The following is a 72,089-nucleotide window of genomic DNA, read 5'->3' on the forward strand; positions in this document are numbered from 1 at the left end:
CCCCAAAAAAAACTTGTCATCCCTACTATCTTCTGTCTAGTCATACTCCTATTCACCGTTCTCAACTACTCATACATGCCCTGCTCTCGTTTACACTGCCGGTTTACACTGTTTCTCCAAGCCATCACAGCTGATATCTCCTCCTGCTATCCCCAAACTGCCACTCTTAACTCTTGAAGTAAATAAATAATCTTTGCTGGCAGGACTATGCTGAACCTCCGTAGGCACTCTCTAATCAGATGTCCTAGGTCCTCCCAATTCTTAGTCCTTTTATACCTGTTTTTCTCCTTCTCTTATTCCATTTAGTTTTTCAATTCATCCAAAACCATATCCAGGCCATCACCAATCATTCTATATGACAAATATTTCTTCTAACATCCCCACAATATCACCCCTTACCACAAGACCTCCCTTCAGCTTAATCTCTCCCACTCTAGGTTCCCATGCCGCCCCTAATCCCGCTTGAAGCAGCCCTGAGAAACATCGCCCATTCTCTCTCCATACCACCCCCCAAAAAATTTTCGCCGCCTCAACACTTCAACACTATTTTGTTTTATTTTTCTTATTAATATAAGAAGGCAGGAATGTCAGGCCTCCGAGCCCAAGCCAAGCCATCGCATCCCCTGTGGCCTGCACATATACGCCCAGATGGCCTGAAGTAACCGAAGAATCACAAAAGAAGTGAATATGCCCTGCCCCACCTTAACTGATGACATTCCACCACAAAAGAAGTGTAAATGGCCGGTCCTTGCCTTAAGTGATGACATTACCTTGTGAAAGTCCTTTTCCTGGCTCATCCTGGCTCAAAAACACCCCCACTGAGCACCTTGCGACCCCCACTCCTGCCCACCAGAGAAAAAACTCCCTTTGACTGTAATTTTCCTTTACCTACCGAAATCCTATAAAACGGCCCCACCCTTATTTCCCTTTGCTGACTCTTTTCGGACTCAGCCCAACTGCACCCAGGTGAAATAAACAGCTTTATTGCTCACAAAAAGCCTGTTTGGTGGTCTCTTCACACGGACACGCATGAAACTAGTCATTGAGTGTCTGCTGTGAGGCAGATGCCTTGCTAAGGTTGGGCATTAAAAAATGCCCAGTAGGCTGGGTGCAGTAGTTCCCAGCAGTTAGGGAGGCCAAGGTGGGAGGATCACTTGAGCTCAGGAGTTTGAGACCAGCCTCGGCAACATAGTGAGACCTCATCTGTATAAACATTTTAAAAATTAGCTGGGCATGGTGGCATGTGCCTGTAGTCCCAGCTACTCAGGAGGCTGAGGTGAGGGGATTACTTGAGCCCAAGAGGTTGAGGCTGCAGTGAGCCTTGTTTGCACCACTGCACTCTAGCTGGGGCAACATAGTGAGATCCTGCCTCCACCAAAAAAAAAAAAAAAAAAAAGAGGTCCAACATTTAGTTCTTAACTCCATTGGTTCAACATGTAAATAATTCTTCTCCGCACTACCTCCTGTCCAGTTCTGCTAGCACCCCTTAGTTCAGGTTCTCCTTCCTTCTGTCTTGCAAATGTCATGGGTGATTTCCTGTGGTTAGCGTGGATTCCCCCCACAAATCACAGAGCAACTTTCTAGCATCCCAGTTCTGAGTCAACTGCACAACAGGAAAGGCACCTTCTGGAATTGACTTCTACCCTCCTTTCCAGCCACAATCCTGGCATTTATTAAACCTTGTAATCTATAATTCTGCCATATGAATCTTCTAAAACAGTGGCCCCCAGCCTTTTTGGCACCAGAGACCAGTTTTGTGGAAGACAATTTTTCCACAGACTAGGGGCGGGGCGGGGAGGTGATTTCGGGATGATTCAAGCGCATTATATTTATTGTGCACTTTATTTCTATTATTATTACATTGTAATATGTAAAGAAATGATTATACAACTCACCAGAATGCAGAGTCAGCAGGAGCCCTGAGCTTGTTTTCCTGCAAGTAGATATGGTCCTATCAAAGGGTGATGGGAGACAGTGATAGATCATCAAGCATTAGGTTCTCATAAGGAACCTGCAACCTAGATCCCTTGCATGTGCAGTTCACAGTGGGGTTTGCACTCCTATGAGAATCTAATGCTGCTGATCAGACAGGAGGAGGTGCTCAGGTGGTAATGCTGGTGATGGGGCATGGCTGTAAATACAGGTGAAGCTTTGCTTACTCGCCCACTGCTTACCTCCTGCTCTGTGGCCTGGCTCCTAACAGGCCATGGACCAGTACCGTGAAGGGGGTTGGGGACCCCTGTTCCAGAATTTACCCTAATTCTCCATGCCCATTCACTCCTCAATGCCTAGCTGATTTTAATATTGTTCTTCTGATTTTAATGTTATTCTGTATTGGTCAAGTTTGCAGCAGGAGACAGATGGTCCTCTTGATAGATGGAACCATAGGGCATCTTTCCAAAAGTGTGGGCTGTGTTTAGAGAAACTAACAAGGAGAGGAATCACCCTGCGGCTAGCAATAATGATGAGACACTTAGTATTACTAGCCCTGATGGGGCAACAGAGAAGGACTTTAATGAGAAACAGATGAGAGAAGGGTTGAAAGAGGGCCCCCTGCAGAGGCTGGTGTATGTGCTGGTGTTGGCACTGGGTGGCCCAGAATAAAACAACCACTCCATATGCTGCACCCAGGTTGGAGCTAGAGGCCCCCAGAATCTGGTAACAGAGAGAGATGTAAAAGGGTGTAGAGCAGATCTAAAAGGCTAAATGGGAGCTATCCAGCTTGCCTCTTCAATGGATTTGTTTTTATATTTATTTCAATAGTTTTTTGGGTACAGGTGGGCTTTGGTTACATGGATAAGTTCTTTAGTGGTGATTTCTGAGATTTAGTGCATCCATAAAGCAGTGTATACTGTACCCAGTATATGTTCTTTTATCCCTTACTCTTCTCCCAACTGTCTCCCTCCCAAGTTTCCACAGTCCATTATACCATTCTTATGCATTTGCGTCCTCATAATTTAGCTTTCACTTATAAGTGAGAACATATGGTATTTGGTTTTCCATTCCTAAGTTACTTCACTTAGAATAGTGGCCCCCAGCTCCATCCAATTGCTGCAAAAGACATTATTTTGTTCCTTTTTATGGCTGAGAGGTAGTCTATGATGTATATATACCATATTTCCTTGATCCACTTGTTGGTCAATGGGCATTTAGATTGGTTCCATATCTTTGCAATTGTGAATTGTGCTGCTATAAACATGCGTGTGCAAGTGTCTTTTGCATGTAATGACTTCTTTTCCTCTGGGTAGATACCCAGTCGTGGGATTGCTGGATTGAATGGTAGATCTACTTTTAGTTCTTTAAGGAATCTCCACACTGTTTTCTACAGTATGGTTGTACTAATTTACTTCCCCACCAGCAATGTAAAAGTGTTCTCTTTTCACTACTTCCACACCATCAATATCTATTGTTTTGTGACTTTTTAATTATGGCCATTCTTGCAGGAGTAAGGTGGTATGTTATTGTAGTTTTAATTTGCATTTCCCTGATGATTAGTGATGTTGAGCATTTTTTCATGTGTTTGTTGACTGTATATCTTCTTTTGAGAACTGTCTATTCTTTTTTTTTTTTTTTTTTTTTGAGGTGGAGTCTCACTCTGTTGCCCAGGCTAGAGTGCAGTGGTGCGATCTCGGCTCACTGCAAGCTCCACCTTCCAGGTTCACACCATTCTCCTGCCTCAGCCTCCTGAGTAGCTGGGACTATAGGCACCCACCACCGCGCCTGGCTAATTTTTTGTATTTTTAGTAAAGATGGGGTTTCACCGTGTTAGCCAGGATGGTCTTGATCTCCTGACCTCATGATCCACCCACCTCAGCCTCCTAAAGTGCTGGATTACAGGCGTAAGCCACCGTGCCCAGCTGAGAACTGTCTATTCTTATCCACTGCCCACTTTTTGATGGAATTATTTGTTTTTTTTCTTGCTGATTTGTTTGAGTTCCACAGGTTCATTTCTACTTGCTGAGAAACTCTTAGCACATGCATCATCTCCTTTGGGAATTATTCTCTGACCAGCTGAGGCTGCCACATTTATCTCCTCTGGCTTTCCTCGCTTCCTGGATATCCCTCTGGTAGAACTTTCTACTCCTTAGCAAAAGGATGCCTTTACTTGCCTTCATCATTTTTCATGAAATCTCATGCTATTCCAATGCTATTGAGCTAGCAGGGAATTTGGAATCACATAGTCTAAGAGTTAAAGCCTCACTCTGCTACTTCAACAACATTTAACATCAGATGCAACATTTAACTTCTGTTTAGAAAAATGTTGATGATGATAATACCTAATTAATTTTTATGGATTAAAAGGCAACTCACTGGCATCTTTCATATTCTTGGCTGCATATCAGCTTTTCATTAGACTTTTAAGAGATAGATTTATTTTTTTGGTCAGGTGTGGTGGCTCATACCTGTAATCCCAGCACTTTGGGAGGCTGAGGTGGGCAGATCACCTGAGGTCAGGAGTCCAAGACCAGCCTGGCCACTGTGATGAAATCTCGTCTCTACTAAAAATACAAAAATTAGCTGGGCACAGTGGCAGGTGCCTGTAATCACAGCTACTCGGGAGGCTGAGGCAGGAGAATTGCTTGAACCTGGGAAGCGGAGGTTGCAGTGAGCCTAGATGCCCCACTGCCCTCCAGCCTGGGCAACAGAGCAAGCTAGACTCTGTCTCAAAATACACACACACACACACACACACACACACACACACATATATAGTTTTTAGAGTAGTTTTAAGTTCACAGCAAAAGTATACAGGAAGTGCAGAGTTCCCACACACCTTTAGCCCCTATCCATGCATAGCCTCCCCATCTATTAACAGTATGCACCAGAATGGTGCCTGTTACAACTGATGAACCTTCATTAACATGTCATTATTGCCCAAAGTCTAAAATTTATATTAGTATTGTTCATTCTGTGGGTTTTGACAAATGTATAATGACATAGATCCATCATTAATAGAATCATACAGAATAGTTTCACTGCCCTAAAAATTCTCTGTGTGGTACTGGCATGGAGACAGAGACATAGACCAATGAAACAGACTGAAAAGCCCAGAAATAAACCCCTTGCCATCTGTATTCTCCTTTGGTGAGGTGTCTTCAGGTCTTTTGCCCATGTTTAAATCAAACCGTTCTTTTACTTATTGTTTTTTAAAGAGTTCTTTGTTTTGCATTACAGTCTTATGTCAGGCATATATTTGGCAGAAATATTTTCTCCCAGTCTATGACTTCTCTTCTTCTTCTCTTGACAGTGCCTTTCACAAAGCAGAAGGTTTTTTTTGGTTTTTTTTTTTTTTGTTGTTGTTGTTGTTTTTTGAGACGGAGTCTCAGTCTTACTCTGTTGCCCAGGCTGGAGTGCAATGGCGCAATCTCAGCTCACTGCAATCTCTGTCTCCCAGCTCCAAGCAATTCTCCTACCTCAGCCTCCTGAGTAGCTGGGATTATAGGCGTGCACCACCACACCCAGCTAATTTTTGTATTTTTAGTGGAGACGGGGTTTCATCATATTGGTCAGGCTGGTTTCGAACTCCTGACCTCATGATCCACCCACTTCGGCCTCCCAAAGTGCTGGGATTACAGGTGTGAGCCACTGCGCCCGGCTAGAAGTTTTTAAATCTTTTTTTTTTTTTTGATACAGGGTTTCATCCAGACTGGAGTGCAATGGCACAATCACAGCTCACTGCAGCCATGACTTCAGGTGATGCTCCCACCCCAGCCTCCCGAGTAGCTGGGACTACAAGCGCATACCACTACACCCGGCTAAATTTTGTATTTTTTGTAGAGATGGGGTTTTGCCTTGTTGCCCAGGCTGATCTCAGACTTCTGGGCTCAAGTGATCCTCCCACCTCAGTCTTCCAAAGTGTTGGGATTATAAGCATGAGCCACTGCACCAGGCTGAAGTTTTTAATTTTAATGAAGTCCAGCTTATCAATTATTTATTTCGTGGATTGTATCTGAAAAGTCATTGCCATACCCAAGGTCATCTAGATTTTCTCTTATGTTGTCTTCTAGGAGTTTCACAGTTTTACATTTAGGTCTGTGATCCACTTTGTTTTAATTTTTGCAAAAAGTGTAAGGCCTGTGTCTAGATTCATGTTTTGGCATGTAAATGTCCAGGTGTTTCAGCACCATTTGTTGAAGAGACTATCTTTTTTCCATTGTATTGCCTTTGCTCCTCTGTAAAAAATCAGTTGGCTATATCTATGTGGGTCTATTTCTAAGCTCTCAATTCTGTCTCATTTATCTATTTGTTTCTCCTCTCACCAATACCACACTGCCTTAATTACTGTAGCTTTATCATATGCCTTTTTTTTTTTTTGAGATGGAGTCTCACTCTGTCACCTAGGCTGGAGTGCACTGGTGTGATCTTAGCTCACTGCAACCTCCACCTTCCAGGTTCAAGCAATTCTCGTGCCTCAGCCTCCCAAGTAGCTGGGACTACAGGCACACGCCACCACGCCTGTAGTCCCAGGCGTGTATTTTTAGTAGAGACGAGGTTTCACTACGTTGGCCAGGCTTGTCTTGAACTCCTGACTTCAGGTGATCCACCAACCTCAGCTTCCCAAAGTGCTGGGATTACAGGCATGAGCCACTGTGCCGACCTATAGTAAGTCTTAAAGTTGGGTAGTATCAGTGCTCTGGCTTTGTTCTCCTTCAATATTGTGTTGGCCATTCTGGATCTTGTGCCTTTAGATATGTAAACTTTAGAATTGGTTTGTCCATATCCACAAAATAACTTGTTAGGATTTGATTGGGATTATGCTGACTCTATAGTTCAAACTGGGATGAACTGACATCTTGATAATATTGAGTCTTCCTATCCATAAACATAGACTAAGTATCTTTCCATTTATTTACTTCTTCGATTTCTTTCATTAGGCTTTTGTAGTTTTCCTGAATCTTGTGCATATTTTGTTAGATTTATACCAAAGTATTTCATTTTTTTGATTGCTGATGTAAATAGTAATGTGTTTTTAATTTCAAATTCCACTGTTCATTGCTGGTATACAGGAAAGTGATTGGCTTATGCATATTAATCTTATGTCTTGCAACCTTGCTATAATTGCTTAGTAGTTCCAGGAGGATCGTGTGTGTGTGTGTGTGGGTGTGTGTGAACTCTTTCAGAAAAGACTGGGTGCATTCAGGGTGGTAAGGCCATAGACTTGTCAAATCCTTCAGACTTTCTACAAAGACAGACAATCATGCCCTCCGCAAACAAAGATGGTTTTATTTCTTCCTTCCCAATCTCTATACCTTTTATTTCCTTTTCTTGTCTTATTGCGTTAGCTAGGACTGCCAGTATGATGTTGAAAAGGAGTGGTGAAAAGGGGATATCAGGGATATCCTTGCCTTGTTCCTGATCTTAGCAGGAAAGCTTCTAGTTTCTCACCATTAAGTATGATGTTAGCTGTAGGTTTTCTTGTATATCTTTATCAAGTTGAATTCTTGTTCTCTATCAAGTTAAGGAAGCTCTCTTCTATTCCTAGTTGGCTGAGAGTTTTTATCGTGAATGAGTATTGGGTTTTGTGAAGTGTTTTTCCTGCATCTATGGATATAATCATGTGATTTTTCTTCATTAGTCTGTGGATTTGATGGATTACATCAATTGATTTTTGTATGTTGAGGCAGTCTTGCATACCTGTGATAAAGCCCAGTTTGTGGTAGTGTGTGACTCATTTCATACATTGTTGGATTTTATTTGCTGATATTTTGTTGAAGATTTTTGCACCTATGTTCACGAAAGACATTGGTCTGTAGTTTTCTTTTCTTGTAATTTATTTGTCTGGTTTTGGTATTAGGATAAATGCTGGCTTCATAGAATGAGTTAGAAACTATTTCCTCTGCTTATATCTTCTGGAAGAGATTGTAGAGAATTAGTATTATTTTTTCCTTAAATGTTGGGTGTACAGTTAAACAGTAAACCCATTTGGGCCTAGTGCTTTCTGTTTTTGAAGGTTATTAATTTTTTATTCAAATTCTTTAATAGATATAGGCCTATTTTGATTGTCTATTTTTACATATGTGAGTTTCAGTAGTTGTGTCTTTTAAGAAATTGGTCCATTTCATCTAGCTTATCAAATTTGTGGGCATAGTATTTGTTTCTCATTCTTCTAATGTCTCTAAGATCTATGGTGATGTCATCTCTTTTATTCCTGATTTGTGTCTTCTCTCTTTTTTTCTTAGTTAGCTGGCCAGATGCCTATTGATTTTATTGATCTTTTCAAAGAACCAGCTTTTGATTTTGTTGATTTTTCTCTGTCGATTTCCTTGTTTTCAGTACATTTATTTCAATTTGAATTGTTTTCAATTTCTTTGATTTCTGTTAAAATTTTTATTATTTATTTTCTTCTGCTTTGGATTTAATTTGCTCTTTTTTATAGTTTTCTAAGGTGGAAGCTTAGATAATTTTAGATCCTTCTTATTTTCTAATACATGCATTTAATACTAGAAATTTTCCTGTAGGCCCAGCTTTTGGTGCGTACCACACATTTTGGTAAGTTGTATTTTCATTTTAATTTAGTTCAAAAGATTTTAAAATTTCTCCTGATATTTCTTCTTTGACCCATGTGTTATTTGGAAGTGTATTGTTTAATCTCCAAGTGCTTTGGTATTTTCCAGCTATCTTTCTGTTATTGATTGCTATTTCTATTATTTTAAATTTGCTGACTTTTTTTATGGGCTAGAATGTAGTCTATCTTGGTGAATATTCCATGTGATCTTGTGTGTATTTACTGTTGTTGGATAAAGTAGTTGATAGATGTCAATTATATCCTGTTGATTGATGGTGCTGTTCAATTCAACTATGTCCTTACAGATTTTCTGCCTGCTGGATTTGTCCATTTCTTTCTTTCTTTTCCCCACCCCAGATACATCAGACAAATGATAAATCTCTTCATGACCTGGATCTGTCCATTTCTGATAGAGAGGTGTTGAGTCCAACTATATTAACGGAATTCATCTATTTCTCTTGCAGTTCTGTCAGTTTTTGCTTCAAGTATTTTGCCACTCTATTATTAGGTGCGCACGCATTAAGGATAGTTATGTCTTCTTGGACAATTGACCCCTTTATTAGTATGTCATGCCCTCTTTATCTCTGATAATTTTTCTTGCTTTGAAGTCTGCTCTGTCTGATATGTAAACTTTAGAATCAAGCACGAGAATTTCTTGAATCCAGAAGGTGGAGATTGCAGTGAGCTGAGATCACACTACTGCACTCCAGCCTAGGTGACAGAGTGAGAATCCATTTAAAAAAAAAAAAAAAAAGACATTATAAAGCTACAGTAATTAAGGCAGTGTGGTATTGGTGAGAGGAGAGAAAAATAGATAAATGGGACAGGATCGAGAGCTTAGAAATAGACCCACATAGATATAGTTAACTGAATTTTTACAGAGGAGCAAAGGCAATACTTACTCAAGTTCTCTTGAGTAGTGTTAGCATACTCCATTCTTATAAATAAAAGAATTTCTCCATTCTTTTATTTTTAATCTATACATGTCTTTGTATTTAAAGTGGATTTCTTAGAAACAACATATAGTTGGGCATTATTTTTTTATCCACTGTAACAATCTCTGTCTTTTAATTGGTGTATTTAGATCATTGACATTTAAAGTGATTATTTATGGCCAGGTGCTGTGGCTCAGGCTTGTAATCCAAGCACTTTGGGAGGCCAAGGTGGAAGGATCATTTGAGGCTAGGATTTAAGGCCAGCCCGGACAACATAGTAAGACCCTGTCTCTACAAAATATTTTAAAAAAGAATTACCTGGGTGTGATGGCTCATGACTGTAGTCCCATCTACTTGGGAAGCTGAGGCGGGATGACTAATTGAGCCCAGGAGGTCGAGACTACAGTGAGCTGTGATCTTGCTACTACATTCTAGCCTGAGTGACATAGCAAGACCTTGTCTCTTAAAAAAAATGTGATTATTAATAATAATATATACCATATTTGTTACTGGTTTCTATTTTTTTATTTCGGTTTTGTCTTTCACTCTTTTTCTACCTTTTGTGGTTTTAATTGAGGATTTTATATGAGCCCAGTTTCTTTCCTTTTTTAATGTATCATTTATACTTATTTTTTTACTTTTTAAAAGGTTGCTCTGGAGTTTGCAATATGCATTTACAACTAATCCAAGTCCACTTTGAAATAATTCTATACTGCTTCAAGGTAGTGTGAGTACCTTATAATAACAAAATAATCCTAATTCCTCCCTCTTGTCCCTTGCGTCAGCGCTGTCATTCATTTCACATACATAATCAAACACAGCATTGCTATTATTATTTTGAACAAATGGTTTCCTGTTATATCAATTAAGAATAAGGAAAATACCTGGGTGCAGTGGCTCATGCCTGTAATCCCAGAACTTTGGGAGGTCGAGGTGGGAGGATCACCTGAGGTTGGGAGTTCGCGACCAGCCTGATCAACATGCTGAAACCCCATCTCTACTGAAAATACAAAATTAGTCAGGCGTGGTGTCGTATGCTTGTAATCCCAGCTACTCGGCAGGCTGAGGCAGGGGAATTGCTGAACCTGGGAGGCGGAGGTTGCAGTGAGCTGAGATTGCGCCATTGCACTCCAGCCTGGGCAACAAGACCGAAACTCTTGTCTCAAAAAAAAAAAAAAAAAAGAATAAGAAAAATCAAAGTTTTTATTTTATCTCCACTTATTTCTTTCTCAATGCTCTTCCATTATGGAGATCTAAGTTTCTGACCTATCTCATTTTCCTTTCCTCTGAATAACTTCTATTTTTTACATTAAATTTTTAAAATTTTATTCAGTTTTCTCTGATGTGCAATAACTTATTTTAATATTTCTTACAAAGTTAAGAAATTCTGTTGGCAACAAATTCCCCCTATTTTTGTTTGTCTGAGAAAGTCTTTATTTCTCCTTTCCTTTTGAATGATAGTTTTGCAAGGTATAGAACTTTAGATTAGTGGATTTTTCTCTCTCTCAACACTTTAAATATTTTACTCTACTCTCTTCTTGCTTGCAAGGTTTCTGAGCAGTTGATGTAATTCTTTCTTATCTTTGTTCCTTTATAGTTAAGGTATTTTTTTCCCTTTGGCCTCTTTCACTATTTTTTTCTATATCTTTGATTTCATGAATCATATTTATATCAAATGAATATGATATGTATAGGTATAGGTTTTTTGGGTATTTATCCTGTTTGGTGTTCTCTGAGCTTTCAGGATCTGTGGTTTGGTGTCTGTCATTAAAATTGTACGTAAATGTTCATAGAAGCATATTCATCACAACCAAAAAGTGAAAACAACACAAATGTCACCTAAAACAAAATGTGGTATATTCATACAATAAATTATTATTCAGCCACAAAAAATAAGTACTGATTCATGCTAGAACATGGGTAAACTTTGAAAATATTATGGTGTGAAAGAAGCCAGATACAAAAGGCCACATATTGTATGATTCCATTTTAACAAAATGCTCAGCATAAGCAAACCCACAGGGAAAGAAAGTAGATTGGTGACTGACAGGGGTTGGGGATGGGGGGAAATGGGGAGTGATTGCTAATGCGTCTTTGGGGGATGCTAAAACTGTTCTGGAATTAGTGGGGATAATTGCGCAATGTTGTGAATATACCAAATGCTACTAAATCTTATACTTTAAAAGGGTGAATTTGATGGTATGTGAATGATATTGCCACTATAAAACAATAGTATGGGGAGTACCAAAACAAATGATGGAGAGAAAAGACCATAAGCAACAGAGCCAAAGAGAGAAAGCATAAGAGTAAATTCAGTGAGAATGAAACACAGGACAGTGCAATGGTTAAGAGAATGGATTTTGGTGTCTGGCAGACATTCTGGGTAGATTATATAAACCCTGTGTGCTTCATTGTTGTTATCTCCAAAATAGGAATAATAATGCCCATTTATGTAGAATTGTTGCAAGTAATAAATGGGATGATATATACAAAGTAGACTGAACATGATAAGTACACAATAAATAGTAATTTTAAAGCAATAAAAGAAACTTTTACTTTCTTATGTTTTTTTGCATTATTTGAATGTTTGTATTACATATTTATTATGATAATTATTGTGAAAATAGGAGCATAAAAGGGCCTGCTAAAGTGTAAGGAAGTGTGCAGGTGAAATGCTGACTCTGGGAATAAGGCAGGATTTTCCAAACCTGTTTCTTTCTCTCCAAGGTCATGGAGGACATTCAGGACTTGAGCACTTACCAAATCACATTTGAAGTGGAGCCCTGTGTGTGCTGAGACCACTAGGACCCTGGAATGGGTGCCCGTCACACACAGAGCCTGTCAGCTTCAGAGGCTAGAAATGGAAATCCCAGGCCTACTTCAGGAGGGGAAAGCACAGACCCTCTGGAAGGCCAAGCTCTGGGGAGACCTTGTACACAGGAATCTCCTGGAACGAGGATGTCCTCTTTTCTGATACCTGCAGAACTGGCATTTAAGGGGATGCCTGTGCAGTGTAGCGAAGGGTGAAGCCTCAGAAACAGCCCTTCTGGATCAACCACGTCTCTAGTTTCTATAAATGGAAGCTTAACATCTGCTCTGCATGCGTACGCCAGATCCACCTTGTTCTGGACAACCCTGTGACATGCCTGAGTCACCCAGCCTTGGCCCTTCCCTGCTCACTGCCTCCTCTCCCTCCTTAGGGAGGAGTCATCCTCCCAGGAATGTGCTTTCCAAATACAAACCAACCAATCCAGAGTCCACACACAACCACCTTACTAACTGGGCTCTCATACTCCAGGCCACCATCCTCCTACCCTAATCACCTCAGGGCCAGGTACCAGACAACCAAGGACAGCACCTGTGCCCCAGAGCCTGCGATTACCTACTCACCCTGCCTCACCCATTCCTTCCTGCAGAAAACACAACTCAGACTCTTGCCCACAGTTCCCCAGCCTCTCTGCCTTGTGACTGACCCTGGTGCCTCCCCATGTGGTCCCACCATGGCGTCATGGAGGCTCCCTCTCTTGGGACCTGTGGGCATGATAAGCTATGTTTTCAATAGCAGTCATCTCCTGATCTTGGCCTCATCACACCTAAAGAATAATAAAACCCATTGAAACACCTTCAACTCAACGGGACAGACTGGCGCATTGGAATCATTCAGACTTGCAGACATTTTGTTCATGCTGTGCAGTGTTTCTTCCAGGCACTCTGTTTCGCAGTGGAAAGAGCAGGGCTGAGATTCACAGACCTGACTTCAGATCCCCCTTCTATCACTTACTAGCATGTGGTCATCTATAGTCTACATAGATGTGGAATAATCCACAGTTTTGAGTATTTTACTCTCTAGACCTGTGGAAAATCACTGCTTCCTTTAGTCCTAAATGTGGAAAAGAAAATTTGTGTTTATATTGTGCCACAATCTGGGGGGAGGGAGGGAGAAAAATGTCATATCTGAAACACTCAAACGAAAACCTTATGTTACTACATACATGAATATTCATATTTATAGATATGTAAATGTTTATTTAAATGTCAGTGGCACCTTCATTATTGAGGATAAGTAGCCCTGGGCAAACAGTCTGTATTTATCAACATCGAGATTGAAATGAAGGTAACCATTGACCTCAGCCTGCAATTTACGTAGTTGACGCACTCTTTCAGAGCCAGATGATAGTTCATCAGTAAAATGAGAATAATAATAACTACTTCCTAATATGGTACAGGATTAATTGAGATACATTTTGTAAAGGATTCCAAAGGATGTCTTACACAAAGGAGAAGCTTAAGGAGCTCATCCCTCTAACTCAGTCACCTGAAGATCTCATGGGTAAAGTCAGAGACATCCTCACCCTGAAGAGAGTAGTGCAGGCAAGTGTGGGAATGCTGTGTGTAGCAGAGACGACCCTGACCCTGACCCTGGTCTTCTAAATCATTTAGAAGAACTGTGTTCTTTCTGACGAAGATTACCACCTGAAAATGTTCATATCAAGGTGACTGATGTTCTAGAACAGCATTGTCCAGCAAAACTTTCTTCAGTGATGGGAAGGTCCTGTGCCTGTGCTGTCCAGGATGGCATCCACTCCCATCTTTACCTACTGAGCACTTGAAATGTGGCGACTGCAACTGAGGAGCTTAATTTTTTTATTTAATTTAAATTTAAGTTTAAATTTAGGGAACCACATGTGGCTCATGGCTACCACATTGGCATAGACCTAGAGCTCATCTAAAAAGTGAAACAAATGTGGATCCTCCTATAACTAAGAAAAAATAAAACTTACCCTTTCATCTTGAGGTGGGAGGTGGGACTCAATTCTGGAAGCAGGGCTCAGACATTGGACCAAATTGAGAACTAGTTAAAATAGGAACTAGGAATGGGATGGAGACACCTTTCCATAAGACATGCCCACCAGTGTGCTATGTCTATTTACCATTGCTGTGGCAACACCTGGAAGTTACCACCCCTTTCCATGGCAATGACCTGATAACCCAGAAGTTACCACCCCTTTTCTAGAAATTTCTGCATAATGTGCCCCTTAATTTACATGTAATTAAAAGTAGGTCTAAATATGACTACAGACCTATCTCTGAGCTGTCACTCTGACACACTGCCTATGGGATAGCCCTGCTCCACAAGGAGTCATACCTCTGCTGCTTGTATACACGGCCGCTTCAGTAAAAGTTGCTGTCTACCACCACCAGCTCACCCTTGAATCCTTTCGCAGGCAAAGCCAAGAACCCACCCAGGCTAAGCCCCAGTTTTGGGGCTCACTTGCCCTGCATCAATCTGATCTCCTTTTGAGCTCTGAAAAAGTCCTACAAATGATTATTTTGTTGAAAAACTATAAGCTCTTGGCCTGGCACAGTGGCTCATGCCTGTAATCCCAGCACTTTGGGAGGCTGAGGCGGGTGGATCATGAGGTCAGAAGATCGAGACCATCCTGGCCAACATGGTGAAACCCCATCTCTACTGAATATACAAAAAAATTAGCTAGTCATGGTGGTGCATGCCTGTAGTCCCAGCTACTCGGGAGGCTGAGGCAGGAGAATCTCTTGAACCTGGGAGGTGGAGATTGCAGTGAGCCAAGATCGCGCCACTGCACTCCAGCCTGGCAACAGAGCAAGATTCCTTCTTAAAAAAAAAAGAAAGAAAAAAGAAAACCTATAGGCTTTCTGGCCAACTAGACAAAAATGGGAATCAAACAATTTAGAAAAACTTTACTTGCCAGAGGGAAACACTTAACTTTCTGCCGTAGCCACAGATTCCATTTCTCTCACTATGAACAGGGGCTGTAGGAAGCCACGGGTGAAAGTACACGCAGCATTGTACACAGGGTGTCTGGAGTCAGACATGGTCATGACAAGAAGGTTCAGAGGCATGGCCTCCAAGGAAGCATTTAGTGAACATCCCCTGCAAAACTTCATAGTCAAATTCAGAACATGTGCAACTAAAAAGAAAGCTCCATTGTTGACTAAGGAAAATATCATCTGGGTATTTTAAAGAGTTAACTGTTTGTAGAAATTGTTTGAAACCTGGAATTTCATGGTTTTTTCATGTGTGAAAAAGCAAAACTTCCCTGGAAAATGTTAGGCAAGTTTGGTTTCTCATTGATGGTGAAATCCCAATGTGAGGTTATGCTGCACACCTTCCTCATGGTTGAAACTACATTTCCAGCAAAACAGGCTTCTTAGTGAGTTGGTATTACCGTAAACAGTAGTTACAGTTGCTGGTAGGTCTATGAGGCTGATGAAAAATTTAATGTCCATAGGACTCTGATATATCTTATTAATAGGCATCTTCTTCATGAAGGCTATGCAGATATCTCTCCAGGTCATTTCTTTTCTCAGCTCCCAGGGGCACTGCTCACCTTTCATGTCATCTGAGACCAACAGGCTCACCCAGGTCCAGCCAAAACGCAGCAGTAACAACACCATGCCTACAGCCTGAGAGGCCTCCCTGGGTACCATCTAATAAACAGATAGAAACTGGCTTTCTTCACGTAGGAGAAGATCAAAAGGACTACATGTGTTCTGAATGTGAGAGGAAAGATGATCAGTTTTTTGTGGACTAGAAGTAATTCAAAGGAGAACAGTGTGAAATTTACATCATAGACATTCAAACTTCCATTAACAAGAGGGGAAGAACCCAGTGGATATACGGCATGTTAAAACAAGAAGAATGGGAGGAAGAAGACTTTTTTTTCCTTTCCATATTTGATTTTTCATCAGACTTCTAAGAGAGCACAGTAAAACAATTTTTCAGAAATGCCTGAGGCTTAACTCAACTGGACCATGTCTTCATCCTGAAGCTCAATACTTTACTTCTTATCTGTACTTCAAAAAATACCCACCAGACCAAGAAAGTTGCATAATTCTGCTGTCTACTTTGAGAGCGGTATAAGGCCATTCTCTATGACTTTGTTGTTGCTAGAAAGAGATAAAAAGTAAAACATTTAGGCCAGGTGTGGTGGCTCATGCCTGTAATCCCAGCACTTTGGGAGGCTGAGGTGGGTGGATCACCTGAGATCAGGAGTTCGAGACCAGCCTGGCCAACATGGTGAAACCCTGTCTCTACTAAAAATACAAAAATTAGCTGGGCATGGTGGTGGGTGCCTGTAATCCCAGCTGCTTAGGAGGCTGAGGGAGGAGAATCACTTGAACCTGGGAGGCGGAAGTTGCAGTGAGCCGAGATCATGCCACTGCACTCCAGCCTGGTCAACAGAGCAAGACTCCATCTCAAAAAAAAAAACAAAAACAAAAAACAAAAAAGCAAAACCCAAAAACAAACATTTAAATCTGTGATGACCCTGAAAATGCATTGCTGTGATCTCCTCTGAGGACAGCCTGCTTGACTGATGGTCTCGCCTGCTGCCCCTCTGAGTAAGATAAACCCCTCCACTTGTGCTGAGGTCATGCTTCGGCCGGCTGCTCCCAGCAAAGCACTGAATGTGGCAGGAGTGTTAAGCCAGGCCTGTGTTGGTGAGATGCTGGATCCATGCAGTGGGTGATTCTGGCTTGAAGACTCCTCATTGCCCTGGGTGCATATTTCTGAAACAGTGCTGCAGTATAAGATTTTTCCTAAAGGCTAGGCACAGTGGCTCATGCCTGTGATCCTGGCACTCTGGAAGGCCAAAGTGGGAGTATGCGTTGAGGCCAGGAGTTTGAGACCAGCCTGGGCAACACAGCAAAACTCTGTCTCTGATTCAGTGGTGCATGCCTGTAGTCCCTGCCACTTAGGAGACTGAGGTAGGAAGATCCTTTGAACCCAAGAGTTTGAGGCTGCAATAAGCTATGATTGGGACTGGCACTCCAGCCTATGTGGCAGACCTGGGCCAGACCCTGTCTTTAAGAAAATGAAAAAAAAAAAAAAAAAGATTCTTCCTATCCAATCATCTTCCCTTCTCTTTTGTCCCACAGGTTTCACATCTGATGTATGGTCTGAAGTTTCTCCCACCTTCTTCTGCTCCCTTATCTCCAAAAATTTGTTATATCTAATCCCATTTTGATGTCTGTTTCTTGGCAGACACAAATTAATGTATAGACAGCAGGCAGTGAGCTGGGGATTTGGAACTGGCTCACTCAATATCTGGCAGGCAAGGAGAATGCCACTCTCTGTGGTGAGAAAGGCTCAGGTAATTCGTGGAAAAATGTTACAGCTCAATTGCTAAAGGTTTCCCTGGTGGTGACCTGACAGGACATCCTGTGGAAAGGAATACTCTGCAGGTGTGATCACTTAGGAATGTGACTATATATATTAAGGGAGTGACATGAAAATGGGAGAGTAGGGAGCTCCAAGAATTGGTCCCTTCAGTGAAGCAATTACCAAGTAGCAAAAATTATCACAATCAACTTTTTTTCTGAATTCTGGAATCTAATCAAAAACAGAACAGCCAGGTGAGTGCTTAATGAAGAAGGAAGCTGCTAAATTTTTGCAACAGAGTGTTGTGGCATTTTTACTTAAGTGTTTACTATCCCCAGCTCAGCCACAGCCACAAGAAAGGTGGCCCATATTCCTAGGGCAGCCTCCTGCTGCTGGAAAGGGTGGCAATACAGATCTTGTTCTTAAAAAATTCTGGTTGTGCTTTTTGACTTATCTGGCAATCTGTGAGGGATTGATATGAGGCTAACCTCTGTTTTAATCCCCTTGGTCTGGCTTTGCAGGTATCTGTCTATCAAAAACATTTAAATACATGTTACCTATGTAACCGAACTCAGGTCTAGATGCTCACTGCTTGCAGAGTCCAATTAACAAGGTCTGGTAGAAAGAAAGTGATTTTATTAACCAAAACTAGTAAAGGGGAAGTGGCTGGATTCCATCCAAAGCAACCATTTTGATTTTGGGTGGAGGTCAGGGGGAAGGCAGGGTTTAAAATGGGAAACATTGATAAGGAAGGCATGCAAGAATTGTGCTGAGTAGAATGCCTGTGTGTCTTGTTCTGGTGGCTATTTAGGTCCCAGTCTACCTGGATCATGGGCTGGTGTCATCTCAACTATGGCTGGGTTGTTAACTAATTGCCTTGAAGTAATCTCTGGAATTTTGCAGCTGGGTGTCCAGGCTTGGTCTGTCTGTCTCAAGATTAGCCCCTGGGCAACATAGTGAAACCCCATCTCAAAAAATCCCCCCCAAAACACAGAAAGATAGAAATAAGAAAAAGAAATCAAATAGGAATTCTGGAGCTGAAAAGTACAATAGCTAAAATGAAAAATTTGATGGAGGGTTTCAACAGCAGATTTGAGCAGACAGAACGAAGAATCAGTGATCTTGAATATGGCACAATGAAACTATTCAGTTTGAGGAGGAAAAAGAAAAAAAATGAAGAAAAATGAGCAGAGCCTAAGCAACTTTGTTATATCATCAAGCATACAAACATATACACTATGAGAGACCTAGAAATAAAAGAAAGAGAGAAAAGGGAAGAAAAAGTATTTGAAAAAGTAATTGGTCAAAAATTTCCTGAATGTGATGGAAAACATACATCTACAAATCCACGAAACTCAATGAACTCCAAGTAGAATACACTCAATGAGAGTCACACTGAGATACATGATAATCAAACTGAGTAAAGCCAAAGCTAAAGAGAGACTCTTGAAAGCAGCCAGAGAGAAGTGACTTGTCATACAGGAGATCCTCAATAACAGGGGTCCCTAACCCTGGGGCCACGAGTTGGTATTTTTCTGTGGCCTGTTAGGAAATGGGACACATAGCAGGAGGTGAGCAGCAGGCAAGTGAGTGAAGCTTCATCTGTATTTACAGCCACTCCCCATCACTGGCATTACCAACTGCCTCCTGTCAGATCAGCAGCAGCATTAGATTCCCATAGGAGTGGGAAATCTACATGAGGGGTCTTGGTTGCACACTCCTTATGAGAATCTAATGGCAGCTGATCTGTCACTGTCTCCCATCACCCCCAGATGGGACCATCTAGTTGCAGGAAAACAAGCTCAGGGCTATCACTGATTTTACATTATGGTGAGTTGTATAATTATTTCATTATATATTACAGTGTAATAATAATAGAAATAAAGTGCACAATAAATGTAATGCACTTGAATCATCCCCAGATCATTCCCTCACCCTGGTCTGTGGAAAAATTGTCTTCCATGAAACTGGTCCCTGGTGCCAAAAATATTGGGGACAGCTGCTCAATAAGATTAACAGCCAATTTCTTATCAGAAATCATGGCAACCAGAAGATAGTGGGATGACATATTCAAAGTATTCAAAGAAAAAAATCCTTATCAGTCCAGAATTCTATATCTGGCAAAACTATCCTTCAAAAATAAAGGAGAAATTAAGACATTCCCAGATGATGAATAAAAACTGAGATAGTTCATTCCCAGATATGACAATGAAATACTAAAAGGAGTCTTTCAGGTTGATATATATGGGGGGAAAGTGCCTACAAAGACAGGCATTGTATGGTTATTGTTGAGTTGTATTGATGTCCTATAGAGGATAAGGAGAAACTGAGTGTCATTAACTAGCAGTTAAAGGCTAAGTGTTGGAGTTAAAGGACATATTTAGTAGCTTACAGAGAGGCCTTATCTCCTGCAGTAGGACACCAGACACAGCTGAGTGGCTGACCTAGGATCTGATAGAGCCACAGAAGTCCAGGAAGTTTGATTGCCAAAGCAGCTCCCTTATGCTAAGGTGAGGACTTTGGCTGGGGAATCCTGGTACTGAAATATGGGATGGGGGTACCTGGATTAATGTCTTTGAGGATGTGAGTTCTGAAGACTACTCCACCCCACCCCACCCCCATCCCCAAACACATAGAACTTGCAGAGGTGGCCTACCCTTCCCTAGTAAGAGCTAGCACTTCCCGCTATGCTCAAGATACTAAAGAGCCCTCTCCCCAACAAGACAATAGGTGTTTCCCTATTTATCTATCCTACTTTCTTTCCTGGTTGCCAGTCCAATGACTAGTGTTAAATCCCAGCATAACCTGACTGGAGCTGCGGTGTGTCTGATAAGAGAAGAAAGAAATTACCCACCAAAGGAGTTGAAAGAATTAGCTAGCTGGCTGGGAACAAGGATTATCATTAGTATTGAATTTTGAATGTGCTTATTCAAGAAGGTTGGAATGTAGGCTGGGTAAGAAAGAATTCATTGACTTGAAGGCACTGTCTTGAAACAGGAGATTTAACACCCTGGCAAAAATCCCAGGGGATAGGTCAAACTCATGGCTAGGGTGGATTTTAGAAGACTGAAAAACAACAATAGCTAATTTTCAGATTCTGTCGACTCAAGAGATTGCTGAGTCTCTAGGATGAAGATTTCGTTTACCACAGCAAGTATATACTGTAATGATTGTCCCAATTCTTCTCAAAGGAACATATGATCATTTTCTTGGATGACTGTATAGAAAGGAGAATCCCTAGACATCTTGAGGGCTATTGGACACAGGGTCTCAGTTGACATTAATACTCAGGGACCCAAAGCACCATTATGGTCTTCCTGTTAGAGTGGGGACTTATGAGGTCCAGGTAATAAGTGAAGTCCTTGCTTCAATAAATGAAGTCTAGTTTACAGTAGGCCTATTGGATCTGGAGAGCCAGCCAGTGGTCATTTCTACAGTTCCTGAGGGCATAATTGGAATTGGTCTCTTCACAGTTGGAGTAATCACAACACAAGGTCTTTGGCCTGTGGGATAAGAACTATCTTAGTGAAAAAAGCCACATGGAAATCTCTAAAACAGTCCTCCCAGCCACAAGAGTAAATAAAAAATAATATCACATCCTGAGAATGATGATTAGTGTCACCACTAAAGACCTGGGTGGTATTCCCTATTGGATCTCCATTGAACTCATCAGTCTGGACCCTGCAGAAACTGAGTGGATTCTGTAAACTTAGACTTCTACAAACTTGATCAAATAGTAGCCCTGATTACAGCTGCTGTGCCAGATGTGATATCATTGCTAGAGCATATTAATAAGACCTCATGAACATGTATGTGGTTATTAATATGGTGGATTCAGTCTTTTCCTTTCCAAATAGGAAAAGGAATAAAAAAAAGTTTGCATTTAGGTAGACTAGACAAATATATTCATTTATGGTTTTGCCTCACAGCCATGTGAATTCTCCTGCCTTCTGTCATAATATAGTGTAACAAGATCTGGATTGTCCAGATCTACCAGAGAACATCACATGAAATTCGTTATATCGATAACATCATGCTGATCAGTCAGAACTAACAAAAGAGGGCTAGTACACAGGAAGCCTTGTTAAGACACATTAGTTCCACATTTAGTGAGAGATAAACCCTATGAAGATTCAAGGACCTGCGATTTCAGTGAAGTTCTTTGGTGTCCTGTGGTCAGGGAATACTGAGACAGGCATATGGGGGGCATCATGCATCTGCTACCACAGGGAAGGAAATACAGCATCTCGTATCTTCTTTGGTTTCTGGTGGCAACACATTCCACACCTAGGAATACCACTCTATTCCATATACTGGTGACAGGGAAGGCTGAAAGCCTTGAGTAAGATCTAGAACAGACAAAGTCTTTATGGCAGGCCCAGATGATGGTTTTGCAATTTGGGCCGTATGGTTCAGTAGATGCCACAGTGTTGGATGTTTCAGTGGTGGAAAAAGATGCCTTGTGGCTCTATGGCATGCCCCAGCTGGAGAAGCACAACACAGGCACCTGGGAGTCTAAGGCAAGGCCATCTGTATCATCCACAGCCATGAATTATATAACTTTTGGGAAACAATTATTGGCGTGTTATAAAACACTTGACCACGGGGCACCAAGTCACCATATGACTGGAACTGCCCATTATGAGCTGGGCACTGTGTACTTGCTAAGTCATAAAGTCAGGGAGTTCTAGCAGCAGCCATCAGAAGATGGGGACAGTGTATGTGAGGCTGAGCCTGAACAGAATCGGAGGCACGACTAAGTGCATGCACAGGTCACCTATACCCAGCCAGCACCAATGGCTGCATTGGGTTAGAGGGAGCTGAAGGAAGAGGAAAAGAGGGAAAAGGTTGAAGGGAGATTTACAGATCAGTCATTTTGAAATGTATGATCAAGCTGAAGTGGGTGATGCATGCATTACAGTTGGTTGGTCTTGAAAGACAGTGGAGAGGGATTATCTTTCCATTGGAAGTTGGGTTAAGCAGTACGTCTGGGTCACCCAGTTTGTATGGTAGGAAAAGTGGTTTGAGTTGAGAATATATATGGATTCCTGAGCAATGGACAGTGGCAGGACTGGCTGATCAGGGACCTGAAATAAAATGTGGAGATTTTTGTGTTAAATGTTAAAGCCCTTCAGAAAGCTCTCACCAAGGAAGAGGCACTGAAGAGCTAAGTAGATAAAATGACTGGAACTCCTGACATTAGCCAGCTTTTGTCATCAGCCACCCTGTCACCAGTATATGGAATAGAGTGGCACAATGGACACATGGATGGAGTTGCTATGGGTGGAGATGGAGATGATGCATGAGTCAATGGCCTGGACTCTGACAAGGCCAGTCTTGTGATTGCTGCCTCTGAAGATCCAACCTGCCAGCCACAGAGACCGACACTGAGCTGTTGATGTGACATTATTCCTTGAGCAGACCAGTCAGCTATTTAGTGGCAAGTTGACTACATTGGGTCCTTTCCATCCTGGGAGGGTCAGTGGTTTGTTCTCAAGACAGTAGATACCTATTCCAGATATGGGTTTACATCTGCTACTTACAGAGTCTCAGCCAGCATCAATAATTGGGGGATTATGGAAAGCCTGATCCACAGGCATGAAATCCTATGCAAAACAGCATTTGATCAGGGAACCCACTTCCTGTTGAGGTGAGAGAGTAGGCCCATGACCATATATATCAGCTATATATACATAGCTGACCTCACAGAAGGCTGGGACAGCTGACGCACAAGTTCAGAGCTAACACTTTGACAGAATGGGGTGCCAGCCTTAAGGATGCATTACATTAATTAAATCAGAGATCTCTATATGCTGCTGTGACCCCAACAGGAAGAATACATGGGTCCAGGAACCAAGGGGTGGAAGCAGAAGTGGCATCACTTATCATCACTTCCAATGATTCACTGGGGGATTTTGTGCTTCCCATTCTTGCACCGCCTGGCTCTGCAAGTTTGAAGTTTTTGGTTTTTAAATAGAGTATACCATTGACAGAGGATACAAGAGGGTATCATTAAATTACAAGCTAGGGCTGCCACCAGGGAACTTTGGATTCCTTGAGTCCAGAGACCAGCAGGTGAGAGGACTTGCCATCTTTTTCTTTTTTTCTTTTTTTGAGACAGAGTTTCGCTCTTGTTGCCCAGGCTGGAGTGCAATGGTGTGATTTTGGCTCACCGCAACCTCTGCCTCCCACGTTCAAGTGATTCTCCTGCCTCAGCCTCACAAGTAGCTAGGATTACAGGCATGAGCCACCACACCTGGCAAATTTTTTGTATTTTTAGTAGAGATGAGGTTTCTCCATATTGGTCAGGCTGGTCTTGAACTCCTGACCTCAGGTGATCCACCCGCCTTGGCCTCCCAAAGTGTTGGGATTACAGGCATGAGCCACCGCGTCTGGCCAGGACCTGACATCTTATTAGGTATATATGACCCTGATCAGCAGGAGGAGGTTGGGTTGCTTTTACATGATGGGGACAGGGAGGAATATCTGGAAACCAAGTGATTCCATTGGACAGCTCCTGGTACTTCCTTGCCCATTGTCACTGGATGGAATCATGCAATAGCACCAGCTGAGGAACGCAGCATCACGAAGGGCTCAGACCCCTCAGGAATGAAGGACTGGTTCATTCCACCAGGAAGCCACCACGACCAGCTGAGGTGGTAGCTGAGAGTGAAGGGAATTTGGGATGAATAGTGGAGGAGGGAGCAGATGAGTGCCAGTACCTAGAGGCAGTAGGGCCTCTAGTTTATCCTGCTAACCTCCCTCTTCTGAGGTGCCACTCAGGAAGAAAGGCTCATGGCAGCTGTGGGGGAGCTGCTTCCAAACCTGCATGGAGAATCAGATCCATGTGTCCCAAGGAGTAGACTGTGCTGGCCCTGAAAATGCACTGCTCAGATCTCCTGCTGTGTGGGGCACAGTTGAAACCTCCAGCTGCTTCTCTTCAGAATCCACCACCATGTTCACGCCAGGGCCAGGCTTCGCATGGACTGAACCAGCCAATGATTGAGCAAGGCAGGCCCATTCTGGCAAGACATGGGTTTCCCCCGGTCAGTGGCTTTGGCTTTTCAGCCTGGCTGAATGTTTCTTGGAATTGCACTGCAAATGCGGAGACTTCCTCCCTAGTCCTCCTGCTTCCCTCACCCCTCCACAGGTGTCAGACCTGCACTGTGGTCTTCCATGCCTTTTCCTGCTCCCCTCCCAATACATTTCTTGCTTGTCTTGGTATCTGCTTCTCTATGAGACTGCGCTAACACAAAATCTCTGCCCCTCAACACTCCACCTTCTTCTTCACCTGTGGGAATTGTAGAGTTCCAACGGTGTTCCTGTCTGGGAAGAAAATGCTGGAGTGACTCCTGTAATGACAGCCATGGCCTTGTTCTGCTTCTCACAAGTGAAATTTGGGGCGGTCTCATCTCATCCTGACAACCACATCAGGGCACTCATCAAGAATTTTTATCTCTGTGGAGTGCACTGTAGACACGCAAGGCATGTTGGGTAGCAGAAGTTTCTGTTGTTCTCCGCGATGGCAAATATAAAGGCCAAAACCTGCACGTAGTGTTTGTCTGTCCTCCTGCTTGGAGGGTATGGCATTGGAGGTGAGTGTCTATCTAGGGCTTCAGGGTTATCTCTTAGGGCACAACTGAAGGGACTGTCTCCAAGGGCACAGTTTCAGAGATTACAGCACAGACAACTCAATTAGTGAATCATAATGACTGGTGAGTGGTAATAACCTTTGAGGGTATTGGATAGATCCTAATGTGAACGGGATACCCAGGCTCAGGAAGTTCCCAAGTTTGCTCTCTGTGATGTGATTTAAAATAAAGGTAAGGCTGAGCATGGCGGCTTACGCCTGTGATCCCAGCACTTTGGGAGGCTGAGGCAGGTGGATCACCTGAGGTCAGGAGTTTGAGACCAGCCTGGCCAACATGGTGAAACCCCATCTCTACTAAAAATACAAAAATTAGCCATATGTGGTAGTCCATGCCTGTAATTCCAGCTACTTAGGAGGCTGAGGCAGGAGAATCACTTGAACCCGTGAGGTGGAGGTTGCAGTGAGCCAAGATTGTGCCACTGCACTCCAGCCTGGGCAACAGAGTGAGACTGCACTGCGTCTCAAAAAAAAAAAAAAAAAAAAGTAAAATAAAGGTAATGTTTATCACTGGTGGGTTTGAATTAATGATGGGTCTTTCAATCTCAGTATGTGAAACCTTCCTAAATTGCTTTTTAAAATTGTTGAAATTGATCCTTTGTTTATGGAATAGCTGAAATATTGACATGAGGTTGGTGGTGAGTATGTCAGAGAATAAGCTAATGTTAACAGATTAAGTGGCAAAGTCACGAATTAAATACAGTGATAATTTCACTGTTCAGTTAGAAAGGCTAGCAAACCATGGACAGAGAAGACATTTAAAAAATATAGTAGCCTGCGCACCTCCTTTGAGAATGAAAGTGATAAAAGAAAAAAAAAACTGTAGCCTGAGCTGGATGTGGTGGCTCACTCTGGTAATCCCAGCACTTTGAGAGGCAGAGGCAAGGAGGGTCACTTGAGCCCAGGAGATCAAGACCAGCCTGGGCAGCAAAGCGGAACTCTGTCTCTACAAAAAAGTAGCCAGGCGTGGTGGCACTCGCCTGTAGTTCCAGCTACTTGGGAGACTGAGCAGGGAGGATTGCTTAAACCTGGAAGACAGAGGCTGTAGTGAGCTGTGATTGCTGCTGCACTCCAGCCTGGGTGACAGAGTGAGACTCTGTATCAAAATAAATAAATAAATTAAATAAACAAATAAGTAAATAAATAGTGGCCACTGAAGAAATCAAGGGGGCTTTTGAGAAACTAAATTTTAAATATTCGTTCCACATGATTTTACAGACAAGTTTCAGCTGATTCTTGTACAATGTAAAATGTCCCAGGCTGTACTGAGAGATGCACAATATTCTAATTCTCTTATTGTGATGATGATGGTAATTATGAGAGTAACAACAGCAATAGCAACAATAACAAGGCTTTATTCAGAGTTTCCTAAGTGCCAGGAATTGAATTTAGCACTTTATGGAAACTGTCTCATTTAATTTAATCTTCACACTATCCTAACACTAGGGACTAATATTATCACCATAGGTAACATGGATTGGCTTAGGAGGGACCAAATTTATTAACTCATAGTCATGAAGCTAAGATCAAATTGCCTTTCTCCAGGGATTATAATCCTGGCCACTTGGCAACACTGACCATTTTATTATGAAACTAGAAAACTAATTTATGAATTAGTTTTCATTCTAATGAATAGAATGTCCTCATTTATGTAAAACTGAAACAAGTACTTTCCCCCATCCCCTTTAAATTCCCTCTGTGTAGCAGTCCTTTCCCTACCCTTGGATAACTCATTGGGCAAGTGACACAGATTTTTATTCAGTTTAACATGTGATTAAAAATTCCTCTGTTTAAGGCTGGCCATGGTGACTCACACCTGTAATCCCAGCACTTTGGGAGGCCAAGGCAGGTGGATCACATGAGGTCAGGAGTTCAAGACCAGCCTGGCCAACATGGTGAAACCCCGTCTCTACTAAAAATACAAAAATTAGCTGGGCGTGGTGGTGGGTGCCTGTAATCCCAGCTACTTGGGGGGCTGAGGCAGGAGAACCGCTGGAACCTGGGAGGCAGAGGTTGCAGTGAGCCAAGATCACACCACTGCATTCCAGCCTGGGCAACAGAGCAAAAACTCCACCTCAAAAAAAAAAAAAAAAAATTTCTCGGTTTATATTCAGATGCTATAAAAAGCCAGTCCAGCTTGATACTATCAGAAGGAGATTTGGAGCCGAAAAGTTTAAGAACCACCGTGCAAGTGGAAACTCATCAGAACAAGAAATGAAACGCAAATCTATTTTCATTCCAGTTATTGAACACCATTTTAACCTGGGATAGCATGACAGAAAAGGAAGAACGTGATGGAGAAAGCAAATATTATTATTGTAGATACAAAAGCAAAATATGAGAAAAATGATAAGAACTAAGGACAGAATTCAGTTAACTGTTTACTATTAAATAGTTAATTATGCAGATACACTTGTAAATATCTGAAATGTCTTGGTATTAAAATTAACAAAGTGTGCAGGATACGTGTGATGGAAATGTCCAATTTTTACTGATGGATGTAAAAGAAGTCTCAAAAACTTGGACATACAATCCACTTTATTGGATATGAAGATTCCACATGATAAAGATGTCTAAAACCAACCATAATATACAAGGGATCTAATCAGATTTGCACTGGGAACATTTTTACATCAAAATAAAATAAATCAAAAGTAAACAGAACAAACATGCTTAAATAGCTGGGTGATTACTGTAAACATGACCATGGAAGGACTTATCTGAGCAAGTACATGAATTACAATAACTAACAAGATTTACCAGCATTAAAACACTAGGGACTAATATTTACCAGCATTAAAGAGAGAGGTACATTGTTGAAATGAAATATAAAATCTAGAAAAAGATCCAAGAACGCGCATGGTAATGTGTGGGATTTTGTTTTTGTTTTGTTTTGTTTTTTTTGAGCCAGAGTCTCACTCTGTCACCCAGGCTGGAGTACAGTGGTGCGATCTTTGCTCACTGCAACCTCCACCTCCCGGGTTCAAGTGATTCTCCTTCCTTAGCCTTCCAAGTAATTAGGATTACAGATGCATGTCACCACGCTCGGCTAGTTTTTGTAATTTTAGTAGAGACAGGGTTTTACCATGTTGACCAAGCTGGTCTTGAACTCCTGGCCTCAGGTGATCCACCCGCCTCAGTTTCCCAAAGTGCTGGGATTACAGTCATTTGCCACCATGCCCGGCCATGTGTGGGATTTGAATGCGATAAGAAAAGAATGGTTTATTCAGGAGTTGGTGCATGTTAATTGTTTTGAAATTAAAATTCATGTTATCATTTGTACTTTGTGCATTCCCAAGTTAATCTCAAAATATTAATGAGTTCAACATAACAAACTATAACAACAGATATTAAAATATATCAGTAAATATTTTTGTAAACAAACATTGTAGAGGTCATGATATCAAATTCAGAAAACATAAGTAAAAGAATGACAAAATTAAAGATTTGACAAATAAAAAGCACTAATTTTACAGTAAAATTCCCGTGAATTAAATATAAAAGTATTATTGGGAAATATTTTTGACAATATTATAGATAAAATATTAAAATAATCATTAATTATATTAATCATCAATTATATTAATATTTTAGAAAGCTATCGTGTATCAAAAGCAAAAATTTTTACGGTAGAAAAGGGGGCAAATGGACACCACAGGTGATAACAATAGTGTATATAAAAATGGATAACACAGAAAATGAGATCATTGTTACTTCCTTACATTGTTATATAAGGAAGCCAACATTTAAATTATCCAATATAATTTTTCGTTTACCAAATTTACTAAGGTTACAAAGAATGCTAACACAAAGCTCTGTAAAGTACATGGACTGTATACTCTCACATAAGACTGCCGGAAAGGCAAATTGGTTCACTTTTGCTGTGCAGTTTTTAATACATATCAAAGTCTCAATGTCCACATGCTTTTACCTAGCACTTGAATTTTAAGAATATTTTTTTTTTTTTTTTTTGAGATGGAGTTTTACTCCTGTTGCCCTAGCTGGAGTGTAATGGCACGATCTCAGCTCACTGCAACCTCTGCCTCCCAGGTTCAAGCCATTCTCCTGCCTCAGTCTCCCATGTAGCTGGGATTACAGGCATGTAGCACCACGCCCTGCTAATTTTGTATTTTTTTTTTTTAGTAGAGATGGGGTTTCACCACGTTGGTCAGGCTGGTCTCCAACTTCTGACTTCAAATGATCCACCTGCCTTGGCCTCCCAAAGTGCTGGGGTTACAGGTGTGAGCCACCGCGCCCGGCTAAGAATTGTTTTAAATCAGAGAAATGTGCAAAGGAAAATGTACAAGGATGCTTGTTTATACTATGAATATTTACTTATATTTCTATGCTTGAGTACTAGTAAATAAATCACAATTCATTGGTTTATACTACCTTGAGGTCATTAACATGCAAATATGTTTGTACATTAGACATTTGCTTAGGATAAATTGCTTGATTACAAAAACAGATACAGATGGATTCTATTTTATATAAATGAATGAAGGAGTGAATGTTTAAGGGTTTGGCACTATCATGTAGGAGGAATCACACCCTTTTGGGCACAGTCATCTGTCCTTGGAGACATAGAGCAAGCATTTGACTTCTCAGATGCTTTGGGCTGGTGATAAGTTTGCCTCTTGCCACACTGCCTGGCATGTGAATATATGTGACAGACAAGAATAACCTTCCTCACCTTCCACTAGGCCCAAGAACAGGGATCACTATTTTACCCTCAGATCCTACTGCACTCATAAGGGAAGGTTGTTAAATCAAGCACTTGATGTCCACAAGTACACAGACATGCAAAACCTGTTCTTTCCAAACTATGGCAAATTGTTATGAAAATATAAGATACAGATGGTGTGAGTGACAGATGGGTAAAGAAACAGGAGTACAGGAAACAGGAATATTTGATACAGGAATGAAGAGACAGAGGATGCTGAGGCATCACACATAAATTCCTCAAATGCAAAACCACCTGGGGTTACAATGACTTTTTAGCTGTGACAGTGTGTCTGCTTGAAGGGGACACACCATAATGGGCAGAGTGAGTCTCACTTATGCTTGGTTCAGGCTCTGTTATTAACTAGAAATGCCATCTCACTCTTTGATCCTATATAGCACTCACAGAGAACAGAGCAAATCTGTTGAGCCCTACCTCCTGCATCCCCCTACAAATCGTACAGTAACTATATAACTTCATTTATGATCAACACAATTTGGTGAAGTGTGGGGCAAAAGCAGCCCGAATTACTGTTGTAAACAAAGTGAATTTTTTGGAAACAGATCCTCAAAGTATTGCTAATTTGTGGCTTGACCCCAAGAGTTAGGAGGCCTGGCACACCCCGGCACAGTATCATTGAGTGTGGCTATTTCACAGGAAACTCACATATTTAAAATAAAGGTCTGCCAGGTGCAGTTGCTCTTGCCTGTAGTCCCAGATACTCAGGAGGGTGACGTGGGAGGATCGCTTAAACCCAGGAGTTCCAGGTCACGGTGAGCTATGATCACACCGCTACACTCCAGCCTGGGCAACAGAGGGAGACCCTGTCCCCCCAAAATAAATAAGCGTCTTTTCCTTCAGTTGAGGAAGAGACATATTTGGCCCCTGTTGGGGTTCACATATCAATAGTTTCTCACCCTGGGAAGGGAAGCACGAGTTGGTTCTGGACCTGGTGCTGGTAAAGCGCTGGCCTTGCCTCTCAGCACTGACCTTGGCTGAGGGCCATGGGCTGGGCCTTTTCCTCTTTGCAGACGGAGGGCAAGGGCCGTGGGGTTGGGCAGGGCCAGTGGGAGGTCATTGGAGCTTCTCTGCCTCCCTCTAAGCAGAGGTGTTCTTGATGGTGGGACTGTAGCAGTAACAAGTAACAACAGGAAGAGGAAATGATACTTAGGAGTTTCTTCTTTGAAGATAAATCAGTTACAGAAGATGCAGAGTGAGTGTGGCTGATGTGGAAGCCCAGAAATTCAAATTTCATAGATTAGAATTCTCACATCTCCCTTAATCACTTCCTTCAACACTGGGGAGAAAATAAACATTTTTAAAAGGGGCAAAAACTTGTCAAACGCAATATTTTAAATCGGGCTGATTTGGAAATGCTTCCAGTGCAATTCCATATAGTTCATCTATTGTATAAATGGGAAAACCCACCGCTAACAGGATCACCATCCCTGCAGACATGGGGCTTCAGGGAAAACAAGCAGATCTTGTTTTCCACAGATGGTGGAAGCTGCATGAGAAGAAACAGAAAGAAGCCATCAGAACATCATCTCCCAGAAACACAGTCGACGCCCTAAATATGTGGTAACTGAGGCACAGCAGGGTAGCGACCAGCAAATGCAGTGTTCCATCAGTGGTCCACTCTCTCTGCAAATGCCTGTGGAAACAATATGGGATTTGAATCAGGCCCATTCCAGGACAGGGCAATGCTGGAGCACAGAGTTTATAGATATTATAGCTCTTAAGATGTCCTGTGAAGCTTTTGTTATGGACCTGGGAGGCTTCTGGCCTCCCTTTCTTCCCTCTTTTCTGCTGAAACTCCTGGGGAACCAAGGGGGCTGTTTTTGCCCTGGGCTTTGCAGCTGAGAACCTGTGCAAAAGTTGGGTACAAACACCAACTTAACATAAGTTTGAAAACCAACTCATTGTACCCCCAAGGACCTTGATTTTCAGCAAGTTCTATGAGCAGCCATATTCAGAAATAGCCTGAGATGGCACCCTTCCTCCAATGGTATGTGAAATGAGGAACCACAGGAAATAAGTTGGCAACCGAGCACCTGCGAAGCCTGTGTGAGGGGCCAGGGCCAGAAACTTCTAGTCCTAGTTCCAGGGTCCAGGGTCAGCGGAGAGCTCCCATCACCACCCCCTTGAGGCAAGCCCTACGTTCTGGTCAAGCTGCCCTCATGCTCCCCATATCCCAGGCAGTCCGCACCATGCCCTTGGGAGCCCTGCAGGGCTTCCTGGCACACATTTCAGCATCAGCCATGAGTCAAGCCTGATCAAGTGGCTGGCATTAACCATTCAGGAGATGGCTAATTTTTGTATTTTTAGTAAAGAGTCTTGATCTCCTGACCTCAGGTGATCCACCTGCCTTGGCCTCCCAAAGTGCTGGGATTATAGGCATGAGCCAACATGCCCAGCCGGAGATGGATATTTAAAAGTCCATACACCATCACTAAGGTGGATAGGGAAATTGAGTTATTTTCCTCTAATAGACCTTCAACCTCTTTCCTATGCTTATCTTAGCCCAAAATATTTGAGCCATTCCCTTGGTATTTGAATATCTGCTTTGAGCAAAGTCTGATGCCAGGCATAGAGCCGTGAACACAGACATGTTCAGTCTTCCAGGTTATCACAGACAACAACTGAACGGAGTTTTGTCTGTTCATGACAATAACACTGGCCACTTTTTTCTAGCTTTCTGTAACCGTTTTATCACCGTTTATCAGCCTATTATGTTCTCTTGTACTGTTTGATACCTAAACTGCTGCTACCTGTCTTAGGCTTCTGTTACAGAATACTCACTTCTAGGTGCCAATTTGTGTCTTAAGTCAGCGTTTTGTTGCATAATAATCCCTGACCCCCAAATCTCAATGGCATATACAATAAACTTTTTTCCTTACTCCAGTGTTCAAGGGTTGGTTGGGTAGCTCTGCCTCAGGCTGTGGGGCCCTGGGTCTGCTAGGGTGGCTTGCTTTAGGCTGCAGGCTGAGTTCAGATCTGCACTGCAATGCCACTGTCTGCAGCCAAGGCTGGAGAGGGGCAGCTCCCTGGAGCATGTGTTTCTGTCACAGAGGTCAGAAGCTTCCAGAAGGGCAAGAAGAATCTCACAATGTCTCTGAGCAGAGAGGCGTCTGCTCAGAACTCGCCAGTTACTGTTGCTCATGCTCTGTTTGCTAAAACAGGTCATGGGGCCAAGCCCGGCCTCCCACGGAGATAGAGAGTGAGAAAGTGGATACTCATTGAACAACTATCTAATAGAGTAAAAAATATATAGGTTCAATGATCTCAAAAAAATCTTTGCCAGTTTTGTTTTTAAAAATTCAAATTCTCTTATTGTGCCTTTTTATAATTCATAAATATTAAAATTTACTATTTTATTACCCATGATATCTCCATTGCTGTGAATTTGCAGATTTATAGCTATTGCTTCTTTACATATTAGATTGTTGATTATTGTTTTATTGATTGGTACAAGCATAGTCTATTAAGTTTATTATATGGTATAAAAAGGGATATATTAAAATATTTCAAATTTTTCATATGACTTTCTACTTGCTTTTAAATTTAAATCTATTTCATTTTTGGTATTCACAAGTTGGGATATTCAAAAATCATTATAATGTCAGATCTCTCAATATTTTTCTTTAGAGTTTCACCCTTTCACGTCATGCTTAGAAAATCCATCCCTCTGTTCCCCTCTACTTTAACCTCAGCTCCTTTAAGGAGAAAGTTTGTTAGGGGTGGGGCGGAGGTCTCCTTTTCCCCAAGATGGGTGCACACACCCATCCAAGTATGCTGGGGAAATTCAGAGAAGGGAAGGACTTCATCTTTCATGGCTTTGTTTGATGCAGACACCCAACTCTCCATCCTATCAGGCCCCTAGGTGGCTTGTACCTTAGGATTGGTCACGAGGGACCTCTGAGTGCTTAAGGAAATACCGCCAGTGGATCATGTGGCCCTCAGACAACTTCTAAAATTGCTCCAAAATGAGTAATTCAGTTACTCGGACTCACTATGCATATATACTGTCAGGACATTTTCTCTTATAATGGAAGCCACCTAATTAATGGTATGAAATTTGTCCCTGGTTTTAGCTGAAGTGATCACCACCTTGGCGGTGGAAGACATTCAGGGCAGCCTCAGCTCACTGGTTCAGGGTTATTACGGATAATGGAATCTCCCTAGACTTCCTCCGTGCAGGCCAACGTGGAGTCTGTGCAATCACTAGTACATGCTGCCATTCCTGGATTAATTAAGGCGTCTGGACAAGAGGAACAGTTGATACAGAAACTCAAGTCACGTGGCTTTCTAAAGTGGGCCCTGAGAGTTTATGTGATTTGTTTTGCTATTTGGATCAAGGACCCTTGGAGGCATGGCTGTGGTCAGTACTGCAGGTTGGCTTCATCTTGCTGTTTGAAGTCCTTTCATAGTTGACTCAATTCAATGCTGTATGAGACACACTAAATGAATTTGGTCCCAGCTTCTGTCAGTCAGATAAATAGTCTCCTCTGGGGAAATTCACCAGAAGCCAAGACAGTATAGAAATAAAGGGTGGATGTTGTTGGGAGGCATTTTTCCTGGGTCTCTAGAATTCCTGCACATCAGAAGCACTGGCTGCCTGTGCTCCAGGCTACCTTTCCAAGGATGTTTGTATGATAAGCAGCCTTGACAGGTATGGAATCTCAATACGGGGGAGGGCAGATTTGCTTCCAGAATTTGAAGGTAGGGATAGTGTTTTCCACCAGGGCAAAGGTCAGGCAAGCTTACTACCCCTTATTCAAGATTTGAGTTTCCTAACCTCAGGGCTCTTCACCTGTCCTCCTCATGTTTTCAGTGGGAACTGAGGTTTGAGGAATGGGTGCAGGTGATGATACCCTGACTACTGCTATTGCTGTCAGTGCTAAACCATCCTGTCCCTGATCCAGGAGCCTCACGCCTCCTGCCACATCTATGAAATGATGGCAGGCTAGTGTGTTAACTTGTAAGCAGGGTAAAATCTCAGACTTGATAATGCTTGATAAATGTATTTTGAAAACAAGTAAAATGTCTGCCTTTTCCATTGGTTCACCTCATGCTCTAAATACTTTTTCCCGAGAAAGCTACACTGGAATGACCTGCAGCACAACCATTGTCTCAGGAGCCACACACCCAGAATAGCCAGGCCACAACCCTGCGTGGGGTACAAGAGTCAGTGTGGAATGCAGTACCTGTCATCATGGAACAGTATGTCAGGTGACATATCACACCTCCACTCTGTCATTCCCAGACTCTGCCCAGATTTAGGGCCACCTCTGTGGTGGGAGAGACTTTAGCTCCTCCCGGATCAATATTAGCATGAGGACCCCATACTTTTTTTTTTTTTTTTGAGACGGAGTCTTGCTCTGTCACCAGGCTGGAGTGCGGTGGCGCAATCTCAGCTCAAGGCAACCTCCGCTTCCAGGGTTCAAGCGATTCTCCTGCCTCAGCCTGTCGAGTAGGTCTCTGGGATTACAGGCCCCCACCACCACGCCCGGTTAATTTTTGTGTTTTTAGTAGAGATGGGGTTTCACCACGTTTGCAAGGCTGGTCTCGAACTCCTGACCTCAGGTGATCTGCCCACCTCGGCCCCGTAAAGTGTTGGGATTACAGGCGTGAGCCACTGCGCCCGGCCGAAGACCCCATTCTTGAAGGACACACCCGCCAGGCCCATGACCAGTTGTGGTTCCACCACAACGTCTCCTGATAAGAGTTCATGCTTGTCTCACAGAAATTCAGATCTGGACAAACGCCTAAAGACCGCTTTCATCTCAGAAGGGAAACTCGGAAAGAAAGGCCTGTCCTGACATTTCACAGCAAATGGAGAGGAGTCCTTATGCCTGTCATTCTCGTTCGCATCTCGGGGTCCTGCTGACTGCGCAGCACATGCCGCCGACCAGCTTGCGGCCACTGGGAGGCGCCGGAGGGAGGCCCAGCCAGGGCGCTTCTTACCTCCGCCTCAGGCGGCGCAGCTGCTGGATTTCAGCGTCGCCCGCACCGCCTCCCTCCGCAGGCCCAGAGCTTCCTGGGGATACTTCTCCATGTGGTTCCAGTTCCCACCAGGCGACTCTCCTTTGTCCCTGCAATGCTAGGGATTTGAGCAGCAACCTAGTGCTGAGGAGCCCTGGGTTGCCTGCTGTTTCCTGTTTGGTGTCTCAGCTGTTCCAGCACCTTAGTAACCAGATCTCTGGTTACTAACCAGATCTCTGCAACTTTGACGAACCACCTCGAGTGGGCAGGGTCTGCCTCCCCGCCTCTTCCCCTCCTCCTCCTCTCTTCCTTCTCTCCTCCTCCTCTTTCTCCTCCTCCTCCCCCTCCTCTTCCTCTTCCCCTCTTCCTCCTCGTCCCCTCCTCCTCCTCCATTCTCCTCCTCTCCCCGCTTCTCTTACCCCCCCTCCTCTTCCCCCTCTCCTCGTCATCCTCATTCTCCTCGTCCTCCTCCTGGCCTTTTTTTTTTTTTTTTTTCCTGACTGGCCCCTGGCAGAAACAGCCATGATCAAGAATGAATTTTTCTAAACCCCGTGCAACAGTCTTTCCAGAAAGCTGTATTTTCTCTCCCTCTGCGGGTGCTACTTTCCTCAGTTTTGTTCTCTGCCTTTTTTGTATCTTTCCTTCTTCTTGCCTGAAGTTCCGTGGATACTTGGGAGCTGTCCTCCAAGACAGCCATCTGGGTCTAGGGAGGGCCTGAATGAAGCCGCTGTTGAGAACATGGTCATGGAACACCCATCACTAAAGCCATCGCTCGATAGAAAGGCAAAATTATGTTTGTTGTGGGGAAACTGCAGGCAGAGAAGCAGCAGAGCACAGCCTGGACTTGGGCCTGGGCTGGCACAGCTGTGCTGGGCGCAGGATGGAAAAGCTTCAGAAGCACCACGCCCTGTAAAGCCCTTCACTCTATAGGCCAAATGGCAACATCTGGACAATTATAAAACACTGGAAGCTTCCCCCCGGTCAGGAAGTGGCCTTGTGTGGAGAGAAGCCTCTGAAGCTTAGCAGCTAGTCTTAGTGTGTTTTATGTTGACCAATTCAGAAAGCTAAGCCAGCTCTCTGCTAAATGAGGGAGGAAATAAGCCCCGAGCTGATCTATTCAGTCTGTCTAGCCCTGCTTTGAATGGAGTTATTTGTTTCTTATAAGACTATGTGCTTGTGCTACAAGCAAACCCTCCATTCATGCACCCAAAAGATAATTTGTGTCTCATAATATATGAGTGTTGTTCCTGTCCCCATGGCTGTTCTGCGCCAAGGCAGCTGAGATTTCTGCCCTCATATTCAGCCTCTGAGAGCCCTGAGGGGGTCCCGGGTCTTCCTGGCCTCACAGCTTGACTGTATAGTCGCAACCTTCCTTTCACAGCTGCTCCCATTGCACTTCTTAGGTTCTCCCAAAGCTGGCTTCCACACCCACTAGGGGCTTTATCCTGGTGACCCTTCCATAGATTAGGGAAAAGGAAGCAGCTTCTGCTCATCTGTGGGGAGTCAAGGTTTCCAAGGAGCAGCAACTAGGACTATTCAGATCTCTGGGAGGTCACCAAGCCAATGGTGCAAAGTGGCCTGAGAGCAGGGCTTCAAGGCCTGGGTCAACCTCCAAGGCTGTTTTGAGACTGTGAACAAACCAATCCTATGTTATGCATCTACGAGATTCCACAGAAACATATGTTCCTAGAACAGAACCACTGGAGCCTTAAAAATGATGAGTTTCATCCATATCAGTGAATATGAAAATTTAACTTTATATGTCAGTCCTAATCAAGTAATTTCATTCTATTTGTATTTAGGTACTTTGCAGAAAAGCACCTAAAACATTTGTAACCAAAACATACCAATCAATAAAAATCTATTCAATACACATTCAGGCATTGGGACAGATATAGAGCTCTGAGAAGTCAGCAATGCTTGGGTATTTCAAAAAGCAGGATGCCCTTTTTAATACTCAGAGAGAGAATACCCATAAACTGTTTCACCTGTCAGCACACCTGTAATAAAATCTTTCCCAAGAAAACTGGCTTTCCAAATCCAAAACTTCTTCTGCTCACTATCTCCTTGGCCGTGGGTTCATCATTCTCCCTGAGGCTGACTCTGATGGATTCATATGCTTGCCCTGGATACTGGGGTGGAACCAGACAAGATTTCTATCAGGTCTCTATCCCCCATCGAGAAAATCAGTCAGGCCCTGAGATACCCATTTCTATACTATCTAGGCAGCGCCCTGAGGAGGTAGTGTTCTAGAGTACCTGGGCAGCGACCTGGGAATAGAATTTTCCTCCATGCTCCTTGGCACAAATTGCATGTCTCCTGGGCCCTCCCACTCATCATGCTTCTGATGTGTCTCCACCACCTCTATTCCCACATCATATTTCTCCTTCATATTCCCTCCCTTTTCACAGCCTCCAAGAACCTCTGCCACTTCTGACTCCCTGGACACACTCCTCCTTCTGCACCCCATCACTCAGGGAGCTGTGCACTTCCCTCCAAGATGGTCCTCCTCCTTGTCTACCACTTACCTTCCTGACCCCACCCTCCAGGGCACCAAGGCCTCTCCAGACCCATTTGCAGGAGCTCGTGACTGGCCTCCCACCTCTGTCCCCTTACCTCCTGTCGCTGGGCAGTGCTCCAGCCGTCTCCTTGCTAATACCCTTCAGGGGCTCCCTGTGCCCTTAGGCAAAGCTCAAATCCATCAGCCAGCAAGGCCTTGTGTGCTGTGCCTTCTCCACACTACCACTCTAACTTTGCTGAATGTATTTCCTCAAAGTACCCAGGACCTGCCAGCTCTGAATACTCACTGCTCCTGGATCATGTGTATATGATCTTCCTTAGGCCAGAGTGTGTTCCCACAGGGTGTGGGCACCATGGCCTGCTGTGACTCCCAGTGGCTCCTTCCCTAGACTGTGGCTTCCAGAGCTAACACCTCTGGTTTTTTTTCTGCTGGATTCCGGTTGTCTAGCACAGTGCCTGGCATATGGTGAATGAGTAAATGCACAATGAATCTTCACCTATATTTCCCGCCTCGCTCTACTGCATTTCAATCCCAGCAATAGCATTTGCAGTTTGTGAAGGCAGGTCTTTGCTTCTGAGAGCCTCTCAGCCCCGCAAGCTATGACTTTTCTTCGACCTCTATTTAATTCCTACCTTCCTCCTACACCCAACAAAAATTCCTTCTTCATCTAAACATTCTCAAATTTCCCCAGCTCGAATTTGTAATTTATTAGTTGAATTGAATCCAAGATTGAATAAGAGACCATAGAGGGAGAGAGGGCTCTAAGCCCTGTTCCTTGGATCATATTAAGTGTGGAAGCTGGGGAAATACTCCCCCAGTCCTGCTTTCCTCTGGGAGGTTCCCATTGGCCTGATGAAGCCTAATGGGTTCCCTAGGGATGTGGATGGAAATACTTAATGCTGTATTAGGATATTTAGAAGACTGCAACACCACACTCACCACTGGCAGAATTGGCCAGCCTGACTCTCTGCATCTCCTAGTAATATTATGTCAAGCCAGGCTCCTATTGACTCCAATGGAATGGCAATATGTCTGAGAAGACAAAGAAGACACTCAGAGACAGCAAATGAGACATAGGGTTTATTGGGGGAACTTACATGGGGATGGTCCAGTAGCAGCGGGCTGGACAAGAGAACCACTACTGTTTGTAAAAAGCATGCAGTTTATATAGCATTTTCACTTAGCACCCTCCACCTAGCAACCACCATCTAACCCAAAACAGAAGGCTTTGATCCCCTGTACAACCTATGTTCCAAAGGATGGCTGGGGGTTCAGGTGTCCTTCACAGTTAAGGTATGAAACTCCCGGTTGGCCACTCCTGGATTCCTTAGCTTGGGACTCCGAACACACATTCTTCTTAGACCATAATGTCATTCTCAGTGTATTTGCTTAACTTGTTATCTTGTTATTGCTGTCAGGTGCATCTGCCATAAACATTGCCTCTGTGTATAGTATATAAGGCCTTGCAGGTGCTGCTTACAGCCAGCAAGTACCCAGGACTTTATATCATTGCATCTCTTCTCCCTTCCCTTGGTTAAAATAATTGCCTCAGGCCCAGTTACTGTTTGCACTCTTGGAAGCATCAAACCCTGGTGCTTCTGAACTTGAGAGATGGCAAGGGAGTGGCTGTATCATTTCAAAATCCAGAATCTGTGTGGTAAACACTCTGTGGAGTGGCCAGATATGCTTTGGCTGGGCTGACAGAGAGCCAACCAGTGCAAACATGCAGAGATTAAAATAAAGCAATAAAATGAAGGCATGTGCATAGTGATGACAGGACAACCAAGTTTTATTAAAATTATTCTGATATTATTCTTGGTAAACATATTTTTGAAAAAGCTAATTAAATTTATGTGAAGAAAAAAGAATATTAGATCAATTTATTTTCAAACTGTACTTTGACTATTGATAAAATTTTTAAAATTTCTGCAGATAGGTGCATTTCTCTTCTCATAAAAAGAAAACAAGAATTCCATAAAGCTGTGTTTCCTAGGTGAAATGATGGGGCAATATCACTGTGCAGTGTTTAAAGTTTGACCATGAAGGTTGAGGATTCCTCTTGGTGTGTTTAGAGTTTAAAATATTTGGATTTCAAAATTAGAAGATAATTATATAGAAGCAAGGAATGCTGCATGAAGCTTCAACATTAAATAAGCTATCTTTAGAGACATTTGGGATAATAATCTGGCGCCCACGCACAGAGGACTGACTTGGCCAATAACTGCCATCAAACACTGGGAAAGGATTTACAGGTAAGTCCTCTCCCAGGTGGGGAAACAATAGTGCGAGAGCTGATTGGTATAGCAAAGGGACTCAGGAATTTGCATTGACTTCTAGCAAAGTGACCTCAGTGTTTTGCATCTTCTTTTGTCAATTAAGCAGGAAGCTCTCAGCCAACATTTGTCCTCTTTTCAGTGTCTTCTGGATTGTTCCGCAGCCTCAGCTTTGTTTCCAGCCTCTGCTTCCATTCTTCTCTGAGCCTGAAAATAGAAACCAAACACACACAGACGGAGCATTCATTTCCATGGCTGTTGGTTCAGGAGAGCTTTCTTCCTGTCCTCCCAGCCCCTGAAATTGCGTGTATGTGTTCAGGTTTTAAAAGGCATGCAGAGGACATGCAAGTTTAAATATATATATATATATATTTTTATAATTTATTCATATTTATTTATTTATATAAGTGAGAGTAAACAGGCTCTCATTTTTGTTAGAAGTACTTAATCTTAATTCTCTGGATTTTCCTTTGAAAATATACTTAAAGTCAGGGAGAGTAAACCTGTCAGTCTAGATTTCTTTACACAGCAAACCTATCTTTCAACAGCAGAGGGGAAATAAAGATATTTTTAGACGTATGCAAACTGAAAGAAATCACCAGCAGACTGTCACTACATGACATGTTAAAGGAATTCCTTCAAACAGAAGGAAAGTGACACAAGATGGAAATCTGGATGTACACAAAGAATGAAAAGCATCTGAAAAGCAACGATGTGGTTATATATTAATACTTTTTAAAACTACTTAAATCTCTTTAAAAATAGCCCACTGTGGTCAGGCACAGTGGCTCACTCCTGTAATCCCAGCACTTTGGGAGGCCAAGGTGGACAGATCACAGGGTCAGGAGTTCGAGACCAGCCTGGCCAATATGGTGAAACCCCGTCTTTACTAAAAGCACAAAAATTAGCTGGTCATGGTGGCGGGTGCCTGCAGTTCCAGCTACTCAGAAGGCTGAGGCAGGAGAATTGCTTGAACCTGGGAGGCGGAGGTTGCAGTGAGCCGAGATTGTGCCACTGAACTTCAGCTTGGGCGACAGAATAAGACTCTGTCTCAAAAAAAAAAAAAAAAAAAAAAAAATAGCCCACCGTTGAAAGTAAAACTGTTAATGATGTACTGTGGGGTTATAGCATGTGTAGAAGTAAAGTTGTACTTTGTACAATAGCATAAAGGCCAAGAGGGGAGAAATGAGAATATACCATTGTAAGGTTCTTATGCTACACAAAAAGTGATAAAATATAACCTGAAGGCAGGCTGTGATAAGTTAAGGATGTGTATTATATATCCTAAAGCAACCACTAAACACAAAGAACAATAGTTAAAAAGCCAACAGAAGAGATAACATGGAATCATAAAAAATACTCACTTGATCCAAAACAAGGCATAAAAAGAGAAAAAGGGAATAAACAACAGATGAGAGAAATAGAGGACACATAGCACGATGGTAGATTTAAAACAAATCATACCAATTAACGTTAATGGTGTAAACAATGCAATAAAAATGCAAAGACTGTCAAATTGGATTTTTAAAAGACAATATCCAAATATATGCTGCTTATAAGAAATCCACTTTAAATATGAAGACAAAATAGGTTAAAAGTAAAAGGACGAAGACATAGTCCATGCTAAACCTAATCAAAGAAGGCTGGTGTGGTTATATTAATATCAAAGTAGATTTCATAGCAAAAAATATTACCAAAGAGAAAGAGGGTCATTTTGTAATAAGGGGGTCAGTTTATCAAGATGATATAACAATCTGAAACATTTATGTACCTAATAACAGAACTTCAAAATACGTGAAGCAAAATGTGATAGAACTGCAAGGAGAAGTAGACAAATCTGTAATTATAGCGGAGATTTCAATACCTGTCTTTCAATAATCAGTAAATGATAAGGATATAAAACACTTGAACAACACTATCAACCAACTTGATATAATCAATATTTATAGAATATTCTCCCTAACAACAGCAGAACACACATTCTTTTTCAAACATACATGGAATATTTACGAAGATAGAAAATATTCTGGGCTATAAAACAAGTCTCAATAAATTTAAAAGGGTTCAATATGTTCCCTGTCTGCAATAATTCAGTTAGACTTAATAACAGAAAGATATCTGGAAAGTCCCCTAAACATTTTGAAACTAAATAACAAATTCTAAATAACCCATAAATCAAAGAAACAACCATAAATTGAAATTTAAAAAAAGCAATTATAATAGTATCAAAAATACAAAATAGAGGTAAATCTGACAAAAGATATATATGACTTATGTGCTGAAAACTGCAAACCATTGCTGAGAGATATTAAAACAGACCTAAATAAAGGGACGTATATATTGTGTTCATATATCAGATACTCTAAATATTATTAGGATGTCATTTCTCCCTAAATTGACCTATAGATTCAATTCCATCCCAATCAAACCAGCAGGCTGTTTTACATAACAGAAATTGACAAGTTGATTCCAAAATTCATATGAAAATGCAGAGAACCTAGAATAACTAAAACAATTTTGAAAAAGTTGTAAGACTTACACCACCTGACTTCAAGAATTATTATAAACCTAAGTAATCAAAACAGTGTGACATTTGGGCCAATGGACAAATAGATCAATGGGACAGAAAAGGTCCAAAAACATTCCTACACATAGATGAGTTATTAATTTTCAACAAACGTGCAAAGACAATGTAGTGGAGAAAGGATAGTCTTTTCAGCAAATGGTGCTGGAACCACTGGATGTGCAAAAAAAGTGAACTGCAGTCTGTACCTCACATTATATTAAAAATTAAGTCAAAAGATATTATTAATCTAAATGTAAAACTTAAATTCATAAGACTTCTAGAAATAAAACAGAAGACAATCTTTGTGACCTTGGGATAGGCAAAGCCTTCTTAGATACAACAAAAGCAAAATCTATAAAAGAAATTTTTCTCGGCCGGGTGCGGTGGCTCACACCTGTAATCCCAGCACTTTGGGAGGCCGTGGTGGGTGGATCACGAGGTCAGAAGATTGAGACCATTCTGGCTAACACGGTGAAACCCCATCTCTATTAAAAAATACAAAAAATTAGCTGGGCACGGGGGCGGGCACCTGTAGTCCCAGTTACTCAGGAGGCTGACGCAAGAGAATGGCGTGAACCTGGGAGACGGAGCTTGCAGTGAGCCAAGATCGAGCCACTGCACTGGGCGACAGAGTGAGACTCTGTCTCAAAAAAAAAAAAAAGAAATTTTTCTCATAAATTAGACTTGATCAAAATTGAGAACATCTCTGGAAAAGAATAAACCCAAAGAAAATGAAAAGAAGACAATGATAAAGATGACAGAAGAAACTAGTAAAATAGTTCTTATCTATTAAGGAGATATGGATATCAATTCAAAGAGTAAGAAAAAAATAGAAAGAAATACAGAAAAGGGAAATCATAAAGCACTCTAAGTAACTAAGATGGTAGAAACAAGCCAGTTACAATAAATGAAAAAGGACTAAACTCACCAATTTATACTAAAATATGTCAGATTAGAAAAACATCCAATCTAACTATGTACTTTTTTTTTTTTTTTTTTTGAGAAGGTGGGGTCTCTGTTGCCCAGGCTGGATTGCAGTGGCACGATCACGGCTCACTGCAGCCTCGACCTCCCGAGGCTCAAGTGATCCTCCTATTTCAGCCCCACTCCCCATTTCCCCCCAGTAGCTGGGACTACAGGCTCATGGTAGCGTGCCTGGCCAATCTTTGTATTTTTTATAGGGACAGAGTTTTGCCATATTGCCCAGCCTGGTCTCAAACTCAAGTGTTCTACCTGCCTTGGCTTCCCAGAGTGCTGGGATTACAGGCATGAGCCACCGTGCTCAGACAACTATGTGCTGTTTAAAAAAGACACATCTAAATTATAAGGACAGAGATAAGTTGAAAATAAGAAAACGGAAAAAAGATATATAAGGCAAATGTTAATAAAAACAAGGTTGGTTTGGCTATATTAATAGACTTAATATAAAGTCTGTTAATACAGTTATAAAGTCTGTTGATAAAAAGATCTTCAAACAAAAAATCATCAGGGATAAAGTCACTGCCTAATAATAAAAATGTTCACCTCACCGTGAAGATATTACACTTCTAAATATGCATGCACCTAATAAAATAGCCTCAAAATACATACAGAAAAAATTGATGGAACTACTTGGATTGTGAAGAGGTGGTGAGGAAGAAGGGAAAGGGAAATTGCACTCTTGTTTTTCAAGATAACACTTTTTAGAAAACCTTTATAGTAGAAGATTTCAAGCATACAAAAAAGTAGAGAAACTAGTAATCTAAGAACTCCCCTGTAGCCACTCCCCAGCTTCCCCAGCTTAAGGCTGATCTTGTTTCCCATATCTCCCTTCTCCTGCATGTTAAACAAAATAACTGCATTTAGCTATTTTGTCCTTAAATATAATAACTCCTTTAAAAAGAAACTACCTTGCCATTATCACACTTAAAAAATTAACCAGAGGTACTTGATATCATCAAATAAATATTCCATTGGCTCACAATTCTGATTGTCTTTTAATGTTGAACGTTAGGTTGGTTGAATCAGGACCCGAATAAAGCGCATACATTCCTATTTGTTGCTATATCTTTTAGGTTTTCTTTAATCTGGAAATTCTCCCTCATCTTTCCCCTTCCCCTGCAGTTTTTGTTTTCTTTTTTTGAAACCAGATTGTTTGTTCTGCAGAGTATGCACAGTTTGAATTTTGCTGACTGTATTTCTGTGTGACTGTAACCCATTCCTCTGTTTCCTGTATATGCTGTTAACTAGTGGCTAGCACTAGAAGTTTGATTAGATCTGGATTTTTTTTTTGACAAAACTACATTACGGGTGATATAATGGATGGCCATCAAATCTGTCTGGTTGTATCTCTCTTTTTTTGATGTTAACAGATATTAATGATCATTAGATCCAATTTACTTTCATTAGGTGTTGCCAAATGTCAATAGCTTCTTTCTACCAGTCCCTTTTCACTTGTGTTTGGAGCCTGGAGCCATGGAGGAGGGGCTCTGCAGCAGGAGCTGTAGTCCAGGGGAGATGAAGTCACTGCTAGAAAACAGGACCCAGGGCAGGAAGGGTGTAGGGAAGAAATAGGCAGACTTAGCCTCCAGTCCTCTCATCTCCTGTTGACAGAACCTAGCCAGAAGCTGAAGGACTAGGTGATTCAAGGACTAGCATGGGAAGAGGGGTCAGCTGAGGGAGTAGAATTGATGGGGATGGGGGTCAAAGGAGATCAGCCTGGCAAGGAAGCCAGGAATGGGAGTGAGTGCTGGGCCAAAGTCAGTAGGCAGCAAAGACCCATCCAAGATCCAATTCCATGATTTTCTTGGATACAGTCAAGCATGGTTTTCTTGAGCACCTATTATATGTTCAGCACTGCAGTAGGGACTTTGGAGAATACACGAGCAATATATAAAAATGGCGGTTTCTCCTTTCCACAAATAGGGCAAACTGTTCCCTTACCTCGGGGTGTTTGCACATGGCATTTCTTCTGCCTAGAATGCTCTTGTCCTTTCTCCTACATTTGCCCAACTCTCTCTTCCCTGAGAGATGAGATTGGAGGGTGCCATGCTAGTTACCTGGAGGGCTGGACCTCAGAGTGTGGGCTGCCAACCAGCATGCCAACACATCTGCACAGCAGCTCAACAAGCTGCTGGTGTCCAAGGGCCAAGTGAACCAGCTCTGAAGCTGGGACCCCCAGAAGACTGCAGAAAGAAACTCTCAGATCCTGTAGTGGACAGGCGGGAGATGGCAGCATCTGTGTTGCCTCCCTGACCAGTTCCAAAATGGGGGAGGTTTGTGCACACCCCTGTGTGCATCAGTAGCCCAGGTGCTCCATCTGCTAATGAAAGAAGATCAAGTCGGCACTCCCTCTGCCCACACTCAAAGGGCAGTAACTCTCCAGCATCCCTCTTACTTCTTTTAGTGTCTGTTTCTCTATGATGAAAATAACGATGAGGACACTGAGACCCAGGGAGATTTGGTTGCTCACCCCAGGGACCCAAAAGGGTGAGCCCAGGCAACCAGCTGCAACGTCTCTGCTGTTCACCACTATTCTGAGCTTGTTCCCACCCTTGCCCACTCTTGCAATTTTGTTTTCATCTTGTTTTTCTCCTCTAAGGAATGTCTTCCTTTGGCATATTGCTGCTGCCATATTAGATCCTGGATTGTTAAATGGGAGTGCAGAAGAGGGAGGGGAACTAACATTCCATTTCGTGAAGGGACAACGTAGAGTATTAATTAGAGCAGAGCCTCTGGAGCCTGGCTACCCAGATTCAAATCAGAAGAGGGCGAGGAGAACAAATAAACTAAAGTCTTCTGCCATCCTATCAACCAGAAAGTTTATCTCCTTGCATTCTTTTGTTATATGCATAGACAGATCCTGCGTGTGTGTGTGTGTATATATATATATATATATATATATATTTTTTTTTTTTTTTTTTTTTGAGACAGAGTTTTGCTCTTGTCACCCAGGCTGGAGTGCAATGGCAAGATCTCGGCTCACCACAACCTCTGCCTCCGGGGTTCAAGTGATTCTCCTGCCTCAGCCTCCCGAGTAGCTGGGATTACAGGCATGCGCCACCACGCCCAGCTAATTTTGTATTTTTAGTAGAGATGGGGTTTCTCCTTGTTGGTCAGGCTGGTCTCAAACTCTCGACCTCAGGTGATCCGCCCACCTCAGCCTCCCAAAGTGCTGGGATTACAGGCTTGAGCCACCGCACCCGGCTGCATGTATATATTTTTAATATTTTAACAGCCTGCACAATTTGCCTCAGAGGCTGTTTTGTTCACTCCTTGGCTTGTGCCTCTCTTGGAGCCTTTGGTTTCTGCATCTTCCTTGGGCCAATTTCACTTCACCTGAGGCCTTTTGCCTGCTCCCCAGGGAACCCACACATGATACAGGACTCTGAGTGGCCTGGCCTGGGGGACGAAGATGGCAGGAACTGCAGAAATGACTGGCCACCCAAGTCAGCTTTCTATGCCCTACTTCTGTACTTCAGCAGGTGGGATGGTAGTAAGGAATAAGGCTGAGCAGGTCTCTGTAAGTGGAAGGCTGGGTTCCCCTCTAGGGTTCAGGAGAGGCTTTGGGAAGGCAGCAGTAAGTTTACCACCTGTGAATTAAGGCATGTCATCAGTCCAGTGGCCATGGAGTCATGGGCGCTGCTGTCTGGACAGCACACAAGGTCTCATACTCCCTTACCACACATAAGCCATGGCCTCGTCAGACAGCTGGCTGAGCTGTTCCCGTTGAGGGGACAGAGCTCAAAAGGGCGGTCCCTCCCTGCAGCCCATGATGGCTTTCTGCAGTGTGTGTGGGAGGGCAGCGAGCCTGCACTGCTTCCACAGCAAGGTGACCCTCGTTTGCCCACGGGAGTCACTGCACTCCACTGCTCGGCAGACTCACTGGGCCAGAACAGGGATGCACACAAGGGGAGACTCCGCCTTCCCCTCCAGGAACCACGCAGGCCAGCTTGTGTTTTCACCCAAATGGGCGCTGAGAACTGGGCACTGCTTCCTTTGCTTGATTGCTTTTCACAGACATAGTGTTTGTCCCCCCACCCCTGCCCCATTTAGTGTAACCTTCATGTGCTAGAAGGTGACATGGCGACAGAGAGGAGAGAGTTTTCCAGTTCATAAAGATAAGAATTAAAGGACTGTAAGCATGGAAAACTGAAATAATTACCTCCTCTAAGAGCCCATCTGGCATTCTTCTGGGGAAATTAATTTTGCTCTTACAAAACAGACAAGAGAATAATGACTTGAAAGTCAGTGAAAGCTCATCGACGGTCACAAAGGTACCACTGGTGCAGATGTTGATAGTGGGGCAACTGCGTGGGGGCTCAGGGAACTCTTAGTACCTTCTGCTCAATTTTGCTGTGAACTTAAAACTGTTCTAAATTATAAGATGTATTTTAAAGATGAATTAATTCTAAAAAGTAGACAAACAAGCTGCATACTTTCTCAGTGCGCTTCTTCCCAGACGATGTTCCTCCGATTCTCGGTAGTAAGTCTGTTTGCCAATTTCCCTTTCCCAGAAACGCCTGAGATCATGGCAGGTGTTCCGGCAGAAGACCTCCCGACGGGTGTATTGATTGTTCATCCCCTAAAAAAGAAAATAGCCATACAAATAACCAAAAAACATGAAGAAATGCTCGACATCACTCATCATCAGGGAAAAGTAAATTAAAACCACAATGAGATACCTACCATCTTACTCCAATCCACCTTACTCCAATTTGACTGTTTAAAAGTCAAAAAACTAATAAGTGTTGGTGCAGATGCAGAGAAAAGAGAACACTTATATGCTGTTGGTAAGAATGTAAATTAGTACAATCTTTCTGGAAAACAGTATGGAGATTTCTCAAAGAACTGAGAGTAGATCTACCATTCGATCCAGCAATTCTGACTACTGGGTACCTACCCAAAGGAAAGGAAGTAATTATATAAAAAAGACACCTGAATGTGTTTGTTTATCACAGCACAATTCACAATTGCAAAGATATGGAGTCAAACTAAGTGCTCATTAACTGATGACTGGATCAAGAAAATGCTTTGTGTGTGTGTGTGTGTGTGTGTGTGTGTAATGGAATACTACTCAGCCATAAAAAAGAAAAAAATAATGTCTTTTGCAGCAACTCAGATGGAACTGGAGGCCATTATCCTGATGAAGTAACTCTGGAATGGAAAACCAAGTACTGCATATTCTCACTTATAAGTGGGAGCTAAGCCACGGGTTTATAAAGGCAAACAGAGTGGTATAATGGGCATTGGAGACTCAGAAGGAGAGAGGTTAGGGATAAAATGTCACTTATTGGGTGCCATGTACACTATTTGGGTGACAAGTGCACTAAAAGCCAAAACTTAAACACTGTACAATTTATCCATGTAACCAAAACCCACTTGTACTCCTAAAGCTATTGAAATAAAAACAATAGAAGCTGAACCCGCATAAACCATGATCCCTGAGACTCTGCAGGGTATAGGCATCCTGACCCTGCCGTTGACATGAGACAGACCTGACCAGCCACAGGACCTCTGCAAGTGGGAGGACAATGGTGGCCTCAGTGCTTGCTGCTGGCTGGTTGTCAGGACACAGTGAGATGTGAGTGCAGGCCTTCCACAAGCTGGCACCTGGCAAATGCCTCTGCCGTTCCTTCCTCCTCACAGAGGAATCATTTCTCAACTTCCGGTAGCAGGAACATGCACCAGGAATTTTGTGCCCCTAAGTCCATTTTGTTATCACAATATCCACATGAGATGGCCATGACCTTCTTCATCTTTTAGGTGAGATATCTGAGGAATGACAGGCTTCAGACTTCTGAAAGTTTCCAGGCCCTTTACTAAAGGGGTTTATCAGAGAAAATGGTTCCAGTGCCTGACACCCCCAGAGCAAACTGCTTTGAGGTGTGTGTGTGTGTGTGTGTGCATGCACACATGTGGGCTCTTGTGTGTGGAATTATACATATCAGACACTCAAAATGCTCACTTATTACATGCAGAAACTCTGCTCAACTTTCAGACCAGCTGAGTGGATATAGTAGAAAGCTCAAAAGCAGGGGCTGCAGATGTTCCTGTTTGCTGGTGGGAACCCCTGCAGAAGAGTGTGGGGAGATGGGAGCCTGGACAAGCTGGCCTGGCATGCCCCAGAGAGGATCTGGACTTTATCCCAGGAAGGGCTTTCAGTGGGGAAATGGTGGGTCCAGACAGGCATTTTGTCAGATGTTCTGGGGGCAGAGACTGGATTGGTGAGAGCGGATGCAGGGGGAGGAGGAACTGGGCTGCTGGAGGAGCCCAGAGAGATGCTGTGACCAGGGCAGGAGGGGCAAAGATGATGAAGAGTGGACAGATTCACAGGAAACTCTGCGTGGAAAATGAAGGAGAAGGGCTGTCAGTGGGTACTGCCCTGGCTCTGCCTGTGCACAGATGGGAAATGGAGGAGGAGGAGGCTATGGGGAGTGGGCTCAGGCTGTGCTGGATGGAGTTTGAGTTTCCTGGGTGCTGAGCCCCAGGGGGAAGCACTGGAGGGGCGCCTGACACATGGGTCTGGAACTCAGCATAGAGGTCTGGGCCACAGCTCTCAGAAAGACAGACCGGGACAGTGGGGCAGGGTAGAAGGAGAAAGGGGTTTGAAGCCAGATGTTTACTCCAGACCTGTGTTTCCACTGCCTTGATGCGCCGTCTGTTTGTCACATGGGTTCTCCTGGCCTCAGTTTTCTCATCTTTAAAATTTCTCTGAAGGCCGAGTTTGACCCCAAATGTCAAAGTGTTCTGCAATTTATAAAGTTCTGAATAAATATAACTGATGAGCTTGGTCCTGGCCCTCTGATTTTTCTGACTGTTGTCTGGCATAGGGATTCATTAGTCCGGCATAGGGACATCATTAGTCCGAGCTAATTAAATGTCATTGACAAACTTGAATAAGTGTGAATCTTTATTTACACACAATATTGAGTGTGTGGCTTCTTGGGTATATGACAGATTCATTTATCTCTATCCTTGGTCTGTTGGCCACTGTTTAGGAAAGCTTGGATGACAGTAGAAGTTCTTAAGTTGAACCATGTCCTATGTAGGGCCATGCCCAGAGGAGCACTGGGTAAGAGCGTTTGTCCTATGTTCTTTCACTTCTGATATGTCAGAGATAAGCCTCACCATGCCCACTCACTGGGAGGTGTCACACATGTGTAAAATGGGAGATACATGCTTTTCTAAGAAATAGCAGAGCTCCCTCTGGGCTGAAGAGTGACATCCATCTCTACCTCCATCTGCATAACGTTATTTTACAAACTAACTAGCTGTGTGTGTGTGTTTTGCTGGAAAATGCTGCTGACACAATGGTGAAAACAAGTAAAATCTCTAAGAAAAAATGCATTTCACTTTTAAACAAACTACCTTGTCTTCTTAACTTGTTTTAGTCATTGTCCTCACTATGAGCAGAACTGTAGTGGCTACTATCACCAGTTTTGTAGCTTCAAAGAAACACAATTAATGATAACTTTAGAAATACACTTTTAGGAAAAGATAAAAATAAGGCAGAAAGAGGGGGTTAAAGATACTTAGGCTGGGTGCAGTGGCTCACGCCTGTAATCCCAGCACTTTGGGAGGCTGAGGCTGGAGGATCACTTGATCCCAGGAGTTTGAGACCAGGTTGGGCAACATATAGAGATCCTGTCTCTACAAAAATAAAAAATAAAAAATTAGCTGGGCATAGTGGTACGTGCCTGTGGTCCCAGCTACTCAGGAGGCTGAGGTAGGAAGATTGCTTGAGCCCAAGAGGTCAAGGCTATAGTGAGCCATGTTTGTACCACTGCACTCCAGCCTGGGGGACAAAGCGAGACCCTGTCTCAAACAAACAAACAAACAAACAAACAAACAAACAAATATCTAATATCCCATCCTTCTTCACTCTAAAGGGCTGACACTGGGATAAGACACGGCCCCTCCTCAGGGGACTTTAGATAACAGGGAGTGAGGCACTGGCACTTCATGTGACAGGCACTGAAATGGGACACACAAGGAGGGTGCCCTGACCTGGCCGGGGGTTTGGGGCTCCTTCTAGGGGGAGGGACTTGCAGGATGAGCGGGCAGGAGCACCCAGGGTGCAGGAAGTGGCCTGTGCAGAGAACTGCAGTGGAAACCTTGCAGAACAAAGAGTTGCAGAAACAGATTGGGGATTGGCTGAGGTCAAGTTGGGGGAGGGGACTGAGGGCAAAGGAGCATGAGGGCACGTTTTAGGGTAATGGAAATGTTCTGTGTCTTGTTTATTATTTATTTATTTATTTATTTATTAAGAAGGAGTTTCACTCTGTCACCCAGGCTGGATTGCAGTGGCACGATCTCAGCTCACTGCAATCTCCACCTCCTGGGTTCAAGCAATTCTCCTGCTTCAGCCTCCCCAGTAGCTGGGATTACAGGTGCCTGCCACCACGCCGGGCTAATTTTTGTATTTTTAGTAGAGACAGGGTTTCGCCATGTTGGCCAGGCTGGTCTCAAACTCCTGACCTCAGGTGATCCACCCACCTTGGTCTCCAAAAGTGCTGGGATTACAGGTGTGAGCCACTGTGCCTGGCCTGTGTCTTGTTTATAGTGTTGATTATATAGCAGTATACAATTGCTAAAACTTACCAAACTCTACATTTTATATGAGTGAATTTCACTACACATAAGTTATTCCTCAGTAAACATAGGGGAAAAGTTTCTTCTGTCTTTGGACTAGAAGTTCAAGTTCCCTAGCTCTAACCTACTGGGAGACTGTTAGCATCTTGTCATTAGGGTTTAGCCCATTCCTTCACAGGTAACATGTGTTTCTGTGAGTATTTGTGTTTCGGTTTCCTGGTGTCTACAATGAGGACAACTGCTCCTCCTAGTAGGAGTGTGATGAGGAGACTGTCCATAGTTGGAAAGCTCTTGATAAGTAAATAGCTCTATTCCTCTGTATCCCCTCAGCCCAAAACACCATCTAATCTTGTGCTTGAGAGAATTCATGCTGCTGCGTCCAGTGAATCAGCACCAACTTGGACAAACCATAACCTCCATAACCATTAGAAATTTGACTTCACAAAATCAACAAATTAATTAACACTTACAGAGAACAACCGCATGAAGGGATGTGAAGACATTGATTCAGTCAAACCAAATGTGTCGCACTTGACCGCCTGTGAGGCATCTGTGCTGCCCCAGGAGCCAACTCACGTTCGGCAAATCAACAAGAACAAAGGAACATTTGTCCCTCGCGAGCCTTAACGCTGTGCCAGCAATTTGATTTCTCAAGTCTCAGTTACCCAGAGTATTAAACTCAAATTGAGAAATCTGAGAGTTGCTTTTTTAAAAGAGGCTTTTGGCTTACACTGAGCGTGCTTGTGGCTCTTGGCTAGGGAGGTTCAATGCACACCAGCTGACTGTGCACACTGCTCATGTACTTCTTGCCTATTCAACACCTCCTGAGAGCAAGCATTTCATGATTATTTTTCACATATCCAAAAGTATGTTTAACCACCTTTTACATTTTTCTTTATGATTGGGGCTTGAAATAGAACAGAAGGGTTCCAGTTCCAATTAAGATGGAGGAAGCACACCCTAACCTGTCCCTCCAAAGAATGCAGCCTGGACAGAATATGTGGCGCAGCTGTTTGAGGACTCTGAAAAGTAAACAGCAGCAGGTAGATTAGAGGAAAAACCCCAGAATTCCAATGACCATTGAACAGTGCTAAATTTTCTATTTTTACTCTGGTATCCCCAGTTTAGACTCAAGGCAACCCAGAAGAGGGAACAAGGATAGAAAGAGCTCTGAGAAGTCCTCTGGTTCCAGGGAGAAAGGGAATTGGAACTCTCACACATTGCTGGCAGGACTGCAGAATGGTACAGGTATTATTGTGAAAAACAGTTTGGCAGCAGTTTCTTTTCCTTTTTATTTTATTTATTTATTTATTTATTTTGAGAAGAAGTTTCCCTCTTGTTGCCCAGGCTGGAGTGCAATGGTACAATCTTGGCTCACTGCAACATCCGCCTCCCAGGTTCAAGTGATTCTCCTGCCTCAGCCTCCCAAGTAGCTGGGATTATAGGCACCCACCACCACACCTGGCTAATTTTTTATATTTTCAGTATAGACGGGGTTTCACCATATTGGCCAGGTTGGTCTCGAACTCCTGACCTTCAGGTGATCCACCCACCTAGGCCTCCCAAAGTGCTGGGATTACAGGCATGAGCCACTACGCCCGGCCGGCTGTAGTTTCCTATAAAGTTTAACTATACTCACCATATGACCCAGCAATTCCACTTCTAGGTATTTAGACTAGAGAAATGTAAACTTGTGTTCAAGCAAAAACTTGCACACCTGTATACAGGTCTATTCGTGATTGCCAAAAAGAAACAACCTAATAGTTCTTCAATGGATGAATGGATAAAAATCTGTCAAACATTCATACAATGAAATATTGTGCAGCAATAAGAGGGAACAAACTATTCAACACATGCAATAACTTGGATGAATCTCAAAGGCATTATGCTCGGTAGAACAAGGCAATCTCAAAAGGGTATATATTTTCTTTCTTACTTTTCTTCTTTTTTTTTTAAACTGAGACAGGGTCTCACTCTGCTGCACAGTCTGGAGTGCAGGGGCACAATCACGGCTAACTGCAGCTTTGACCTCCTTCAGCTCCAGGTGAGCCTCCCATCTCAGCCTCTAGAGTGGCTGGGACTACAGGTGTGCACTACCACACCTGGGTAATTTTGGTATTTTTTATAGAGACGGGGTCTTGCCATGTTGCCCAGGCTGGTTGGTATATGTTTTCTGTGATCCCATTTATATGGTATTCTTGAAAAGACAAAACTATCATGACTGCCTGGGATTAGAGGTTGGGGAGGGTATGACTGCCGAGGCAAAGCATGAAGGAACTGTGGGGAACCTGATGGAATTGTTCTGCATTCTTCATAGCGGTGGTTACGTGAAGCTGTATGTATGTTAAAATTCACAGAACTGAGTACACACAAAAGAATCATTTTTTACTGTGTGTTAATTTAAAAATAAAAACTTTAAAAACAGAACAGGAAATGCTTTTGGTAAAATGCATTTTGACTCTGCTGATTTGATAAGATTCAGGCATGGAAAAGTCTCAAAGATTATGTACTGTCACTGAGACCCCAGTGAGCCCTGCCACCCAATTGTCCCGTGAACCAGCAGCACTGGCATCACCACGGAGTTGATACAAGTGCAGAATTTATCAAGGCCCAGATCGGAATCAAACCCTGCATTTTCATCTCATCCCCAGATGACTCCTGTGCATACTGCAGTTTAAGCAGCTCTGCTTTAGAATTACAAAGGCTGAAGCTAAGGTACAGCCTCCTCAGTGCTAGTCTTCCGAGAAACCCACTGTGGTCAAGCATCTCTATTTGAACATTCCTTGAGGGTGTTCGTTTCTTTGGGGTATTGGCATCTCACAATCCATATGTACTATTTTTCTCAGAGCCTGGTTAAGTGGACACTGGCACTGATTTCTGACTTTCTCACAGTTTAACTTGTTTTGATTGCATCATCTAATTATATAAATTAGACATGGAAAAGCCCCATCAGGAATTGTGAGTCATTCCCAAGCAGACGCAAGCAAGGGGGTTCAGGAGAAAGCTGAATCGCAGCCGCTGAGAAAGACAGGTTTACAGGCTTACAAGGGGCACATCCACTTCCCTCCCCGCCGAAGAGTGAGATGAACCTCCGCCAGGTTCCCATCCACATCAAGTTCAACATCCTTTACCTTTGAGATGAATCTGCTCCTGCCTTGATGTGTTGTAACAGAAGGCAAGTATTGTAACTCCTGTTTCCTCAGCTCTGGGGCTCTCAGAGGCCACGACCTGGTCCTGAAACCTCAGGGTCCTAATCTTTTATATGCAGAGCAGAGGAGTTACAAAAATGCCTTCGCCTGACAAGGTTACACGCACGAAATTAGCACTAGGTTCATAGAGATCTTATTCCAGGGACAAAGTGTTAAACAGTCCCCATCCCCTGCTCCCTCTGCCCACCCCGGGGGCAGGTAAGCTTCTGCTCTGGCAGGTTCCACAGAGGCCATGACTTGGCTGAAAGTAAAGTTAATGTTTAGAACATGCCCTGGATCATCTGTGAGCATGAATCCTTGGTGCATCAGGCCAGGCTGCCCTCCACGACTCAGGGGGTAAAGAAGGCGGGATGGTGTGATAAGTCACACTTCGGGGTCACCTTACAGGATGACTTAGAGAGGCATGTTTTTCTTTGGAGCCGCTAATCCAAGGACAGAGCTGGGTGAGGACATTTCACAATATGCTCAGTCCTCCCCCAATGGGGTCAGGAACAGTGACCATTTTCCAGTAAAAGGCATCAAACCAAAAAGTGAACCAAACTTTCACTTCTCAGTTGAAAATGCCCTTCAGGCATTTCAAGGAGCATGGTATGTTCTTGCGTGAAACTTCTGGGGTGGTCCCTTGTCTGGAAACAGACCCAGTTCGGGTCATGATCACACCCTGCTTTGCCACTAATAAGCCTGCTTCTGACTTAGGTTACAGGAGTCACAGTGTTGATACTAAGGGCAACACTGATATCACTGGAATATAATTAAAGGCAACACAAATACCCACTTTGCTTTTTGGTTTTTTCTGCTGATAAATGTTATACACAAGCAGACAGAATAGGATGAACATGTTTAAATATTTCTACTGTAAGTTTAAATACCCATTTCTTCTTTAAAAAATTAACAGTGAAACTGAATATTTAATAGGTAGAAGATCATCTTGAAGGATTGGGTTGTTTTGTTTTTGTTTATTCAATGACATGCTAAATGCTGGGAAAGTCTTTTTCATTACATTAGATTCCTTAAACTTTATTGAAGCCATTAGCAAGTCCTCCAAGAAAAAGCTTATAAAATTAAGCTTAAGTGTTGCTACTCCTCTTGGGCTCACAAATGATCAAAAAACAACAACAACAACAAAAAAACCCTAATCCACTAGCAGGAATTTCATAGCCTCCATAATTTGTTTACTTCAAAGCACAAACATTTACAATTTTCCCAGTTCAGCTGAATTTTGAATCAACAACTTTCTGAATTTCCAAATTTCCATTCTGTTTATAATTTATTTAATGGACAGAGACTCCTACAAGGGTCTTCTCATTCAGACTGAAGCCAAGTATCTTATTTAGAGTTAGAGTATGTCTTTAATCCATGTTACCCACAGACTTTCTCTGAGAAGTTTAAGAAGACTGCAGAGACAGAAGAAAATTTCTCTGTTGGTGTGGGAGTGGGCTGTGGCTGATTCTGTGTCTCTGTAGCCAAAGTTGTTCCCTTGGACCTGTTCCTGAGGTGCTCTCTCACATTTCAGGGTTTACAGTCATATAAGGATGGAGGGAGAGATGTTTAGTGCAAGGTCCTTCCTGCTCTGACACCAGTGTTGTTCACATTATAGGCTAGGAAGCATTTAAAATTGTACTTACAGATCTCGCAGCTTGGGAGGGGCCTGGGTGATAATAGGGCATGACCATTTCCCAATTTAGCAAGCTCCCATCTAGGTTTGTGTGTGTGTGTGTGTGTGTGTTTAATTTTTGCAAAGTTTTGTATTTGCCACTTCATGGCTTGATTTCAAATAGTTCTGGTTAGCTTAAGCTATTTACCCCACTGGAAACCAAGCTCCTACCTAATGAGAGGGATCCCACTAGAGGAGGCAGCTGTAATAAACAAAGTGGACAGGCCCTTTGCTTCCCCAGCTAGTCCTAGCAGTGTCAAGGTTCCTTCCCTGATGCCCAGACCCATGTGGAACAGGAGCCCCTTCCTGGCACGCTTCCTGGACAGGGGGTGTGGTTGCCTTTACTAGTACTCACAGATATTTCTGGCTCCCCTTCCTCTTCTGGACACAAAGAGGATTGCTTTACCCGACTTCTGTGCAGAGCCATGGGACTGGTTCTAGCAAAGGCCTGGAAAGGAGGCAACTTGTCCCCTGGTGTGAGATTTTCCATGCTTGCTTCTCCTACTGCTGTGAACCCCAAAGCCTCATGTTGCTGGAAGATTGCATAAGCCCGGGACTGAGTAAGACCTTGGATGGCCCTGAAACGTTGGCTGCAAGTTTCGGGAACAAAAAATAAACTGCCACAGTTACATGTTTCAAAAAACTTGATGTTGCCTATTATGGCATCATAAACCAGCCTTTCTGATTGATACAAACATATATCAAATATAATTGTCAAAAACTAAGTATGCTCTGGCTGAACCTTTGTAAGATTTGTGTTGTTGCCATGGCAAAACTCCGTCTCTACTAAAATACAAAAATTAGCTGGGCATGGTGGTGGGTGCCTATAATCTCAGCTACTCAGGAGGCTGAGGCAGGAGAATTGCTTGAACCTGGGAGGCGGAGGTTGCAGTGAGCTGAGATTGCGCCGCTGCACTCCAGCCTGGGCGACAGAGTGAGACTCTGTCTCAATAAATAAATAAATAAATAAATAAAATAAATAAAATAGATTTGTATTGTTGCTTAGTTTTAAAATTGACTACTATTTTGCCTGTTGATAAGGGAGTGTCAAAGGAGAAGGGTGCTTTTCATGGTGAGAGGAGGATACTGGTTACTACCCAAGAGCCACTGTCCACTTCTTTCCTGTGACTCAACCTCAGTTTTGCTTGGGTAACCCACCCTTCTCCACACAGCCAGATGCTTCACTGAGCCAGTCACGACAGTCCATGGGCTGGTGACACAACTCAAACTAAGGTGCTGGCTAAGATTTCCCTTTCTTAAAAAACACATGTTGGGAGTAGTCTTCCTTCTCCTTTGGATTTTGTTGTGTGGAAATAGTGCAGTCATGTTGGGACCACAGTGGGAGCTAAACCATTGCTAAAACTGGTGGAGCAGAGAGACAGAAAAACCCATGTTAGTGATGACATTGCTGAGCCACTAAATTCACCAGCCCCCGAGGCTCCCAAACTTGGACATTCATGGCAAGCATGAAAATTAACTTCCTTTATAGTTTAAGTCACTTGAGATGTTTTTTTACAGTGGGCCCTTGAACAACTTGGGTTTGAACTGTGCAGGTTCACTTACACATAGATTGTCTTCCGTCTCTGCCACCCTTAGACAGCAAAGCCAACCATTTCTTCCTCTTTCTCCTCCTCCTTAGCCTACTCATTATGAAGACAGTGAGGATGAAGACTTTCACGATGATCCACTTCCACTTAATGAATAGCAAATATATATATTTTATTGTATTTCATTAATTTAATTTTTAAAAATTTATTGTTTTTTATGAAGACATTTTATTTTATAAAGATTTTTTAAAAAATTCTTATTCTATTGCCCAGGCTGGAGTGCAGTGGCATGAACATGGCTGACTGTAGCCTTGAACTCCTGGGTTCAAACAATCCTTCTGTCTCAGCTTCTTGACTAGCTGGGACAACAGGCATGTACCATTACGCCCAGCTAATTTTTGTATTCTTTGTAGAGATGGGGTCTTGCTATGTTGGTCAGGCTGGTTTTGAACTCCTGGCCTCATGTGATCTTCCTATCTTGGCCTTCTATAGTGTTGGGATTACAGGCATGAGCCATTGTGCCTTGCCAATAAATTTTATCTTATTTATGATTTTCTTAATAACATTTTTTCTCTATTTTATTGTAAGAATGTAGTATATAATACACATAATACACATAACACACAAAATATGTGCTAATATACTGTTTATGTTACTAGTAAGGCTTTGGGCCAACGGTATACTTGTAGTAGTTGAGTTTTGAGGGAGTCAAAGGTTATAGGCAGATTTTGACTGAATGGGCCATCAGCACCCCTAACTCCTGCGTTGTTGAATATCAACTGTACAATCTTTCTTCCTGGGATAGAATTTATTCTTTTTTTTTTTTTTTTTTGAGATGCAGTCTCACTCTGTTGCCCAGGCTGGAGTGTGGTGGCACAATCTTGGCTCACTGCAAGCTCCGCCTCCCAGGTTCAAGCAATTCTCTGCCTCAGCCTCCTGAGTAATTGGGATTACAAGCGCCCACCATGATGCCCAGCTAATTTTTGTATTTTTAGTAGAGACAGGGTTTCACCATCTTGGCCAGGCTGGTCCTGAACTTCTGACCTCGTGATCCACCCACCTCGGCCTCCCAAAGTGCTGGGATTACAGGCGTCAGCCACCGCACCCAGCCTAGAATTTATTCTTTGTCCTTTTCTCTGCTTTCTGGATTTTTTTTTCTTCTTTTGCTAGTAAGGTATCCATAGAGACTTAATCAAATAGGCATATTGAAAAGGGCATAAACTTTGTCCTGTGACTAGTGGGCCCATGCTAGTTAATTAGTTTTGCCAAGACCCAGCTTCTTCATTGTAAAATAGGAATGTTAAAACTTGTAGAGAGATATAATAATATTAAGCAGTTGTTTTTATGAGTACTATAAATAACAACTAATATTTACTAACTCTTTCTAGGTGTCTGGTACTGTTCTAAGCTACATATACATGCACACCTCACACACACAGCATAGTCCTATGATATGGGTACTATTATCATCCTCATTTCATAGATAAGAAAACTGAAACACAAATAGGTAAGCACTGTGTCTAAGATTTTGTGAATAGTGACAGATTGGCCTTTGAATCCAGTAGCCTGACTTCAAAGTCCTAATCCAATGTGAGCTCCAGCATTTAGAGTTGATCCTGTGCTTAAAGGCTACACCCAGACTCTTGTGTGTCTCTGCCCTTGTGCTTCCACCATCTATCTGTTCCTACTGCTAAGATACATGAAGAAGGGGGATGAGATCCCATACAAAATTTTGTGAGTTGCTATAGTTTGGATGATTGTCCCCCGAAAACCTCATGTTGAAATTTGATCCTCAGTGTTGGAGGTGGGGCCTAATGGGAGGTGTTTGTATATTAGAGACAGATCCCTCATGAACAGATTAACGCCCTCTCTCCAAGGTGAGTGAGTTCTCACTCTATGTTACCACAAGAGCTGGTTGTTAAAAAGAGCCTGATTACCTCTTGCCCCACCTCTTGCTTTCTCTCTTGCTATGTGATCTCTACACACACCAGCTCCCTTCCACCATGAGAAGCAGCCAGAGGCCCTCATCCAATGCGGATGCTGGTACCATGCTTCTTGTACAACTTACAAAACCATGAGCCAAATAAACCTCTCTTCTTTATAAGTGAACCAATCTCAGATATTCCTTTATAGCAACACACAATGGACTAAGACAGGGGTTATGAGACAAGATAAGACAAGATGACAGTCTGAAGGATAGACTCCCCACAGGACATCTCTTGGGAGCAGAGTCACCAGTAGTATAGCAGGGGAGTACACACAGGCTTTGTCTTAGACTTCTTTTTTTGTTTGTTTGTTTTCAACTTTGTGTTTTGGAATAGTTATAGATTTACAGGAAGTTGCAAAGAAATGTACAGGGAGGTCCTGTGCACCCTTCCTCTAGTGTTAGCTTCTTGCATAACCATAGCACAGTATCAAGAGCAGGAAATGGACATTTGTACTATCCACAGGGCTTCTTTGGATTTCTCACATGCACTTGTTTGTGTGTGTGTGTGTGCATGTATAGCTCTATTCAACTTGGTCATATTGTAACCAACCAGTGGGTTCATTTCGCCTGCTGCCTAGATAGAGCTGATTTATCAAGACAGGGGAATTGCAATAGAGTTTAATTGCAAGACTTTTATACACATAGAGCTGGCTAAATGGGAGACTGGAATTTTATTACTACTCAAATCAGCCTCCCCCAAAATTTGGAGGCTAGGGATTTTCAAGGATTTTCAAGGATAGTTTTGTGGGCAGGGGGCTAAGAAAGGAGGAATACTGATTTGTAGGGGATGCAATTAAAGGGGTGTGGAAAATGGTCCTGGTGTGCTGAGTTTGCTTTTGGGTGGGACCACAGAGGAGTTTCCAGTCCAGGAGGAGCCATCCAGTCACTGGAATGCAAAAGCCTGAAAAGATATCTCAAAGGCCAACGTCAGGTTCGACAATAGTGATGTTAATTACAGGAGTATTTGGAGAAGTTGCAAATCTTGTGACCTCCAGAATAATGGCTGGTAATTATTTAACTATCTTAGAAGAATTCAGGCTCCTCTTGTAATGTGGTAGCCTTTCATGAGTTTTACAAAAGAGGTTTAGTTTTGAGAAGGGGTATTATCATTTAAACTGTAAACTAAATTTCTCCCAGAGTTAGCTTGGCCCATGTCCAGGAATGAACAAGGGCAGTTTGAAGGATAAAGGCAAGATGGAATTGATTAGGCCAGATCTCTTTCACTGTCATAATTTTCTCACTGTTATGAATTTTGCAAATGCAGTTGCAGCATGTGTAGATTTGTGCATCTATTGCAGTCAAGCTACAGGCCCATTCCATCACAAAGGTCCCTCTGATTGTCCTTTTAGAGTCATATCCTCTTCCCTCCCTTCCTTTCTCCACATCCTCTAATAGTAGTTTCAGAGCATAAAAACTACAAATCTGTGCTCTGTAACATTTTGAGAACGTTATATAAATAGAATCCTACTGTGTGTGACCTTTTTTGAGCTTGGCTTTTTGTACTCAGCATAATTTCCTTGAGATTCATCCAAACCGTTGCATATACGAATAACTTATTCCTTTTTTTTGCTAAGTAGTATTCCACGGTGCAAATATACCAGTTTGTTTAACCAGTCACCTGTTGAAGGATGTTTTGGTTGTTTCAAGTTTTTGAATATTACCAAAAAAGCTGCTAGGAACATTCATGTACAGGTTTTTAGTGGACATGAGTTTTCCTTTCTTTGGGATAAACACCCAAGAGCTCAATTGCTGGGTCATATGATAAGCACATGTTTAGTGTTTTAGGAAACTGCCAAACTATTTTCCAGAGTGTCTGTACCATTTTATATTCCCACCCCGCATATATCCTACTTAATATCTTCCTTTTCACTTGTCATGTTTCGCTTTGCTTTTTAATAAACTTGCTACTTTAAAATAATTTCACATTTAATAGCAAAGTTTCAAGAATAGTACGTAGAATATCCTTCACCAAGATTAACCAAATGTCATTTTGCCACGGTTGCTGTAGCATTTCCTGACTCTCTCTGTCTCTTGCTATACCCATCACCTATCTATCCATCTAGTTCTGTTTTTGAGTCGTTTGAGGGTAAGTTGCAAACAACATGCCTTTTTACCACGAAATTCTTCATTGTGTATTTCTTAAGAACCTCCAGAATAATGGCTTGTAATTATTTAACTATCTTAGAAGAATTCAGGCTCCTCTTATAATCTGGTAGCCTTTCATGAGTTTTACAAAAGAGGTTTAGTTTTGGGAAGGGGTATTATCATTTAAACTGTAAACTAAATTTCTCCCAGAAATTTAGGCCAGATCTCTTTCACTGTCATAACTTATATAACTACCATATGGTGATCAAAATTAGGAATTTTAACAAATGTTATCTAATATACAAATACTTTTCAGATTTGATGCAACTTATAGCAATTCTTTTTCCTAGGATTCAATCCCAGATCACATACAACATTCACTCGTCATGTCTCTTTAGACACTTTTAGCTTAGCACACTTCCTCAGCACCTTTTTTTTTTTTCTTTTTTTTTCCAGACAGAGTTTCGCTCTTATTGCCCAGGCTGGAGTGCAATGGCACGATCTCAGCTCACCACAACCTCCGCCTCCCGGGTTCAAGCAATGCTCCCGCCTCAGCCTCCCAAGTAGCTGAGAATACAGGCGCACACCACCAAGCCCGGCTAATTTTTGTATTTTTAGTAGAGACGGGGTTTCACCATGTTGGTTAGGCTGGTCTCGAACTCCCGACCTCGTGATCCTCCCGCCTCGGCCTCCCAGAGTGCTGGGATTACAGGCATGAGCCACCATGCCTGGCCTTTTTTTTCTTTTGTGACACTGACATTTTTAAAGATCACAGGCCAGCACTTTGTAGGATGCCTCTCAATTTGGTTTTGGTTGATGTTTCATCATTACTAGACTCAGCCTGTGGATTTTGGGTGTGAGTGCCACTGAAGTGATGATATTTCCCATTGGGGCATCCTCACAGGAGGCGTAAGATAGCCATTTGTTCCTATATTGGTGTCAACATTGATCACTTGATCAAGGTGGAATCTACCAGTTTTCTCACTGTAAAGTGACTATTTCTCCCTTCACAATGAATAAGCATCTTGTGGGGAGATGCTGTGAGACTAAGCAAACATCTTGTTGCCTGTCAAACTTTCAGACTCTAGTTTTAGCATCCACTGATGATTCTTGCCACCAACAATTTTTATTATGATGGTTACAAATGTAACTTTCCTTTATTTTATTTTATTTATTTATTTATTTTTTTTGAGACAGTCTCGCTCTGTCGCCCAGGCTGGAGTGCAGTGGCTCAATCTCAGCTCACTGCAAGCTCCGCCTCCCGGGTTCACGCCATTCTCCTGCCTCAGCCTCCCGAGTAGCTGGGACTACAGGCACCCGCCACCACACCCAGCTAATTTTTTGTATTTTTTAGTAGAGACGGGGTTTCACCGTGTTAGCCAGGATGGTCTCGATCTCCTGACCTCGTGATCCGCCTGCCTCAGCCTCCCAAAGTGCTGGGATTACAGGCGTGAGCCACCGCACCCGGCAACTTTCCTTTATTTTTAACTTATTATTTTTTAGAGATGAGATCTCACTCTGTCACCTAGGCTCGAGTGCAGTGGCGCTATCATAGCTCACTGCAGCCTTGAACTCCTGGGCTCAAGGGATCCTCCCGCCTCAGTCTTCGGAGTAGTTGGGACTACACGTGTGCACCACCACACCCTGCTAATTTTTGTATTTTTTTTTTCTTGTAGAGATAAGATCCTTCTATGTTGCCCAGGATGGGCTCAGACTCCTTGCCTCAAGTGATCCTCCTGCCTCAGCCTGCCAAAGTGTTGGGATTACAGGCATGAGCCACTGTACCTGTCCACACATGTAATTTTCTAACTCCATCTTTCCCTCTTCATTTATTAGTTGACATCCTACAGTAGAGAAGTTTCCTCTTCTCCACCATCAGCCTATTGATCTATTTACCTAGATATCAATTTACTATCAGTATGAACTTATAAATTATTATTTTATTTAATAGCTTGTAAGTCATTATCACTTTTTTTTTTTTGAGACAAAGCTCACTCTGTCACCCAGGCTGGAGTGCAGTGGTGTGATCTCGGCTCACTGAAACCTCCGTCTTCTGGGCTCAAGCCATCCTCCCATCTCAGCCTCCCGAGTAGCTGGGACTATAGGTGCATGCCACTATGTGCGGCTAATTTTTGTATTTTTTGTGGAGATGGGTTTTTGCCATGTTGTCTAGGCTGGTCTTGAACTCCTGGACTTGAGTGATCCTCCCATGTCGGCCTCCCAAAGTGCTGGGATTACAGGAGTGAGCCTCTGCTCCCAGCCATATCACTTTTAATTTTGATGCTCAAGTTGTCTCACATTTGGCCAGTGGGAGTCACTTCAAGCTGGTTTCTCTGTCCCTTTCAGGTGTCCCCATCATTTTTCGTGCACATCTTTACTTTTTGGCACAAGATGCTTTAGTGTCATCTTGTATTTTCCCTGTCCCAGCCCTGGAATCAGCCATTTCTCCAAGGAGCTCTGGCACCTTTTAGAGGAGAGAGGAATTTATAAACAAGACCCGACACTGGGTGTGCCTGTGCCTTGGAGGGGTCCTAGCTTCCAAGTCCCTTCAGTGCCTGGGTCTCCGGCTTTCTGAAGTGAGTCATGGGCACGCTGCAGATCCTGGTGCTGTGGTTGCTTTCTAATCACATTTACTACTGGGGCAGCCCAATACAGTGGGCATGGGACATTTTCTGGGTTGAGGGTTTCATTGACTTCTATCGTGGGCTCTGTTAGGCCAGTGGCAGCTGCAAGAGCTGTGTGGCTGAAGCAGTCCTTGGAGGACAGGAGAGAAGCAGGGGCCATAGCCGAGGGTGTCTTGTAAAATGCCCACAGGCAGAACATTTGGAAAATAAAGCTCCTGTCCCCGGGAGGCCCTGATAGATGGAGATTTTGCTTCTATTACCATTACTATTGTCATTGCACAGAGCCTTTCTTCTTTCTCTTCTCTTGGAAATAAGAGATTTATGCTGCTTAAATGTTTGACCATGGCTGTCCCCAAACAATGGAAGAAAATTCCAGCGTTTGCCAAGGCCCAGGTGGATTTTGAAGCATTGCGTTCAGCACGGCATATACTCTTGGCTCTCAGAGCTGACTGATTAGATGTGGTAGTGGGAGCGGGCAGGGGGAGAATGGAATAAATGGAATGAAAAGAGGCCTGTCCTGTGGAAGATAAGAACCCAGGTTGTAAAAACCCTCCACCAAATCAGCTAACTAAAACCCAGCCTGCAAACCAGGAATCCTAACCATCGAGAGTTGATTCAGCTGCAAGAAAGTAGGAAGCTGGTCCACCTAGCAGATTCACAAATGAGACTTTGCAAGTCATCCCATTCATATGGCAGGGGGCTGCTGGACTGAGTATGGGGACTGAGTGGGAGCAGAAGAAGTTAGAAGTTGTTGGTCAGAAAGGGCTGGCAGGAAACATGCTTGCCGTCTAGTCTGTGGACATTGAAACAGCACCAGGAAGGGCCATCTCTATCCTTTGTGATGGGGGCTCTGAGAAATCCCTCGTCAGAGGAAGAGGCTTTTGTTCACTGCTGAGATGCCAGGACAGCTCCTCAGCGTTGCTTAGACCTTTCTTAGGCAAGTTCAAGGTCAATATGCCAGAAGCTAGGGGGTGCAAGGAGCCAACTTACTTCTTCAGCTGATTCCTACCTCTTAGTAGTGTTGGTTTTGTGACACTGGAAGTATCTATATGAGCCACACGGTGTTTCCAGCCTTCACTTGGCTGCTTTTCTGGCATAGGCTGACCAGACCAGGAAAGGCCTCCCCAGGGTTGGTAGCATGGACCTTCCTATTAACCTAATGATGGTCTTTCTTCGTAAGGCTCCATAGTGTGAGCTCTGTTCCCTGCAGGACCCTATGATGATGTGACATTTACACATGACATATTAGTTACCCCATCACATCATAGTCGGAAGGAGTGTAAAAATGGTAAAAAGAATGTTTAAATTTAAGCATAGGAGATAAATTTTCTATGAAAGGGAGAAAGAGGAAGATGAAACTAATGTTTATGTACATTTTATTGTGAAACATTGTATGTTATATTGTAGTCTTCTCTGAAAGTCTTTACACAAGTTTATCTTCTTTTTTTTTTTTTTTTTTTTGAGACAGAGTCTTGCTCTGTCACCCAGAGGCTGAAGTGCAGTGGTGCAATCTCAGCTCATTGCAACTTCCACCTCCCAGGTTCAAGCAATTCTCTGCCTCAGCCTCCCAAGTAGCTGGGATTACAGGCACCTGCCACTACGCCGGCTAATTTTTGTATTTTTAGTAGAGATGGGTTTTCACCATCTTGGCCAGGCTGGTCTTGAACTCCTAACCTTGTGATCCACCTGCCTCAGCCTCCCAAAGTGCTGGGATTACAGGTGTGAGCCACTGTGCCTGGCCTATCTTCCCTGTTTTAAAGGCATGAAAACTGAGGCTGAGAAAGACTGAATCACATGCCTGTAACTGAATCACATGCCACAGCTTAAATGGCAGAGCTGGTACTCAAATCTGTCTGATCTCAAAGCATGCAAGTACTCTTGAAGCTGTTATACTTTATCTTGTTGAAATTGATCCGTATGCTAAACACACTAAATATCAGTGGTAAATATCCATATAAAACCTTATTAACATGGTGTAATTTGAACCAGACTTGACAAAAACATGTTGTCACTTCTAGTCATCATTTAACACAGAGGAGGTAGGAAATTCAAAGTTAAATCTTTGATACTTAAATAGAAAATAACTATTAGCCAATGTGGTCAATTAAAAACAGATGACCAAACAAATAGCCAGCTAAAATGGGATGGCTGAGCTTTGCTCAACAGAAAGTGAAGGAGTCTACAACTTGGAGTCTGCAAGTGTAGGTTCTGGAATCCAATTTACTCCATGCAACTCTTGACAGCTCAACATCACTAGCTGTGAAATGCAGAGCAAGGGCTTCATCTCTGTTATGATGTGGCCTGGGATTGACTGGAAAGCAAGAAACCCTCATGAATGTACATCCCAAAAGACCACATCACCAAATATAGACAATTAGAAGATGCACATAACCAAGATGACAAAGGTATGGTCACCATTCCACCCAGCATTTTGAGGACAGACTTAACTGCAGATATTCCAACTTCTTATCCCTGAAGGATGCTACTACTTGAAGATCATGGTATCTTTTTTTCTTGGTTTCTAAAAGATGGTCACCATAAGTAAAGAAATCTCCGGGCTGGGCAAGGTGGCTCACACCTGTAATCCCAGCACTTTGGGAGGCCAAGGTGGGTGGATCACCTGAGGCTGGATATTCAAGACCAGCCTGGCCAACATGGTGAAACCCACTCTACTAAAAATATAAAAATTAGCCTGGTGCAGTGGCTCATGCCTGTAATCCCAGCACTTTGGGAGGTTGAGGGGGCGGATCATGAGGTCAGGAGTTCGAGACCAGCCTGGCCAATATGGTGAAACCCTGTCTCTACTAAAAATACAAAAATTAGCCAGACGTGGTGGTGCACACCTGTAGTCTTAGCTACTTGGAAGGCTGAGGCAGAAGAATCGCTTGAACCTGGGAGGCAGAGGTTGCAGTGAACCGAGATCATGCCACTGTACTCCAGTCTGGGTGACAGAGTGAGACACCGTCTCAAAAAAAAAAAAAAAAAAAAAAAAATTAGCTGGGTGGGGTGGCAGGCGTCTGTAATCCCAGCTACCTGGGAGTCTGAGGCAGGAGAATCGTTTGAACCCAGGAGGCGGAGACTGCAGTGAGCTGAGATCGTGCCACTGCACTCCAGCCTGGGAGACACAGTGAGACTCCATTTAAAAAAAAAAAAAAATCTCTGGATGGCTAGGCCAGATCCAAGGGAAGTCAGGAAATAACATCAGTGACTGACCAAGGGGCTGTGTCCCTTAGTCTGCCATATCTGGGTGGCTTTCACCTTGGGCCAACCTGGGCCCCCTTCACCAAGACCATGGGAGACTGTTAAATAGGAAGCAGCTGAGCATCTGTTGTCTCCCTCCATCCCTCAGCAAGCCCCTTACCAGGCTGGGCTCCTAATGGACAGGTCAAGAGTCCTGCGTCATAATTGTGAGTCTGCAACGATAAAAATTTAATACAGACTTTGTAGAACACTTTTTAGTTTACAAAGTTCTTTCAATTACATTATCTAATTTAATCATTTATCAATGAGGATTTTGAAAAAGTGTTAAGAAATGCAACAAATATAATAAAAGACATAGACAGGGAGGGGAAGGCCCCCAAATGATGCTGCTCCTGTTTCAGAGGGGGTGATGAGAGAAGAGGAGGAGGCCTGCAGGGGAGCAGGCCCATGCGTGCTGGGCCACCTGGGCAGGGCACTGGACTTGACAGAGGGATTGCGCAGAGTCGCCGACCCGCATACTCCACTCCCCCTGCCCGCCACAGACCCCAACTGATACAGTGCCAGGAACTGGAGCTCCTCTGAGAAGCATCCTCTGCAACTCTGACAGAAGCCTCCCTCTGAGGCTTTAAGTGTCTTTGAGTGTTCTGGGAAGACTGTACCACTTTGTGATGCAGAAATCTGTAATTGGAAGTCTCTGCCACTGGTGATTTATCTTCAAGGACCTCATTTAAAATTGTGCATGGCAATGGATACGAATAGCGAAATTGACATGGCCTGGGCTTGTGTCTCACTTGGCCTGACATTTTCCAACCCCTTTATAAATCGGATCCGTGTTCCATTACTTTCAGATAAGCAGTTCCTGCTTGGCTGTCAAGGTGGATACTAGTTAGTAAGCTGCCCTGGATTACACTAGCATTTTCACTGGAGTGTTCCACGTCATTCTCTGAAGAAAACATGAGATCAGGGGAAGATTCTCTAGCAGTACTGTTGGGTAGATTATTTTGAGCAAGAGACTCTTTGGGGTCTTTCCAGACTCTCAGAATGAGGCTACTGAGTCCAGTCACGTCTGCCTGGGCACATCCTTAGGTTTCAAGGTATACAGCCTGGAGAGGGCGGAGGTGGATCACAGAGCAGCTCTCTTGTCAGCACCGAGGCAGGCTTCATGGTGAAGGGATCAGGCTGCAGTGACCATGGAATGGAACCCCCTCCACTCTGCAGCCCAGGGGTGGGTGAACAAACGTGTTCAGGTCACGGCGCGGGCTGATATCCTGGATCTGGGGTGCAGCCTGTGATTTGTGAGTGACCACGGCACCAGCCAGGGCAGCTGCTGGACAACGGGGGATGCCAGCAGTTGGACTTGAGGGCTTTGAGGACCTCCACCATTAATGCAGGATCGGTTCTTTCCAGGCTCCTCCCAGCTGCTCTACTAGGGTCTGATTACTCTTCTGTCAGTTAAGGCCTTTTATGTTATCTCCTGATGAACAAAGTGTCATCAGGGGACAGCCTAGGGGACTGGGAGAGTCCAGGGGCCAAGTTAAGACATGATTTGGTGGAGTTGTGGCCTTGGAAACGCTTATCATTCTCAACCCTCCTATCATTCTAGATTCATCTGTGAAATGAGGGGATTTCAGGTCATCTCCACACATTTAACACACAGTGATTTCTGAGAGGGTTCCTAAGCCGAGGTCCATGGACCATGGATGGGTTTCAAGGGACCCATGAACCCTCTGAGCCTACACGTGCTCATCTCTGTATGCTCATATCTGCACAGGGCTCAGTGACAATGATACTGGCAGAGCATTCTAGGGAGATACCATTCTCATTCTTCAAATGAATGAACTCACATCCAGTCCTCACCTCAGCCTTCAGGGGCACAGAGAGGGTAAGTGATTTGCCCGAGGTCACACAGTGGGCATTTGGGCTCTGTAGCCCAAGCTTTTGTCCACTTTACTACCTGTGGGTAAGCAATGGTCTTTCCATTTTTTTTTCTTATGTCTGATAAAAACCTTCTCTTTTCACCTGAGGAGATGCTATAAAGACTAACAAGGTGTTTTAAGGTTAAATTCCTCTTCTGATTTAAATCACCAGTGCTGACCTAATCACTAATAATTAAACCATCAATACTGATTAAAATCATTGGTAATAAGTTAATTGTAATGCATCAATTGCAATAAATCAATAATGATTTAAATCATTAATAATGAAACTTTATTAAGAGCTATGGGAAAATTGGTACGTGAAAAGCAGTATATATGCATGACTTTCACACAATTCTTTTTTCACAGTAGATGACTGATCTCAGATAATCACTATTTTTACAGTTTCCTGTAATTTTCAATTAACGTCCTATGGAAACCAGTCTATTGTATTCTTCACAAAGATGGTTAAAGATATTCCCAGGTCTTGCATTGGCAGATTAGTTTTTCTGTAGTAAAAATATATTAGCCTGTGGTCTGCTGTTACCCAAGAATGTATCTGTAACAAAAATAAGCAAATAAAAGGAGACATAAAAGATTACTCATTACTCATAAAATGTTTTTCTGTAAACACCCAACATGGGACAATTATTTCATTATAGTCAAGCCTGACAGCCTCACTTAGCTTTATGTTTTTATGTGTTTATTCTGGAGGCAGTTTGACTTCCTCTTTACTAATTTGGATGCCCTTTCTTTCTTTCTTTTGTCTGATTGCTCTGGCTAGGACCTCCAGTACTATGTTGAATAGAAATGGTGAGAGTGGACATCCTTGTCTTGTTCTAGCTCTCAGGGGGAAGGAATACTTTCAACCAAAAGCCAATTTTGACTTTTTTGAAGATGAAATGCTACAATAGCAATATCAATTGTTCTGATTAATATGATGTAATGATTTATCTAACCCTTAGTTCTTCCTTTTTTTTTTTTCCAATTGAAAAT

The 72,089-nt window shown here is 42.9% G+C and overlaps 1 protein-coding gene and 1 long non-coding RNA gene across 2 annotated transcripts; both read right to left on the minus strand.

Moving 5' to 3' along the window:
• Positions 1-28,843: 28,843 nt before the first annotated feature.
• Positions 28,844-36,186, minus strand: LOC134739123 (uncharacterized). Its single transcript, XR_010125631.1, has 3 exons — positions 35,920-36,186; positions 31,381-31,459; positions 28,844-31,249 (listed from the first exon to the last, which is right to left on the minus strand). It is a non-coding gene; the product is annotated as an uncharacterized LOC134739123 (long non-coding RNA).
• A 3,337-nt stretch (positions 36,187-39,523) lies between these two features.
• Positions 39,524-53,514, minus strand: FAM240A (family with sequence similarity 240 member A). Its single transcript, XM_054481960.1, has 3 exons — positions 53,341-53,514; positions 48,715-48,860; positions 39,524-40,938 (listed from the first exon to the last, which is right to left on the minus strand). Exons 1-3 carry the CDS (start codon positions 53,371-53,373, stop codon positions 40,848-40,850), a joined length of 270 nt encoding a protein of 89 aa, XP_054337935.1. The 5' UTR covers positions 53,374-53,514; the 3' UTR covers positions 39,524-40,847.
• Between the last annotated feature and the right edge of the window lie 18,575 nt (positions 53,515-72,089).

The sequence above is a fragment of the Pongo pygmaeus genome, chromosome 2 (genome assembly GCF_028885625.2).
Source record: "Pongo pygmaeus isolate AG05252 chromosome 2, NHGRI_mPonPyg2-v2.0_pri, whole genome shotgun sequence".
Classification (NCBI taxonomy): domain Eukaryota; kingdom Metazoa; phylum Chordata; class Mammalia; order Primates; family Hominidae; genus Pongo; species Pongo pygmaeus.

Excerpts from the sequence above, each read along its gene's own strand:
- FAM240A (XM_054481960.1), bottom strand. The coding sequence starts at position 53,373 with ATGTCTTCACATCCCTTCATGCGGTTGTTCTCT. Across the intron at positions 48,861-53,340 it reads CCTTCATGCGGTTGTTCTCT|GGGATGAACAATCAATACAC; the intron begins GTAAGTGTTAAT and ends TTTCTTTTTTAG. Across the intron at positions 40,939-48,714 it reads GGAAGAAGCGCACTGAGAAA|GCTCAGAGAAGAATGGAAGC; the intron begins GTATGCAGCTTG and ends TTCTATTTTCAG.